We start from the raw sequence: 59,379 nt of genomic DNA on the forward strand, positions 1-59,379 counted from the left end.
TCAGGACAACTTTTGGGATTTCCAGGGAGTTTTCCAGGCACTACGGAAGCATAAATTGGTTTATAAATGTGAAAAAGAGCAAATTTTTATTCCCTAAGATACACTTCTTGCGACACATCGTTTAGGAGAAGGGGTAAAGATGGACCCGTCCAAAGTTGAGAGATTCGTTATTGGCCTGATTTGAAGAATGTTCATAAAGTTTAAAGCTCATTTGGGCTTGTCCTCATATTATTGGTGGTTCATCGGAAGTCTGCAAAGATAGTTTCTCCTTTGTAATATGCTAACTCAGAAAGGAGTTCCTTTTATTTGGGACCGACAGAGATTGCAACCTTTGAGACTCTCAAGAAAAGTTTCCTACTAGAATCATGTTGGCCTTACTAGACTTGCAAAAGCCATTCGAAGTTTACTGGAGTAGAGGTTTTGGAGAGCTTTTGGAGGAAGCTTTTTCTATAATTTTGCTCAACTGACCAATTCCACATAAAAGCTTTCTCTCTCTCTCTCTCTCTCTCTCTCTCTCTCTCTCTCTCTATATAATATATATATATATATATATCGATCTCCCTATCTCTCTCTCATTCCGTCCCCCCTCCGCCCTCTCTCTATCAATCTATTTCTCTCTCTCTCTCTCTCTCTCTCTATATATATATATATATATATATAATATATATATATATATATATATGTGTGTGTATGTAATATATAATATGTATGTATCTATATCCCTGGTAAGTCACCTAATAAAAATGTAACTTATCACGTGAGTTCAACAAAAGGGTATTTAAAATTCTTGAAACTTACAGAAATATATATACAAAAAGGCATTATTTTTTTAAATTTTAAAAAAACTTATAGATTTTAAAAGAAAAGGGTACATTATATTCTTAACAAAATTCATAGATAAGGGGTTTTACAAACATGTATTGAACGTACGTGATATGGTAGTTTTATAAATAGTGAACCCCGGAGGTCATGTAATGTATCTTGCAAAGTAGACAAATTCTTTGAAGTCAATTTGCTTACTAGAAGAGTATTTGACACAAGTAAAACCGAAAAAAGAAACTTTGTAAAAAAATTGCTATTAAATCTGGAAATGCTACATGCAAGAGAATTTTTCTTGAAGTGTCTTGACGGAGCTTATCTAAAAGCAACGGTTGACTCCTGTCGTACCGACAATTTGCTGCAGGTGTAGTTCTTGCATTTCTATTCATGAGTACTATTGGGCATTGCCGAGTGTGGATCTTGGTTAAAATGAGGTGGATTTTAGTTCCACCACACATACTCTCTCTCTCTCTCTCTCTCTCTCTCTCTCTCTTACTCAATACATGTGGCTGTCAATAGTTTTAGGAGGATACTTCCAAGACTAATTGTTTTCTATGTGGGAATTATTTTTAGTTTGTTCTGAGTAGAAACAACATGTCTTTGTCTCTTGAGTGAAATAGAGTATAAGATTCATTAGTGAAGTATACGTAGGCTTCAACTGTGGGGTCGTGTGTTCATTTTCTCCCAGCAATGCACAACTACCACTTAGTAAAATGCATGATTTGAACTCTTGTGAAGTATTGATCACATTGTGACAATCATGTCAAGTTTGAGTGGGTTTGATTAAATAGGTGTGCGTGTGTGTGTGTGTGTTATGGATTTCTAAAAGAAACCCTTAGTGTTGTACTGGGTTAGGGAGACTTTCATTGTTTTTAGTGCATGATGGAGACTTACCTTTCATTTCACAGCCTGACATGTCTTTACTTTTATTGAGTTCTATTGTTTTAGAATGCTAAAGTGAAGCTTCACCTTGCATAATTTTAGTAAATCTTATACACACACATATGTTTTCTTTTTACATTCTATTGTTTTAGAATGCTAAAGTGAAGCTCCACTTTGCATAATTCTAATAAATTCTATATACACACACACACACACACATTACTTAGTTCTTTTTGTTTCACCTTTCATTTCACAACTTCACAAGGCTTTATATTTCTTGCATTTTATAGCTAGTGTTAACATTTAAGAAAGTCTCTTTTATTAACTACTGATCGAGTTTCCTCCTCACAAAGAAGAAAATTAGAAATACTAGCAGAAATTGAGATTTGTAGAAATTTTGGACGACTTTCTCACATATTTCATCGTTTTTTCTTCCATTTACCATGGGCATCTAGCTAGTCTCGATTTTCAATCGACTCAAGACTAAGTTGAGGCAATCCTTTCCCAAACACTGATACCAGTTTAATTCAACCTAACAATTTTTATCATTTTCTTATTGTTTTTGAAAGCCGTCATGACCCTTTCACTTTTTTGTTTGTGTGTCGAGTATACTTACCTAGCTATCCCGCAATCAAACGGAGTACTCCTAGAGATGACATAAGATGATAGATTAAGCAGTCACTTAGAATGAGATGATAGATAATTATCGCTTGGACAAAATCTTTTTTTTGGTTGTGAAGCACCCGAAGAAAAGCGGGATAGACTGGCCGATAGGCCGGTCCATAATGCTAGTAGGAAGAACAAAAGTTTACCATCCAAGAGTTGATGGAGCACATCTAAGAAGGGTAAGCATTTCTGAGAAACATCCATATGGAACTGGATTCCTCCTGCATGGGTGAAGATGATGTTTTGTTGTGGCAAGACTTTCCTCCTTATGGGATTTTTGGTCAGGAAAAATTACCAAAAAACCCTCTCATTTTGGAACTTATCAAAATACCCCTCAAATTTCAAAAATTCCCAAAACATCCCCAATATTTTGTCGCAAATTTTAAAATTCCTTTCAAGTTTTCCAAAATTCCCAAAATACCCTTGGTCATGAGATTAAATTTCTTGAAAGACAAAAAAATTTGTAGGGTTTTTCAACCCTATCACCATTATTTTTCTAAAAAAAGGTGTGTGTGTGTGTGTGTGTGTGTGTGTGTGTGTGTGTGTGTGTGAGAGAGAGAGAGAGAGAGAGAGAGAGAGAGAGAGAGAGAGAGAGAGAGAGAGAGAGAGTTTGTGTGAGCACTTCCCTGCAAAAGGGGAGAATAAAATCTTCTTTTTCAGTGTGCTCCACATAAGCATAGCTTGGTTGTGTTGGCTTAGTGGGCTGATCCCATTTCAAGCTAGGGGATGAGGTCCCATGATCAAATTGGGCAATCTATATTAAGGCATGTGGGCGGACCGGACCTACCAAATAAGTTTGGTTTTCTGAAGAAGATGGCCGGTTTGTAAGAAACCCTTCTCACGACTAGCACACATCACCCAACAGATAAATGCAAGGCGGTGTTGAATAGAGCCATCGGCTCCACAGGTGGGAGATCCTATGATCTTCCCCACTTACTCCTAAGCTCCAAGCCTTTAACCCTCAAATGAGTGCATTCCTATGAGGTGAAGAGCCCAACATCCTCAACATTGCTCACGGAGTGCCCACATGACTCAGGCAACAAGCATTCGACATTAGCCTTAAGGCTTTGAAACGAACAATCAAAGGCTTGCAAAAGGTTCAAAAAGAGCTCAATATTTTGCTTCTAAGAGGAAATTTAAAAAATAACAAGGCATCAAAGACCGCATTGAACTTCAAGCATCAAGCATTTAAAGGAAAATTTGGGCTCAAAGTTGTCTTTGGCAGATCTCTTGAGCATCAATGGCTTCTTCGACACACAAAACAAGGCTTCAAAAGAAATCTTTCTCTTACGTTCTCTCTAAGTGTTGTGAGTCAAAAGTTAATATTTTTAACATCCATGGTACAACCTACCACAATGTATGCCATAATTATCATTAAGGATTCCATCATGCGCGTCTGTTCGAAGGTAGACATTGGCATTGGGCTAAGACCACTCCATTGCACCATGAGGGGTTGGGACATTAGCACTATGAGGGGTTGGAAGATTAGAAAGCTCATTTCAAGGGGGAGGAGAAGTAGCATCAATTTTTTGTTTTGCATTAGTGTTACTTAGCTTTGCATTTTCATTCAATTAAACTCTTGAGCAAGCTACAACATCAACCATGGTAACTGTGAGGTCCCCAACCCCGACAAGATTGGGGCGACTTGATAGATGGCCTTCCTTAATTCTCCTGTTCTGTTGACGACACCCTACTCTGTTTCCACAAAGTAGGGATACGAGCAACAGAAGAGAGGAAGTCCTCTATCTATCATTTACGTGGTTATAAAGGTTATACACCACAAGCCAAGTCGATAAATCTAAGATTCGAATGAAAGCTATTTCTTAACATAAAGATGAAATCCCATTGACATATTTACAATCCATAAACAACGCCTTTTTCCTCACGTTTAAGAGGCACGGCCGCCATCCATAAACCATAAATATGATAAGAGACTTAGTCTAAACTAGATAGTAATTTTGTGTCACGTAGATTTGGGTCATCTCGACTCTTGGCACAATGAGTCTTTAATTTGAGGGAGTGGAGAGTTTCTCGACTAATCGAGACCACCCATCCTTGACTGGCAACCTGAGCCAGTCCCCACTTTCCACCCCACACGCACACTTTTTTTTTCACACTGTTTTACATATACAAATAGTGTTCCTTAATTAGTTCCAAACACATGTTCTTTTATACAACCTTCAAACAATACCAAAACAATTCAAACAATGCTAATGAAGGTAGCCCTATTATTCAACAAAAACAACTTTTCCAATTTCTCATGATTTTTCCGCTATCCGTGGACTTTCTCTGTCTAACCAACAGAGCCTTTGCAAAGGATTTATTCTCTAATCGCGAATTGCGAAACCTTTCCATCTCACTAACCGCGAGGCATCTTGCTAACCTCCAGGCATCCCGCTACCCACGAGGCATCTCGCTAACCGGGAACAAAAAGAGAGCCGATAACCTCAACTTAATCTCCGCTAACCACGGGATCATCTTGCTACCCGCGAGAACAAAACAATTCTTCTCATTAAATGATTCATCAAACATGATCAACCAATCCTTCATATCAATCACAACCCACTTATCAAACAATAACAATTTATTAAGCAATAGCAATTCAACAAACAGTGGCAATTTATCAAACAGTCCTTTCACTAATCTATGAAAACTTATACTTGTTTCATGTGATAGAATCACGTTTCTCAGACGGTTTAAGGGGTTCCCTATGCTTAGCTTCCCAAGTCAAACATGAATAGTAATGCAGAATTATAAATTTGTCTTACCGGATTTGGAGCGCGTGCGGCTAACTCCTGTGTTGGAGGTTGGACGGCTTCGACTTCTTCTTCGGTTAATGGTTCGGCATGAGATCTGTTCGGAGTAGACACCTTCCTTCCCTCCTTCCTTGGTGGTGTAACCGCATGGGTGTCCTTATAACTTTGTGTTACACGCTTCGGAGCCGTAGCTTCGGAATGGAGAAAAGAAAAGCGCATTGTTGGAGAGAGAGAGAGAGTGTGTGTGTGTGTTCACAAATCGGGTGATGGCACGTCGACGATTGGAGATGGAGATGGCTTGAGTTGAGAGGTTAAGAGAGAGAGGCTTCCTCCGGCGCGTCGTTGCGAGAGAGCTTCCGCTTCTGTAGATATGTGTTCTAAGTGAGAGGAGAAGGGTCCTTTATATAGGCCCTAGGGGGGTACTGAGAGGTTTCAAGAATAGGAGAAGGAAAAAGCTCGCGCGTAGTCGCGGCTCTTTTTTTTTTTTCGGGTACGCGAATCCTATGCGCGATTTTAAAAATCTCTATACCTACAAGTTCACATTCTATTTTGAAAGAGAGAAAGAAAGAAGTATCCTAATTTTGACTCACATCTCTTTCTTTCATAAAAATACTATCTTTAAGCTTTTTCTTCACACATAGATTAGGTTCCCACATAAACCTATTGTTCCACATAAAGAAAGATCATAAATAAATGGATTCTGAACCCAATTTTCAATCCGATTGCTCTAATAAACTCATGATGACTCACAAAATTGAGGATCTCAATTACTTTGCAAAATAACTGAAATGACTTATATGGATAAATGTTGGGTACATTACAGTAACAACAACACCAAGATGGTGCAAATACCACAATTGAAAGATGAAGACGTAGGAGTGGAGGAGGACAAACAATGAAGGTGTGGAAATGAAAGTTTTTTGCAGACTCTTAGGCTAGAGTGGACTCCTAGATTGGAGTTGTGCTACTGGATTGGAGTGTTTATCATTAGTTGTCTCTTGGATTGGATATGGTCCTCTCGATTGGGGATAATGGTCATCTTGGATTGGCGTAGCTATTTTCTATTGTCATAGTCCAAACCCCAAGGGGAGGGTTGCTGGGAATTTGTGGGCTTTGTCCTATGTTGGTGTAACGGAATTAGGGTAGTAACATTGACTGAAGTGGAATAGAAATGACAATAGTGAGCATTTCATTAAGAGAACCGCTAATGAAGATACAGAGGGAGTGCTTGATCGAAGTTAACAATATAAAAAATACACCTAGTTAGCTTGTGTAATGGAAATGGCCTACGAACTTTGAGAATAGAGGAATTAAGAGAATTAGAGTGAGCATTTTTTTGAGGTTACTTTGAGAACATAGAGGGTGAAATTAATTGATGGCAACAACATAAACATAGCACTTAATTAACTTGGTAGAACAATAATTTTGCAAGAGAGAGTATTAGAGAACATGACAATAGTTGAGGACCGGATCTACTTGGAGCCGGTTCCCCCTCCAAAAGACGTTTGTATTATAGATTCTCCCATCAAGAGAGACTTGATACAATACAATCTTTGTGCTCCTTGTGACCTAGGTGATGCAGTGAAGATGGAAAGCTTCATGCATCACAAACATAACATAAACTTTGCAAAAAGCATTAACTATCCCAAGCCTCAGTCCCAAGGCCTCAAACACCTTCGAAGGTGGAGAGAACTAGCGGGGAATGAGGGTAGGGAAGAGGAAGAAGAATCATCCATAGGAGAAAGAAATAGTTCCTCACTTATCATCACTCTTCTTGCTTAGCATAGCATAATAACATAGTAAAGAAGATGAAGAAGATGACAAGCTTAAGAATTGAAGCATGGCTTTTGGTTGGATTTGCATTCCATGGCCAAGAGTATTGGTCTAGGCTCTCAACTTCTCAACAATCTTGGAGAAGTAGATGGAGCTCTTGCACTTTTCACTTCACACAATGAGAGTGTGTGTGTGTGTGTGTGAGAGAGAGTATACCTCCCTCTCATGCTTGGTCCACCTCTCTCTCTCTCTCTCTCTCTCTCTCTCTCTCTCTCTCTCTTCTATTGTTTAATTATATCATTTGGACATGTGTCCTCTTTTTCCTCTTTAAGAGAAAGAACTTAATTATTTATTTTTATGCATCTAAATTCTCATTGGACCCCTTTAAAGCCTATAGGATTCAAGCACATCATGAGGGCCACATGGGGAGGATCTTGACACGTATATTTTATGCTTCTTAAGATATCATGTTTGAATTGAACACTTCAAGAACCTAGTCATTTAAGTATGGAAACCGTTGGAGAGGGGGAAATGGGAACACACCCAGCACACAACACAATGCCTCACTATAGCCCAGGGTATACATAACACCCCAATCCAATAGAGTTCACCTTCAAAACTTGACACTATCCACAAGTAAACCACCGCTTGCACACAACCATATGCACACACCCCTTGCAATGCACTAGACAGACTTAGTCTCTCTGCTCTGCTCAATTCACAGTCTTCTAGAACCACACAGGCTCTCTCTACCTCTTTTCACGACCAACTTCGGGGGGGCACACGTCGACACACGCCCGGAAACACACGCACACAAGCAGAGAAGAGAAGGGGAAAGGGGGAATGACGCGAAGAGACAGTAGAAAATAGCCTTCTCTCATATGCAACACCATATACAACCAATACACTACAGGCATAAACCGCAGCAACAAAAAACAATGGCTCAAAATCCTACACAGACAAAACCTCCAATGGCCCAAAGACCCTAATGGCAGAAAGGCCCTAAAAAATGAACGTATACAGCCTTTTATAGGGGTGTGTCTAGGAGACCTAAAAAAGAAATAATGGGTGAGTTTCTATCTCGTGCAGTTCACTTGTAACTTCATTTGGAATTCCCTTTGCATTGTCACCACTTGGCCCAGTTTATTTTGGCAATCTTTGCATGGCACCTCTCTTTGTCCGATTTGGCCACTCTTGTACTTGCACTTTTGGCTTCTTTGGATACCTCTCAGACTGATTCTCTCTCTCTCTTCCCTTGCTTGAACTTGGTTCTCCACTTCCCTTTGTGGCAGGCGGGATAGATCCCTTTTTATTGGCCCTTGAAGCTTTCAAACTCTCCCTCTCTTGCTTGCTGACCTTGGTTCTCCACTTCCCTTGTATTGCCCTTGACTGGCATCGACACTCGCCTTCTCTTTTCTCTCACCTCACTGCACTACCACGGGACCCCTCCCTCTACTAGCAATAACGACATCGCTATTGGGGGGGCACTTTGCCCTCAAAAAAATTTTGCCTCATCAGGCGCGGACACAAGCCCTTAAGGGCCACCACATCATCACTGTTCAGCAACTGTCGCCGACGGTCGTCAGCGTGCGCCGCCAACTGCAGTGCCCCATGCGTATCCCCTCCATTAGAAAATTTCGGAGGTCATTTGGAGGGCCTTGTAAGAAATTGTATTTCTCTCTCTAGAAACTTTTTTTAAAATGAACTTGCACCTTGTGAGTACGTCCAAAAGGACAACTAGACACTCTAAAAAGTAGATTTATATTCCCATCGTCCTTGAAAATGGTCACTTTTTTATTTAATACGAGCGTCTTTTTCAGGAGACAGGTGCGGTGCATTCAATGCAGCTTACGTCATCACTGGAACTTGAAAAGTCACAAACTATCAAATAGTGATAGATTTTGAGGCTTTTGACACCACCAATGCGTCCGAAACGCCAAAATATCCTAGAAACGAATGTCTACTTGTCTCATTCCAACATCCGGAGAGGCAAAAAATGTCAAAAAACCCCAAAAAATGGGATTTTTACTTAAGGCGCGCGAGGAGGCATTCTAAAATTCTAGAATGCCCCCTGTGCGCCGTTAGTACAAAGCTCCTTTTAGTGGTTTTTGGACACTTATCTTTCAAGAAAGCCCCTTTTGAGAGGTTTTTTGACATTTTCCTCTCAAAAAGCTCCCTAAAAAGAGGAAAAAAGGGGCTTTTTACTAATGGTGCGTGAGGAGGCATTCCAAAATTTTGGAATGCCCCCTCGCGCACCGTTAGTAAAATGTTCTTTTAGGGGTTTTTGACATTTTTTGCCTCTTTGGATGTCGGAGCGAAGCAATTGGACATTCATTTCTAGGATATTTGGGCGTTCCGGACGCATTGACAGTATCAAAAGTTTCAAAATCTTCCACCACTTAATAGTTTTGTGACTTTTTGAGTTCTAGCGATGACGTAAGCCGTATCAAATGCACCGCATCTACCTTCTGAAAAAGGTGCTCGCATTAAATGAAAGAGAGTGATCGTCTTCAAGGACCACTAGATTATTAAATGAGGAGAGGGACACCTTTTATATTTTTGTTAATATCAATCTATTTTTCTACGTAACGTAGGCTCTTCTCTCATTGGAGGAGCTTATTTTCCTCTCTCTTCCAAAAGGCCCTCCAAAAGACCTCCGAAATCTCCTAATGCGTCACCTACCTCAGCCAAAACCAGTGCCAAGTCAACACCTAGGCAACGCCATCCGCCACACGCCATCACCAAGGAGCTAACACTCCCTTCACACACTTCAAATGGAGCTCATGGCTTGGGTTAAGCACCCCTGCATCGCACTTTCTCTTTGTGCATATGGGATAATATGTGGCCACGTGGCAGTCACTAGCTCTCCCACCTCCAAAGCCTGCAAAAAAGTCAATTTTATGAGAAAAAAAACCCCCCTTTTGATGCCCTTCAACTTCAAAGTTCTGCCCTGTGTGGCTCTGAGTTCCTGCTCTCAATCCACAAAGCTTAGCTGCAAACACACTATGTTGACTTGAAAAATCCCCAACTCTAACCATAACTCAATACTCCCCGAGCCCCCAAACCGACGCCGCAAAAACCGATCAAAGCATCTGCAATCAATCCCGAACAAGTGCACCCAATCTTTGCGCTTCTGTATCTTTTGCTCTGGGCTCCGTTTGACGTGGAGTTAATTCCTGCTAGCTTTGTATGATGCATACCCTGCTCTAGAACCTTGTCGCAACCCAAAAGACACCAAATGACACGCTTCCCCATGTAATCAGGTGGGCAGCCATAACTTGCAATCCGTAACTTTGATATGAAATCTGAAAAGACAGGTAAGCTCCATAAATTGAGCACTACACGCCTATACCCTAACTTCCACTTGGACCATCTGTCCCCATCTGTCTTGTCCGGCAAGAATCTACAACACACTGAACCTTCAACCTTCCATAACTTGGGCTCCGTAGCTCTGTTGGATGAGCCATTTGGACCTGCTCCTTTAACACTTCAAGCTCCTCTTGGACCCAAAAGATGCACCTTGCATCACCTTTAACTATTACCCAAACTAATCCCTTTTGGAGACTTTCTTGGCCTATAAACCGCATTAGTCATACATTTTCACTGCTACCCATCAGCCCATCATCTTCCTAGCTGCTCCAGCCTTTTGCCATGCTTCTGCTAGCCTGCACATATCTGCCATGCCGTCTTCTATGGTCAACAACTTTGACTGTACCACTTTTTACGCCTCTTGAGAGTTTACATTTGAATTGAACACTTCAAGAACCTTAGTCATTTAAGCATGAGAAGCACCTCAAGCTTGGGCAAGGTTCCCACAAACCCTTTAAGCACTTTAGTTAGCAAGCACGACAAGCACCTCATGCTTGGGTAGGATTCCCACCTTAAGGTTAGCCCTAACTTGCCTAAGGTTAAAGGACTTTCTAACTGTTAACTGAGTCAACGTCAGTTAACAAAAGCTGCTAAAGACCGAAGCGATACGAAGGAATATCAAAGATAGATGCGAAGAAGCAGTAAAGATTGGAATTATACATTTTCTACATTTTCCAAAATGGCCATGTATTGTAATTTCTCGATTTATTTCAAGCCATTGTAGTATTTTTAATGTGTTACGGGCTCAATGGGAGTCCCAACCTGTAAAGAACAGGTCAGTTAGTGTACTTAGGTTGTAGATTCAGTAAATGGTGGATCCCTAAAGGCCTTGGGCACCTTGACATTGCATATTTTACCCTAAGTACATAAGGCAGTGTGTAAAAGAAATTACGGCTCTCAAGCTCATTTGTTGAGACCACTCTTTAGTGAGAGATCATGAGGTGTGTGGCTATGGAGTCCTTGAACTTCTCCTTGCTCATGTGACTTGATTAACACTAATCATTGCTTAAGTCTCTTTCATTATGCCTCTCTCATACTTCTTGTGATAGCTAATGATGCTTTGATTAACTAGATTGTAACTAAGTAGTGGTTAATCCCGCTCTAATCTTGTGTGATTTCCCTCTTTTTCTTGTGTGTGCATGTAGGTTTGATTGGAGTGTGGTGCTCAATAGATCTATGTGTGTACGCTTGTGATTAGTGTGTTGCGTGATAGGATTAGTGATGTGTGCATCTTGCAATCGTTAGTGTGTGTGTGATTGGGTTGATTTAAAGTGAAGGGAAGTGGATGTGGAGATTTCCAATCATTGTGGCTTAGCTCCTCCATAGGCCGAGAAGCTTTTTTCATAGAGTCACCATTTGTGTTGCCCTGATTAGCTCACTAATCCTATGAGTGTTTCCATGCCCTAGCTGGGTAGCTCCTCTCTCTGTATTGATAATTTTGTTGGTCATTGGAGCTATAATACGATGGTACCCCCTACATTTGGCGCCACTACTGGGGAATGATGGTCTACGCTAGTGTCATTATGGCATAATTGGATGTGTTTCCTCACTGATTTCTTCACTAATTTCACTTATGTGTTTATGGTTTTGTGGATTTTGGATGTTTGTGCATGAAGCAATGTGTTCATTTTTCCCTGATTTGTCACCATACCTGGCCAATTGTGTGCCTACACACTCTAATTTTACACTAACCCCTTGCTAATTTCACTAATTTTTGCTAACTTACACACTAATTTTTTGCGAAGTATTGGAGCTTCCAACCGTTCAACCAATCTTCATTGGAAAGGTAAACAAGGTGGTATTCTCAACCTCCCTAGAATCTAAACATGCGTAGAGATGAGTATAGATGCCATGATGATGATACAACACCATGTGGATGCTATGTTATGCTATGCTAATCAACACCATATCGATACTATGTTATGATATGTTAATTAACACCGTGTCGATGCTATGTTATGATGTGTTAATTAACACCATGTTGATGCTATGTTATGCTATGAAAATTTTTGAGATGTTCATTTTCATGCCGTAGTAATGCCGAAATTTTTCAAATTTGGAGACATATGGAATTGACAACTTCAATTGCTAATTGGTGAATGTACATTGCTAATTATGTGCGTAATTGATCTAATTGCATGCTTGAATGGTCAATTGCAAGTGTGTGTGCACTAAAATCAATTGTTTGTACATTCTAATTGAGTGTGTATATGCTTAATTTTAGGTGTGTATGCACTATTTTGGCTTTTTTTGTGCACCTAAAAATCAATGTGTGCTTAATGATTTTTCAATTGTGATGATTGATTTGTGTTGTGGTCATGCCCAAGTAGATATTCATGAATTCAAATTGCAATTTCGACAAGATTAACCCTTGTGTGTGCGCACCTAAAAATTGGTAAAAATTGCCAATTATTAGTGTGTGTGCGCCTAAAATGTGCTTAATGTGCATGAGTAATAATGAATGATTGTATATTTGATGTGTATAATGGATAATTGCTGTGTCTTTTAGCTCAAAATAAGGATTTACGCACTCCAAATGCGTCAATTTTTGACCTAATTTTGCCGATTTTAATTGCCTAGTTTGGATTTTATTGATGAAATTATTTGGCAATTGCATCGATGTGATTTTTGTGATTTGATTTTGGCTACATTAATCCCCTATGTGTGGAGAATTTTTAGTTTTTTTGGGTATTTTTGAATAATTTCTTCTGATCTTGACGAGCTATTTTGCGTGCGTATTTATGGCATTATTTTGAGTGCATTTGTGCCCTCCTTGGTCGAGTTTTAAGCGTTTCGCTATTTTCGGGGGCCGGGTTGTTTATTTTGTTGCAAATCATTTTTTGATAAAAATTGCTATTTTTGGTGTGCTTATGCGAGTCAAAAGTGTTCGATTGTGATTGCTGACAATTTCTTGAGATTTCTAGAATTTTTTCAAATTTTTTTGGATCTTTTTGCTAACTGTCTGAATTTCCGAAGTGATTTTAAACGTTTTCGGCTAATTTTCAAACTAAATTTGGCTTTTTCAGGGATTAAGATAATAAAAATTGAGAAATTGGTAACAACGAGCGTCGGTCGGTTCATCACAAACTTGAACGAATGCTGTGATAAGTTTTCGACCATCGTGCGGACTCTACGGTAAAATTTCAGGCCCTGATGCAAAAACCCAATTTTGACGTCTCGTGTGCGTGGGAATTGCCCCTTGCGATGATCAAAGGCTAAATAATTTAAAAAATGAACAAATATAAATCTCCACCTCACGATCTCTCCTACTTCTCCTTTCTCTCTCTGCCTTTTAGGTGCAATAAACAAGCCTTTGGTTTTTTTTAATTAAAGTTTAACTCTCTCTCTCTTCTTCCTCTGTCATGCGAGAAACCCACTCTCTCCCTCTGTGCGTGGGCGTGGACCCCTCTCTACCTCTCTCTCACTTTTTCTCTCTCTTCGTGGCATGAACACACTTAAACACACATACCCACTCTCGCTCTCCCACTGTCGTATACCCTCACTCTCTTGACAGGCTGCCACATCAGCGACATGTAAAGTCCAACTCTCTCTCCCTTTGTTTCGCGCGCACGGCGTGCAGTATTTTTAATTCTAAAAATAAAAAATACTGATAAAAATACCAAAATTTTTAAGAAAATTCAGAATTTCACAAAAAATAATAAAATAAGAGAAGAGGAGTCGAAAAAGAAAAAAAAGTTACAAAAAGGCGTCGAGAAAACTAGAAGGAAGAAACCAAGAAGAAGCGAATCAGATTAGTAGAAGAACAGCCGAAAAACCCAAAAAAAGCGAGAAAAGAGACCAACTCAAAGCCGTGAGCAACTAAAAAAATCTTAAAATTTGTCAAAATTATGCAGAAAACGAACCGATTGTACCTAAGAAATCGAAGCATGTAGAGAGCTTACCGGCTAGGATACATTCACACAAAACTGAATTTGAAATTGAATTTTTGCGTGAAATTTGACCGTTACTGCATTGTTCACGCGTCGAAATTGGGAATCGGGACTGAGATTAGCAGATTTTGGTAAAAAACTAACAATATTCAAGTCATAAGTCTCGCCAAAACCTAAAATTTGACCTAGAATCAGGGAAACTCCTTAGGAACTGGGAGTGAATTATTTTGGCCAAGAATATCATTGTTCTAGCCAAATTTTGAAAGAGTTTCCACGATTCAGTCAAGGAGCTAAAATTGATCATACCTACTAGAAACAGGCAGGTCCAAGTAATTGTATTGCAAATTGAGCTTCTAATCGGACGAATAGGGACACAAATCACATTGGATTGCAGGTTATGCTATTCAAGGCCAAATTTTCATCATTTCAAAGGTTGCAATCAATTCTGACAGTTTTAAGCTAAAGTTGATGAACTCTTGTGAATCTAAAGAGCAGTCAACTACCAAAATTGCTTTTCCATAAGCAGTATTGTTGAATGTGAGCAGGAGAAATTCTACTAATCAACACAGGATTTGCTAGGAGAAAATATTTATAGATTGAGCCAACATGGACTCAAGTCAAGCCGAGAGCTCAAATGCACAAGAACCAAAGCTAACCAGTAGCAGTAGCAACACATACACAATTGCAACAGAGAAAATTTTACGGCTGTATGGCTACAATGGAGATAAGGTTTTGTATATAGATTTGGAAGTCCAAAGATACCTAATGAGCAACAAAAGCAACACAGGAGCCAAGATCCTATTGATAAAAGTAAAGCCATATTTAGAGAACTCTCGGATGTTTTTTCAGATTTCAGTGGATCTAGGTATTGCAGGCTCAAAGATGAAGTGCAGATAGAAGTTCAAAAAGTCAACCCAAGTGTTTATCCAGAAATCTGCACAAGCCAGCAAAGCATCCATTTAGTGCATATGCAATCAGGATCTTTGTACATAGATTACAGTGGTCAGATCTATAGTTGAGAACTAGAAATGGAAGATCCAACAGATCAACCAATTGAAGCCAATCTAATTGGAGAACCGAGTCAAAGAGAATACAAAGGTCAAGATGGAGCACTCTATAGCCTGATGCTCACTGTTTTAAAAGAAGATAGCAAGCACAGAAACAAAAACTTCTCAGCTAGAGCTTGACATGACAGGACCAAATTAAATACCACCAGTTATGGCATATTGCTCAGATTGTGGAGGAAGAAATGGACATTTTTTTGAAGAATATCCAAGAAATCCAGACAACAGGGACACATCAACTGCCAAGCAGGGCACATAGCAAATTGGAAATACAAATCTTGATGTAAGTGCATCTAACTTGTCACTTTTAATGCAATCAGATGCTCTGCATTACCATTAGAAGCACCAGCAAAAGCATTGCAAGTTCAAAATGAGCATAAAGATGCACAGGCACTTGAAAAGCTTAAAATTTATTCTTTGAACAACAAACTCCTGTGTGAATTTGGTCAAGGTGTCTAGATATCACCGAATGTTGAAAAGAGTGTTAGGTTTGCAAATGATTCTGCTTCCAGTGCCACAAGTGTGCAATCATTCATGAGTCTAAGGGACACATCGAAGCGAATGATGTTAGCTTTGTATGACACACATAATTCATATGCACACTATGTAGACCAAAAAAGACAATTGTACAAAAAGGATCAACCAGTGTTTGAACGGCCCACATCCCAACTCATAGAAGTGCGTCCTGTGATAGATCAGAAAGGATGGTTCATTTCAAAGGATAGAAACTATAATTATAGCCCATCCTCTGTAGAGATGAAGGATATTACCCGAGTGAACCCAAAAACCAGTTTAGAGCCAAACTCTCCTCCATCAGAAGTCAGGATTCGACGTTGTGACCAAACCAGCATATACTTTGACCAAAATAGATGTAGATATAGATGAGAGTCTAAAATCTATGATGCCTTGGGTCCTAAAAGCACCGAAGCTCATATCATAGGAGACCCATGGGGTAGACAATATTAGAGCAAAGATAATGCTAACTACAGCTTGGCTTGGGGAATAATTTGTATGTTTCACGAAGATACATAGAAAACTATGCAGAAGATTTACATATACCAAACATCAACAATGCCACCCAAAGTGTGCCTTCACAATCCCAAAAGGTAAGTCTAAAATAGTTTCAAACTCTCATAATGAAGTAGGCTATAGTGATCACCCTAGGAAGGGGGGAGTTGTAAATTCATCAAAATTAGCTCTTGTACCAAGAACTACAATTTCAGCTAGAAGCCCTAGAACTTCTAGCCAACAGACCCCTTCAAAGCAAAAACCATTGAAAGATCATATGGTTGTTGAAAGTTTCAAATTGACCTAGATTCCATCAGATTCTACAGATAAATACCTCTATGAAGATCATCAGGGACAAAAGTTTCAGCTAATCTTCACAAGTCAAAGTCAAAAGCCACCAAATCCAATAGTGTTCAAATAGCTACATGTGACCAAGCTCACATATGCATATCGTGATGCACATAGTAACAAATATCAGTAAGATCACGACCTTATACAAACCCCTATGGATGGTAAGATTGAAGTCAAAGACTATCTAAAGATGATGCAAAGCCTCAAGCTGCCAGAACACGTGACAGAAAACTCAAAATCAATGAAAGCTAAAGTCCAGAAGGATACACCAAGGTCGCCACCAAAATATCCTTCAAAGAGACAGATTCTGCCAGACAGTGCAATGGATCTTTTAAGATCAAAGGTTAGTCAGATGCAGGTAGGCAATTCTCAATAATTGCAAGAAAAAAGTGCAATATTACAGTGAATAGAGTCAACATTGATTGAAGAAAATGGTCAAAGCAAAAAAGTTGAAGAAAAAATTCAATCCATGGATATTGCCACAAAAGAATCAATCAATACAAAAAGAAATCCTGAGACGATCAAGTCCAACATTGTTGGTGAGAATGAAGAAAAACTCTCAAGTGAAGTAAAGCTATATTTTCAGTTAGACAAGAACCTCATGTCCTTTCGCACTTGGAAAAAATGTTGCCAACCACAGTTGGAAGATGCTCCTAAATTTGTTAGCATATCAGGAAACAAACAATCAAAATTTGTGGGAACCATCTCCACCACCATTGAAGTAGGTTTACAGAACATTAAAGCCCAATTCCATGTGATCATGGTAAAAGAAGTACCTGATGGCCTCATATTGGGAATGCCATTGGCCCAAAAGGTCCTAGGGGTGAAAGCATGTTAATGTGTCACGATTTTTGTGCTAGTTAGCATTTTCAAAATTTCAAGTTAGCACATTTTTAAAAAGTTGCGCGTCCTGTAAATTTTTTACAACTTATATCAAAATTTGCTAGAGGTTGTACATTTGGATTCCTTGTTTCAAGAGATTTCTACTGATATATCATATGTCATAGATCTTGGAGATGTAGCTCATGTTATTGTACTAGTTAGCATATGTCAAAATTGTGCTAGTTAGCATTGTCCGGGACATGAAAAAGTGTGACACATTAACATGGTTTCACCCCTAGAGTGACAGAGGTCAATGAAGATACAGTCATCAAAGAAAACAAAGAATGAACACTAAAAATGGTCACCCACGGACGACTGCACAAAGTCCTCAAGTACAGTTAAAATGGAGACTGATATGAAAGCAGAACTTATTCAAGATAATTCATATCCATCAAAAAGAACTTCAACAGAGCTTAAAGCAAATCACGCAATAGAAAGTGCAAATCAAACAGAGCATGTAATGGAATTGGCCTATTTAACTTGAGAGCAGTGGAAATTAATGAGAGTACTTTTGAGAAATGACTTTGTGAGCATAGCGGGTGAATATAATTGAAGATAGCAACATAATCATAGCAATTAGTTAACTTGGCCTGAACAATAATTTTGCAAGAAAGAGAATTTAGAGAACATGACAACAGTTGAGGACCGGATTTATGTGGAGCCGGTCCCCCCTCCAATAGGCATTTGTATTATGATTTCTCCCATTAAGAGAGACTTGTTACAATACAGCCTTTGTGTTCCTTGTGACCTAGGTAATGAAATGAAGATGGAAAGCTTCACTCATCACAAGCATAACATAGACTTGAACAAATCTTTAATTATCCCAAGCCTTAGTCCCAAGACCTGAAACACCTTCGAAGGTAGAGAGAGCTAGCAGGGAATGAGGGTAGGGAAGAGGAAGAAGAAACATTTCATAGGAGAAAGAATTAGTTCCTCACTTATCATAACTCTTCTTGCTAGCATATATAATATCATAGTAATGAAAGAGAAGGAGATGGCAAGCTTAAGCATTGAAGCATGGCTCTTGGTTGGATATGCACTCCATAGCCAAGAGTGGTAGTGTAGGCTCTCAACCTCTACTTGCTTGGAGAAGGAGAGGGAGATCTTGCACTGTTTGTGAGTGTGTTTGGGTGAGCATACCCCCTAACCAACCCCCTAGATTTCTTGGGTCGACCCCCCTTGTAGCTCATGCTTGAAGCTCATTGGACCCCTCCAGGCCTAGCCAATTACAAGTAGCAGGCATTACAAGCAGCAAGGGTAGCCTTGGGATAAGTGTCCCTCTTTCCGTTTTGAGAGAGAGGACTTGATAAATGAAAAATCCATTAATTAAATCTCCTAAATTATCATTGGACCCCTTGGGTGTCCGACCAATAGGCTTCAGGCACACCATGAGGGCAGCATGAGGAGGAACTTGACAAGTGTCCCTTTTGCTTTCTTTGTACCATGCATGCCTTATGTGAGTGTGTGGGTGTTCTCTCTCATCCCCTCCTCTTGTAGGGCTCTCCCCTTCCTTGTAAGGATTGAATCTTGACCTTTTGACACCTCAAGCCCCTCATGCATAGACCCAGTTCCCACCACAAGCTTGGCCCCTAAGCACTCTAAGCTTGGGCTGGGTTCTCACCTCAAGTGAAACCCTAGCATCTCAAGCATCGCAGTCATCAAGCACCTCAATCATCAAGCACCTCAAGCACCTTAGTCATCAAGAATGACAAGCAGGACAAGCACCTCGAGCTGGGTTGGGGTTCCCGCCTCAAGCTCATCCCTAGCTTATTACCTAAGGTCAAAGGACTTTTACACACATTGTTGGAGGTCTTCAATGAAGCTAACCCTAAGGTCTTATGCTCCATTGGTTAGTCTTGCTCTTTGATTCTCTCATTTGGGCCCCTTTACCACTGGCCCCATGTTGAAATAGATCTATAAGCACATGTCTATATCTTAACCCTTGTTCCCGTTTATTCTCCCACATTAAGTGATCAATTTAATTTGAGAAAATCATTCGGGTTGAAATAGATCTATAAGCACATGTCTATATCTTAACCCTTGTTCCCGTTTATTCTCCCACATTAAGTGATCAATTTAATTTGAGAAAATCATTCGGGTTGGTTAGATATTAGATATTAGATTTTATGGCATTACCTCTCTCTTGAAATCATAGTCAACCTTGACTATGAGGTAGAAGAGATAAAGCCTTAGTCATTAGTCAATTTTACTTAGGGGGTAGAGAATCTCTTTTTACCCTATGACATCTTTCCAAGATGGATGACTAAATTCATTTGGTGCTTGGGAGACATAGATGTCGCAAGCATGTCTGTTCTTTAGTCCATTTCATTCTCTCAAAGTAGAGTGACAAATTCTACTTGGTGTTTGAGAGACGTCGTCATCACAAACATGATTCTAAGCATGCATACTAGTTAAATTTGTGCACAATTAAAAAGAGGACTAGTCTTATAAGACAAAAACATGAGTCATTTAAAAGAAATTTGTACATTTGCTGTAACATTTAATGGTCTAGTAATTTTTGTGTAGTGGAAAATAGCATGAACATATTGAGCATTTCATTAGAATCCCGGGGTATTCACTCTATATACAAAATGGAACGCCACCTGCGAGCGGAGAACTTTGATAAAACCCCTATATACGACTCATATTAGGGAATATGACCCCCCTTTCTACTCTTATACGACAATCCATACAAAAAACTATCATACCCCTATCTTACATATAAAATTTAGGTCTTACATGATCTAAATGAGTAAAACTAGTCAAATAGCATGTAGCATAGTGACTGGCAACGTACTAAGGAGCCACTTCTAATGATAATTAAATGTACCCTCAATGTGTCTGTTGGACGGGAGCGACTCATACACCCATGAAGTGCATGCAAACACTACCTGGATCAACATAATGTCAATCGAGGACACAGATGACACGATAGGCACACGGAGGAAATCTCTTTAGCTTGTCAGGCTGAGACCATCCTACACATACAACACTCTGGAAGGCCAACTAAACCACAATCAAGAACCTCACTGCTCTCAACTACACCACCTAGCCACATACACACATACGGAAGGTAACTCACCTACGAAACTTAAGGAACACCATCCCCTCACTAGGATACACCTGTCCCTAAGCTTCTACACTCAAAACCCTCACTCTAAACCCATCTGCGGAAAACGCGTAGGATGACAGAGAAGAATTTTGAAAGTGCCCGAAACTAAAATTTATGAGTACCTATGCGTAGCTTATGTCGCCACGATTCTATAGACTACTAGCACGTAGAAAACAGACATCGTTTGATACACTTACGACCACAAATAGCTCGTAGATGCGTCGACGTGTGCGCTTCGTCTCGCGTGATATGCTTGGCGTTGTCGCGTAGCTCTCCTCGAGCCTACAACAATGGCGCAATCGGATCTCCAATGTGTTGAGTGAGCCGGGCGTAGCAAGAGGATGAAACTCACACTCACTCTCTTTCTCTCTCACACACAGTAGACGGCAACGCTAAAACTTTGATTATGATTAAAGTCCCCTTTTACAAAATGACCTAGGTACCTTACATACTAAGGCTAACTTAGGTTTAACCAAAAATGGGGTTGAAAGGGTCAAATGGCTTTGTATTTACAATCTAGAAGTGTCATTGCACCCCGACGTCTGAAACTAGAATAACTACTCATTACAAATGACGCTTATAGCCATAATCCGTAGCATTTCATAACTCGCAAAAGATAAGACTTTGGTATGAAACTTGAGTTATGTTGTGTTGTTGACCCAGCGGTCAACATTCCCCCCTTCCACGTTCATGTCGTCCCCGACATGACCTGATTGTCGATGGCGGCGATGTGGTCTTTGCTATCATTTTGTTGTTGTAAAGAAAGTATAGACTATAGACTTTGCAGTAGCTTGTCGAGTGCATCCATGGAGCGAGCCAAGAGCAGTGAGCCTCGAGCAAAAATGAGAAATCAGTTGAGCAGATAGAAGCAAGCACAAAGTAGCTTGAGACAACCCCACTGTAGTAAAATGAAGCCCCATGTATTTAGGGTTTAATACTTCTATGACAAATACTCCAGTGCACATAGAGAAAGACGATCCTAAAATCGAGAGAGAGAGAGAGAGAGAGAGAGAGAGAGAGAGAGAGAGAGAGAGAGAGAGAGAGCGAGAGAGAGAGAGAGAGAGGAAAATTTTTATAGACCTTCATGAATGTTAATACTCCCTAAGCAAAAATTGGTAGGGCAATGGAAAAATTGCATGCACCATGATTTCTTTTAAATCATGGGAAAAATTTATAGGGAGGAAAATTTGTAGAGAGCTTGTGTGTGTGTGTGTGTGTGTGTGTGTGTGTGTGTGTGTGTGTGTGAGAGAGAGAGAGAGAGAGAGAGAGAGAGAGAGAGAGAGAGAGAGAGAGAGAGAGAGAGAGAGAGAGAGAGAGAGAGAGCCGATTTGAGATGTACTACCTTTGCAAAAGGCCCAAATGATCTGTGAGAGAAAAACATACATTAATCATACCTATGATACAATTATTTGAAACACGAATGAAACAAAAGAAACAACCTGAAAAGATTATGAGTGGTGGGTACAAAATGAGATAGTGACAAGCTAGAGGGGGTTTGAAGTGTGTGTGTGTGTGTGTGTGTGTGTGTGAGACAGAGAGAGAGAGAGTGACAGAGAGCATGCCATTCAAAGTTGACCATTGGAAAGCAATGGAGATTGCAATATAGACAAGAGAGAGTGCCATGGTAGAGTTGCAAAGTTTGCAAAACTCTTTGAATATGTTATGGATGAAATCTATCATATTCTTGAAGGAATAACCTAGAAAAAAAAATGCTTTAGTACCTACCTCTTACAAAAAGTTTATGCTGATTCATTTCAAAAATTAGGTGCTGAGTGGGTTACAAAATGCACTAAGTAGGAGGAACTAAATAACTACAGTGATCTATAGACTATAGGTTTTGCTATCTTGTCTACCCTTCCAAAAACAAAATAAGACATCACCTAGGCTATAGCCCTTATAGCTGATTAGGTTGGATTCTGACTGCCTTTGTTAGCATATCCTTAAGAATGGCCTTTGGAATTCGTGCTTGATGGATATGCATGTTGTTGTTGACATCTTGTCCAAGTACAATCAAGTACACAAAATAAAGATGCTTGCAAGCAAGAAAGGATGCTTTTTTTGCCAACCTGCCTTGAAAATCAATGCACGAACAAGATGGGACATTCTGAATTATAACTTCTATGCATGATGTAGGGGCTCTACTGTGACCTGTCAGTACTTCTATGGTAAAAATCTCTTTCTCTCCTTCCACTTCTACGCGGCTTCCAGTCAATTTTGCTGACATTTCTAATGCTGCATTAACTTGAGCATAGGAAGACTTCGATACCCCTGGTCGATAGGGATAATTTTGATCTTCATTTTTGTTGGCATGGGACTCTCTCTGATGCACTTCTTTGGGGATCAATGATTCCGTTGACACTCCAATCTCAAATCCCGCCTTCACAAGTGCACAAGCTTCTTGGATGTTGAGTTTGGTGCCCTTTGCAATAGGCCAAACATGCGGAGCGCATTCTGGTGGGTGTATGATGCTTGTGACCATTCTCCATGTATGCCTCACATCTGTGTTGCAAAAGTAGCAAAATTTTTGCTTCCGCCAAGAAGATAATTGATAGTCACTCCAAAAACATGGAGCTGGGTCTCCCGGTCTTTGCCTCAATCCACACTTCTTACCAGCTGTCCAATGGTTACACTCCACTCTACTTGATGTTGGTATCCTGCGAATAGCCCACTTTGTGTCATGGACATTTTGCTCTAGAGCTTGCAACAATTCACTGCATGGTTGCTCATGTGCTGCATTTGACATCTTATTTTGCGTGACATAATTATACTCAGGCCTGTGGCTACAAATTCTTGTATCCATATCCATTAATGGTCGCTTGGCACGCATTGTCCTCTTCTCACCCTTGAAATTAACTCTGTTATTGAACATTGGAGTACCCATGGAAGCATCATCCACTGCCCTAGAGGTGGCTGCTGGTGATGGACTAGTCTGCATCCTTGACATGGCTCTGTCAACTAAAATTTCCAATGTTGGCCCCCCTCCAATATATTTACCATCCAAGAAGGCTAGACGCCGGGCACACTGAAGATAGGCATTAATAAGATCAGTGACACATGCATCATAAAGACTAATTTTTTGCTTGTACCCCTCTTCAGCCAACCAACTTGCATGTTTGCTCTCAGAGAGGTTGGTCCTTGGAATCAATGCATTCATTATGGGCTCCCCATCCTTGACCATCATATGTCCCCAATGGCTAACCCTGAAATACCACCAACTCAACCAACTATCTAGCTTTGGTATGTTTTTATCTGTTGTCTTGCATGTTGCCCACCAGCTCCTAATCCTACGAAATTGCTCGAGTGCCACATCTGTTGTTTCAGACAATCTCCACTCTCACACATCTCTTTATTCTTTGATTGGTACTGGGAGTGGATATACCTCTATGTGTGCACCCTCAAATTATCCTCCCAGTGCCATAGACAAGACCTTTCCCTACCCACCATTTCCTTCTTGTCCCCGAACACATATCTCACTGCATTCCAATTTGCTCCTGCCTCATCTGACATGAATCCTTGAAAATTGGCTGGCCTATCTGTGTGCTCAATCATAACCTGGTTCATAGATTCCCAAAACATTATTTGTGCTTCCTCATCCTCTTCTTTGAACTCACATGTGGCAATAGTTAGAAGCTCTCCAATCCTAATAACATTACAAAGCCATGAGCCAAGGTATACAATAGTTTACACAATTAGTATCCACATCCACTTATTTATTTTTTAATACTTATTTGTTACTTATGTGTGATCATAAACATGTGCTCCCATTGTGTGCCAGCCTCCTTCTATTCGATGGACATGGTCAAAACAAACCCATGATAATCGGAGGTCTTCATGTCCATCTCTATCCATCCTTTTGACCACATCTACTCCTGAACCTGGGCCAGTAGTAGACATCTTGAATATGAAGGACCGCTCTTGTGATGTTGATGCTTGCAACGGAAATCGAGAGCCATGGAAGAACTGAAAGTGGCACTTTCTCTTTAGTTCAAGAATTGCATCATATCCATCACCCATTGGTCGAGTGGTCCTTCTACACTGCATCACCATTTGCTTTACCCTACAACATACATAATCATGGGTGAACCAATTTTTCAAGAATACAAGTGTTTTGGTGCTTATAAGTTGAAAACTTACTTCTTCATGTTGACAAGGGTAAGCAATTCTTGGGACATCTCATGGACCTCCTTCTCACTTATAAAATCCCCACTTGTAATATTGTCATCTGTGAAGGCCTTGAGCACCATCTCTCTAGCAAATATCATTTGTACCTTCCTAGGGCCTGCTCTATTGTCCATTGTCACTGCCTTAGCTACTAAGGCTTTTATGTTCCGAATTGATGCTCTAGACATTCCCATAGGGACGATGTGTTTGTGCTTGCCATGGTGCATAAATAGCCTACTATGGCAAGAATCCCTAGGCATAAAGTAGTAAACTGTTGCTGGACAATCTTTCACACACATGGGAACATGCTTGCAAAAAAAGCATTCCAAATTTCCATAGCTCCCCATGGCTAGGCAGCCATTCTTTGGGAGCTTGGACAACTGACCATTCCAATGTTGCTTGTTAGTTTGATTAGTTCTGCTCCTAAATGAGCATCGCTCATTCATACATTGGAAAACCCCTCCACAAAAACTCTTCCTAAGGACAAAAGGATTTTGAGTTCTTGTCTGAGTTTGTGGTTTTGTCCACAAATTTCCCTCATACTTTTGCTCCATACCCTCCATTGCCTTCCCCTCAATCATTTCATAGATGCAGAATTCTTGGTAGGTTTTTGGTAGATCTTTGACCTTGCCCTTGTATTCACACTCTTGCATAATAGTGTGAAGCACATCATTGGGAGGGAGTGTACGGATGATCTGGAATGCAGAAACTGCTGTCTCAAAATTTAGAGTTTCTTCATCTAGCTTATCAAATTCAACATGATCTTCATTTTCCTCATCATCATCAATTTGTCTGCAAGAGAGCAAAAAAAATAGTGAAGAATTGTTCAAATTCAAACCTTCCAAAATGATCTTGGACTTACATGCACTTACATTGGTGCAGGTGATGGACCAATTGGAGATGACTAAGGGGTCTGAAAGATGTCTTCTAGTCTTGCAGTGTAATTTTTAGATAATGATTCCTCCAGGATGAAGTATGCCTCCATATAAACCCCCGCATAGGTGGGAAGAGGTGCCAAAACATTAAACTCTTGTCCCTCCTGAACAAGAGCCTCGACAATGACCCTAGTTGTACCACACAACTTCTCTTGCAAGAGCTAGACGGGAAGGAGGCATTTTCCATGGATGAATGGAATGTTGATGGACTGTCTGGACACAGATTGCAAGAAAATTTTAGCTTCCCTGCATAAAAGAGAACTTTCAATCAGATCAACACCATATCCATAGTTAATAATTTTGAGTAAATTGAACACGTGTCAAGTCAATCTGTACCAACAACTCTGTAAAGTTAACAATTTCACATTCATTCAAAAACACTACTGTCTCAATCCGAGTTTTTTTTTAAAATGAAATTCTGACACATGCTTAAAAAATGTTAATCTTGAGAAATGTTTTAAAAAACGTTAATCTAGCGAAATGGTTGTAAAAGTTAATAATTTCACAGACATTCGAAAACACTACTATCAATCCCAGTTTTTTTTAAAAAATGAAATTCTGAGAAATGTTTAAAAAATGTTAATCTTGAGACATGTTTAAGAATACGTTAATCTGGAGAAACGGTTGAAGAAAGTTAGTTTGGTTTTTTAATTATATTCTAACTTTCCAAAACATTTTTATTGCCCTTCAAATGTTCAACTTTTGAAATGCACACTGCTTATTCTTAATCGTTCATATTGTTTGCCTGGTTTCCATCCTTTGCAACACCATGAGGAAGGCAAGGCTCTTGCAAATGTCGCCACTGGCCAAATACTTCCACCCCTTAAGCCCCAAGAAAACAGCAAAGGTAAGCTTAACATTTTGATTTAAGGACCATCTTTCTCAAATCTTTAAGCACGCTGAGCGCGCTTAAAGATCTGAGAAAAGAGAAGGTGAATTTGACAGCAAATGAGAGCATTTGAGTTGAGCGTAGGTGTGAGAGGAATGGAAGATTCCTGTTGCTGTGTGTATTGAGCTGTTGCTGTGTGTATTGAGCTGTTACTGTGTGTATTGAGCAGGTGGTAGCACTATTGAAGCTTGCATCACTACTAGTTCGTGGTAGCAACAGAGCTCAGAGAGAGAGAGAGAGAGAGAGAGAGAGAGAGAGAGAGAGAGAGAGAGAGAGAGAGAGAGAGAGAGAGAGAGAGAGAGAGAGAGAGAGAGAGAGAGAGAGAGAGAGAGAGAGCTCCTATGAGAGACACTGTGTATAGTAAAGCTCCCTTAACACCTCAAACAGCGTGAGATGCAGGGTGTGAGTTGTCGATGGAGAACTGGAGAGCAAAGCCAGGAGGGGTCAGCGTGACTGCGAATGGAGAACACACACACACACACACACACACACACACACACACACACACAGAGAGAGAGAGAGAGAGAGAGAGAGAGAGAGAGAGAGAGAGAGAGAGAGAGAGAGAGAGAGAGAGAGAGAGAGAGAGAGAGAGAGAGAGAGAGAGAGAGAGAGAGAGAGAGAGAGAGAGAGAGTCACTTACATGTTTGCAGAAAGAACAGATAGATTCTTCACATAAAGCTCCAGGAGAATGGAGAAGAGCAAAATGATAAGTGGTAGTATAGAGGTGGTGCGAGATTTGTAAAGTGATAAATGTGCCAGCTGTAATGATTTCAACTCGCCATAATGACTCTAACACACCACAACTACCCATAATTTAGTTAATGGCTGGAGCGAGATTTGTGGTGATAAATGTGTCGACCGTAATGATTTTAACTTGCCATAATGACTCTAACGCAACACAACTACCCATAATTTAGTTAATGGCTGATGTTGTCCTTTCCAATGTGTCCGATTCAGTCATTCATATGGCTTTTAACTAGATTTCATATAATCGAGAATTTTCATTCTTTCAAAGTGTTTATGCACTTCACAAGATCGAATTGTGAGGATGGTAAGTGTGAGGCAGATATTATGAGTATGGTAACTATGCCTAAGAGAAGGAAAATTGTGCAGGGTGCAGGGGATTCTGGAGCAACATACAAGAGAAGAGGTAGACCATCAAAGCAGGACAACTTCAATAGGTCAATTGCAAGAGCAGGTAATCAAGAGCATTCTCAAGTAAGTCAAAAGGATGCTGAAGATGTTGAGGAAAATGGTGGTGCTGAGGAGCTAGTTGATAGTATTGTCCATGACTTGGAGCAAGAAAATGTTGAGAAGGTAGTGGATCAAGTTGCTATTGAGAGAGAGGAGCAGGGAGCTGATACTCAGAGAACTCAGGAAGATGATCAGAGTGAGGAGGTGGTAGTTGAGAAACATGACCAGGTGACTAAGGGGCAACGTGATGATGAGGTGACTGAGGGGCAACATGATGAGGAGGAGGGGCAACATGATGATGAGGTGACTACAGGGCAAGATGATGAGGAGGAGGGGCAACATGATGATGAGGTGACTGAGGGGCAACAAGATGATGAGGTGACAGAAGGCCAGAATATCTCCAATCTTGCAGGGGGGAGAAGAAACAAATTAGAGGTGTTTGGTAAGATCCTTGAGATCTCTACACCACAGGCATTCCTTGAAAGAATCAGAGTCACATTTTCTAGACCACCCCCTAGGATCCCATTATGCAGGTTACTGTCTAGTGAAGCCATTAGAAAAGTAAGCCCTTCCACCGAAAGATCACTCACAAGAAGTTTTATTAAGATGGGAGGATATCTTGAGAGCAAGGGAGCCTTTACTGTCTCCATTATTGATCTAGAGGGGGAGGAGACACCAATCACTCAAGAAAGGATAGATTCTTGGGATGACTGCTGGAAAACAATTAATGAAAGATTTGAGAGGTCCCTTGATTTAGAGACAGAGTGGGGACCCTACTTGAAAGGAAAGATGGTCCATGTCCTGGATGGAAACAATCGTCTGCATGCATGGATGGAATGCATTAGACAAGGTATTCTTTAACTTAATCTCCTTTAAGAACTTTTGTTGTGTTGATTGCACTATTTTAATATAATTGTACAATTATGCAATACAGGGTTTGAGAACGACCTGTCTAGACATTGCTCTGTGGTCTGCCACTTTTTGCAGTTTGCAAAGACTGATGTGGGGGAATTAATTTTTTCCTTGGCAAGATTGAACAAGTAAGATGATGTTGGGCATCTACTATTCTCCTTGAAAATTTTAATTGTTGTCTTGGAGTTATTGATATTCTTTTTTGTTTTAATGCTACAGGATGAACGATTATGCATATGTGCCAACCACATTTGGAGATAGGTTGTTCCAATTGAGAAGGCTAGGAGAGGCAGACAAGACTACTCTCTTGGATGGTTTGTCTATTGAAGACAGAGCATGGGTGGAGAACAAAATGCAGGTTGTTTCATCTCGGGGGAAAAGGAGTTGGTTTACACTCCCTATGCAAATAATGACATGGTTGCTCTTTAAGGATGAGATGGAACAGAAGATTGAAGAGTTGGCTAAGGGAATGGATGAAACTGGTAGGGCCAAGGTGATAAAGAAGATGGAGATTACCTATAGGGGAAAGACCTCCAAGTATGCAAGGATTGCAGATCTTGCAAATGGAGAGAAGTTTTGGTGTGCTACTCTGTCCTTGCCTTGGCATGAACCGAGTGCGCATATTGCAACTGAAGAGAAACTCAACATGATTGGAAATGCTTGCATAATAGATGTGGATAAGGCACACATTGTGAAATTGTTAGATAGCTCACAAGTATCAATTCGATCCTTGGAGTGCCTTCCCAATGACAAAGCTAAAGTTAGGGACTGGCTCCACATGTATTGCTTTTGGTTGCAAGTCAATCAATATGGTCTAGGTCTATTACTAGACATTCAAAATGCTGATCAAGTAAGGCTGCCATTGGAACATCGATTCAGCAACTTTGTCATGCTTTGCCGAAGAAAGTACTTCAATAGAGCATTTCGCGTTGTGGAAGGTGGCATTAAGTCGACCAATGCCATGAATGAGCAACCCGAGTTACACAATGCAACCCGTCGAGTTGTTTATAGGTTTGTTAATTTGTATGGTTCAATTTTTTAGTCCTCATTAAACTAGTACTCAGTAGTTGGTGTGTGTTTAGATGGCTACTCAAGGAGATTGCACAACACATGCTTGATGAGATGCCCCCCTTGGCAAGTGTATGGACATATGCAGATAACCCTACGTTCATGTATTCCGATGTGAAGCTTGGAAGGGTAAGCGATGCATTACATTGCATTTTTTATGTTAACTCTTAACGCATAGGAAGATTATGCTAAATAATAGGCTAAGAGAAAATGATGACATAATCAATGAAACATTGGAACCTACAGGTAGTGTTGATGCCTTTGCTTTGTCTATCTAATATGATCCATGGAGTGTTGTGATTGTTGATACATTTTCTTAAATCTAAAAGCTTTGATTTGTAGGCACTATTTACGTTTTCAACATTTCTGTTGAAGAGCTTGTTCATATTATTGAATATCCCCAACAAGCAGAGCAAATCGGACTTGAGGTGTTAGAGGCCTTCAATGTAGTTTGTAGCCAAGGAACTGTGAAGGGCACTCAGCTAGACTTGTGCATAGACCTCATATTTGCAGATTTTCCATCTAACGTGGCTGTCGAGGGATGCTTTTGCAATAAAGTTCCGTTTTGGAACAAGATAGTGGATAACCTGTATGACACCACATTACAGCTTGCAGACTCATGCTTGAGTGATATGGGGTTTTTTGTTTGTTTGTACACCATGGAGGAAGGGGTGAAAGTCGAGCAAGCTGGCAAGCAAAAAGGGTTTAAGATATATCATCGTCAGGTTGTGAGATGCACACCACCTATTGGAAAGAGGTTGGGACCCATTGTCACACAGGTACAAGTAATTGATTCTTGATTTAATGTGCAATAGAATTTAGTGTGGCATCCTATTCTTGAATGACATGTATGACATAAAGCTTTCTATTTGAATAGGTGAGTTGCTTGATCTTGTCTACTTTTGTTCGTTGTTCGACAACTTGTGTGTATCGTATACATCATGATCAGTTGCCAGAATTGAAACTTGGTGGTGACCTTCAATTTGGACAGGACCTTATCTTCGATATGTGAGTTGACTCTATCATTTACTTGTTTATATGCCTAATCCATCATTTATATATATATATGCCATTAAAGTAAGTAAAATGTGTATTCAATGTCAGAGTACCTGAAGCAGATTTAGTAAAGAGGAAAGGAAATCCATGGAGGGGTGGTTGTCAAAGAGGTCAAAAGCTTGTGAAGTACATAATCGCACTTTTTAGCCGTCCACAGGATGTAGTCCTTGACATATTTGCTGGCACGGGTACACTTGGCTTGGCAGCTGGCTTCATGGATAGACATGTCATTATGTTTGAGAGGGATGAGCGCATATATGATCGCTTGTTGAAGCCATTTGGAGTCAAGGTATGTTAGGAGTAGGTTCGTTGAAAATTATAAGTTGATTGACAAGAGGGTATGTATTAAGCAATTGTGTATTTTTTTGCAGATGGATTGATTTTAAAGGGTCGCAATGTAGTTGAAGATTGGATCTAGCCAAGCTTCACATTTTCTTTTTGCTATTCTCTTAGATGATTGTGCTCAAACTTAGACTCACTGGCAGTGTTGTAGATTTCTTCAAAACTACCTTTCTTTTATGGTTGTATAAGAATGGTCGAATATGGTACTCGTGTGTTTGATGGTTGTATAAGAACAATCGAATATGGTACTCGTGTGTTTGATGGGGCTGTTTTTTTGGGATAAAAACGTTAATTCTTTAGGCTGATTTGGGGCTAAACTGGGGCTGTTTTTTGGAGCTAAAATTGCTAATTTTGTAGGCTGATTTGGTGGCAGATTTGGGGCTGATCTGGGGTTGTTTTTTGGGGCTAAAAACGCTAATTCTTTAGGCTGATTTGGTGGTGGATTTGGGGCTTTTTTTTGGGCTAAAAACGCTAATTCTTTAGGCTGATTTGGGGCTGATCTTGTCTGGGATGTCATCTCATGGAGTGCATTGACTACGGATATGCCCAACATAAGCGAAAAAGGCGAGGAAGCTTAGGGCTGTTTTGAGCATATGCAATGCAAGGACGCCTCTCCAAATGCGATCACCTAATCTTGTATCTTCACGGCCGCTATGCCATTACGCAAGACACTAATATGGGCAAAATAGTTCAGATGATATTGTTAGTCAAGGGCTATTGAAAAACGATGTCTTTCTTGGAATTGTCTTGGTCGACGTGTATGCCAAATGTGCTCTACCTCAGCAAGCACAAAAGGTGGTCGAGGAGTTGCTTGTCAGGGATGTCGTCTCATGGAGTGCACTAATTGCGGGATATGCCCAACACGAAAAAGGCCAAAAAGCTTTAGGGCTGTTTTTAGCATATGCAATGCGAGGACTTCTCATGGAATGCACTGATTGCGTGATATTCTCAACACAGGAAAGGCCAAGAATAGGAGCTAAAAATGCTGATTTTCTGGGCTGATTTGATGGATCATTTAGAGGCTAAAAACGCTAAGTTTTAGGGCTGATTTGGTGGTTGATTAGGGACTGATCTTGTCTGGATGTCGTCTCATGGAGTGCATTGACTGCGGGATATGCCCAAGACGAGAGGGAAAGGCGAGGAAGCTTAGGACTGTTTTCAGCATATGCAATGCAAGGACGTCTCTCCAAATGCGATCGTCTACGCTTGCATCTTCAAGACATGTGGCATTATGCAAGAGGCTAATATGGGTGAAAGAATTTCGATCATATTGTTAGGCAAACATTTCTGGAAAAAGATGTCGTGCTTGGCATTGCCTTGGTCAACATGTTAGCGAAACGTGCTCCACCTCAGCAAGCACCAAAGGTGGTCGAGGAGTTGCTTGTCAGGTATGTCATCTTATATAGTGCACTAATTGCGAGATATGCCCAACACGGGAAAGTCCAAAACAGGGAGCTAAAAATTGCTGTAATTTTGGGTTGTTTTGATGGCGGATTTGGGGCTGATCTGGGGCTGTTTTTTTGGGCTAAAAACGCTAATTTTTTAGGTTGATTTGGGGCTGATCTGGGGCTGTTTTCTTGGTCTAAAAACGCTAATTTTCTAGGCTGATTCGGAGGCGGATTTGGGGCTGATCTGGGGCTGTTTTTTTGGGCTAAAAATGCTAATTCTTTAGGCTGATTTGGTGGCTGATCTTGTCTGGGATGTCGTCTCATAGAGTGCATTGACTACGGATATGCCCAACATAAGCGAAAAAGGCGAGGAAGCTTAGGGCTGTTTTGAGCATATGCAATGCAAGGACGCCTCTCCAAATGCGATCACCTAATCTTGTATCTTCACGGCCGCTATGCCATTACGCAAGACACTAATATGGGCAAAATAGTTCAGATGATATTGTTAGTCAAGGGCTATTGAAAAACGATGTCTTTCTTGGAATTGTCTTGGTCGACGTGTATGCCAAATGTGCTCTACCTCAGCAAGCACAAAAGGTGGTCGAGGAGTTGCTTGTCAAGGATGTCGTCTCATGGAGTGCACTAATTGCGGGATATGCCCAACACGAAAAAGGCCAAAAAGCTTAGGGCTGTTTTTAGCATATGCAATGCGAGGACTTGTCATGGAATGCACTGATTGCGTGATATTCTCAACACAGGAAAGGCCAACAATAGGAGCTAAAAACGCTAATTTTCTGGGCTGATTTGATGGATCATTTAGAGGCTAAAAACGCTAAGTTTTAGGGCTGATTTGGTGGTTGATTAGGGACTGATCTTGTCTGGATGTCGTCTCATGGAGTGCATTGACTGCGGGATATGCCCAAGACGAGAGGGAAAGGCGAGGAAGCTTAGGACTGTTTTCAGCATATGCAATGCAAGGACGTCTCTCCAAATGCGATCGTCTACGCTTGCATCTTCAAGACATGTGGCATTATGCAAGAGGCTAATATGGGTGAAAGAATTTCGATCATATTGTTAGTCAAACATTTATGGAAAAAGATGTCGTGCTTGGCATTGTCTTGGTCAACATGTAAGCGAAACGTGCTCCACCTCAGCAAGCACCAAAGGTGGTTGAGGAGTTGCTTGTCAGGTATGTCATCTCATGTAGTGCACTAATTGCGAGATATGACCAACACGGGAAAGTCCAAAACTAGGAGCTAAAAATGCTGTAATTTTGGGCTGATTTGACGGCGGATTGGGGCTGATCTGGGGCTGTTTTTTTGGGCTAAAAACGCTAATTTTTTAGGTTGATTTGGTAGCTGATTTGGGGATGATGTGGGGCTGTTTTCTTGGTCTAAAAACGCTAATTTTTTAGGCTGATTTGGTGGCGGATTTGGGGCTGATCTGGGGCTGTTTTCTTGGGCTAAAAACGCTAATTCTTTAGGCTGATTTGGGGCTGATCTTGTCTGGGATGTCATCTCATGGAGTGCATTGACTACGGATATGCCCAACATAAGCGAAAAAGGCGAGGAATCTTAGGGCTGTTTTGAGCATATGTAATGCAAGGACGCCTCTCCAAATGCGATCACCTAATCTTGCATCTTCACGGCCGCTATGCCATTACGCAAGACACTAATATGGGCAAAATAGTTCAGATGATATTGTTAGTCAAGGGCTATTGAAAAACGATGTATTTCTTAGAATTGCCTTGGTCGACGTGTATGCCAAATGTGCTCTACCTCTGCAAGCACAAAAGGTGGTCGAGGAGTTGCTTGTCAAGTATGTCGTCTCATGGAGTGCACTGACTACAACATATGCCCAACACGGGAAAGGCCAAAAAGCTTAGGGTTGTTTTTAGCATATGCACTGCAAGGACATCTCTCCAAATGCGGTGACCTATGCTTGCATTTGAAGGACATGTGGCATTATCCACATTGAGGAGAAGTATGCTATGATCAGAAATTGGTGCTCCAATTCATTTGTCAATTGATTTGAGTAGCATTTCCTTATTGTTGATGTAGAAGGAATATGTACAAGAGGATGGTGATAGGTGTCTTTAGATTAGGGTCTGAAACCTGGATGACCAAAGGGAAAAAACCCGGTGGGAAAAATGCCTTTGGTATACGCTCTTATTGGAGTTGAGCAGTTGAACGTGAAGGACATGTTCATGAAAGGTGAGTGCTTGGGTGAAACACGGAAAGAGTGCTTGATGCAAGTGCCAATTATGGGACACTCTATATGCATATGAGAAATTTGTCAATAAAAGCATGCAATGTGAAAGAAGGAGATGATGGGTGTTTCGAGGAATAAATGTAGCACATGTGACATCAAAAGATGTCTCAATAGCTTCCACCTTTCCAAGAAGGGTTGTCGACGTAGAAGTTTCTCCACTCGTATCTCACTGTGCTCAGTGCGTGAGTGTCTTTTGGACCTTCTCCTTCACTTCACCAGACTTAAGTACTTAGACTTCGACTCTTTTGCTCACCTCTACCAGCATGAGCGACAAAACGTAAATATGCTCAACTCTTCCAGCTTGAGCAGTACCTAGAATAGCTAAGATGCTTAGACCACAGAGAATATTACTTGAAGCTTTGGGACTAACACCTCACTCATTTTGTGGCTTAGCTACTCGACTCTGACTTTTATGATGTTTCGGTTACATGATGACACTACTCTGTGACAAGTTCTTCGGTTGTTGTAGTGGCCTGTACCTTCTTCTCTTTGTAGTCTTCAGGCCTCTCGTCAGTCTTTTCTTCATGTGGATTATGGATTTTTAAAATTTTTCTTAATAATAAACAAAGAAAATCTTATGTTAAGGCGGTTACGCCGCTAGCGGAAGCTAAATAGCGAGAACTCAACCAACAACAGAATTTGTCAGACGAGGACGAAGCTTGACCCGCAGGCGCATGGAAACAACTAGGTGGGTGTCAAATCACCTACTCGACCTTCTAATGACAATCACTACCAAGGAAATCAAATCTAAGTTCTAAAATACGCAAGTGACTGAAATCCGTACTACGAACGAATGCTATACGAAACAGGATCTAGAATCATCGAATCGATCTCAAACTCAAGGGGAAGTCTATACACTAGGTAAGAACAACACCCTAAAGACTTGAACTGCAAAATCAACCTATAACCACTCCGTGCGGTAAACGCGTATGAAGACAGGCCGAAAATTACAGGTGACCGAAACTTGACCCCGATGGTACGAATGTGTAGCTCTACTCGTTGTGGTTCTATAGATATGCTGCACGCTCTATTCCGACACACGAGTTGGAAGAAAACTCACACCGAAGCTCGTAGGAACTTACCACACATAGAAGCCGATAGCGCGCACTCTTGGTATCTGTGCGTAGCTCTCGCCGTTGCTAACACAATGGCGGTGTCGCTTCTCCAATGGCGGCTCCGTAGCTCGCGTAGCAAGGAGATAAGACTCTCTCTCTCTCTCTCTCTCTCAGACACAGTCACAGCGCTCAAAACTCACCTTGATTAATAATTGAATCTCCCTTTAGGTTACAAAACTTTGGCTTATATACCTCAGCCTTGGAGGTGAGAACATCTCTAATTATTTACATAAGCAGGTGAAATTACGTCGGGATTACAAGCTGGAAACTCAATTGAATCCCGTTACTTAATGAATGGCTCAAATCAAAATTAATGTCGGAAAGACATTTATTACAATCAATGGTTACAAAATGATGGGTGTGAGCAAAAATGCGGATGTGATCCTCTGCTGGCTCAACACTCCCCCCCTCCGCGTTCATGTCGTCCCTGACATGACTTTTGGCTTGGTCAATAGAGTCCTGTCGTCTTGAGCATCTGCAAATGTGATTCGTAGCGTAGGTTGCCGATGGTCAAGGTTGGGCCGAATATTTTGCTTTCGTGAGTGAAAAAGCCGGTGTAGAAAGCTTCTTCGAATGTTTGCATGTGGAAGCTAGGCAAAAACATAATTCTTTGGTATAAGAGATGTAACACCTTTGGTGAGGGCTGCAATGAAAGATCATACATCATATCCGTCACTGTGTCGGCCGTCGATAGTAGACTTGAGGTCGTAGCTTTATCTGGCGCGAACACTTCAATGCATGCTAAGAGAGTCTTGCAGATTTTCTTTAGCATCTGACACGAAAGGTCAGGAGAGCCAGTAAAGAGTTTGATGGTGCCCGTTAGGGTTTTCACCATGTAGGCTTTACCTATTCTCTCTCCTTCCTTTGGTCCTGGCATCCTTGGGTAATTAAGCCAATTTGGCTTCTTTTCTGCAATCCTGCCATGCTCTTTCCAGCTTCTGACTCTTGGCACCGGGCAGAAGGTTGCATCCTCCCGAATCTCCTTTGGAGCCTCTACCAAGTAGATGAGGTAGGCTGGGTATTTGTTCAGCCAACCTTTCCTCCATCTAGGTTGAGAATCTACAATCTTCTTTGATTGTTCATCCTTTGTGATGTCGCCTTCGTAAAGAGCGACATACTGCTCCTCCTCTATTCTCTTTTTCGTCTTTATCACTTCAAATTTCATCAGAGGGAAAGGCAGGCTTGGTTGCATCCACTCTTCATGGAGCACTTTTGTGTCTAAACCTTGAAGTCTAATGGAGATGAGGAGTCTCCTTTCCCATTCCATTTCCGCCTTGGCACTTTCCTCTGTTGACTTTTCTATTTGGTCCTGGAGCTTTTGTTCTTCTTCTTCAGAGATTCCTGAAGTTGAGGCCACTTCTTGAACTGGGGCTGGATCTTCAATTGTGGTTGCCTCTCCAGTTTCTGGTAGCTCTATGGCTGCTCTCCCTGCTTCTTCTTGTGGTGTCTCTGTTTCTCTTCTTTGTTGCTCTTGGAGGTCTTGGAGCTGTTTGCGGAGGGCCTCATTTTCTGTCCTTAGTGTTTGGTTTTCTGATGTGAGCCTCTCCTCTGCAGCCAATGATCCCTCCGCCATGTGCAATCTTTGTACTTGCTCTAACCTCAGCTCTCTTTGCAAACTTCTGACCTGCTCTTCCAGAGCTGGTACGAGGGCTCCCTCTTGTTCTGTTCCTGCTCTGCCAGCTCTAGGGGTGGTCCTGAGTCTCATGATTGTCCGTTCTTGAAGTTCGACTCTTTCCCTTAGCTCAATGAGCTCATCCTTGGCTGCCTCCAGCTCATCTTCTATTCGCTCCTTTGCTTCCTGTGAACTTGTTACCTCTCTTGAAGCTTCGGCTAGTTGGAGTATCAAGCCGTCTCTCTCATTTTCTGCGTCGTAGAGTGATGCTTTATGACTTTCAGATTCAGTCATAGCATTCTCTAACTGCTTCTGCAAATCTGCTTCCTTTTGTTTTGCTGTCTCAAGTGCTACTTCTTTTGCTCTGGATCTTTCTTTAATCTTGCTGAGCAGTTCATGCACCATGTGCATGTCTTTTTCATCATCATCTGTCAACTTGACAGCTCTTTCTGCCACCGCCTCCAATGGCTTCGGCTCGTCCATTTTTTCTTCACTCTCCATTGTACCCTTTGTCTTTTCTTTCGTCCCTTTCCGATCATCTTGCTTCCGTAGGGATATCCCATAAACTGCCTCCAGGGCCTCTTCTTCACTGTATCCGATAGCGACCAGATCCTCATAATCATCTTTCTTTTGCTTAACTGGATCTATCTCCTTTTCCTTGGTCCCGGCCTCCGGCTTTTCCATAACTTCTGTTTCTATTTCTATTGGGGTTTCCTCCACAATAATTTCCATTTTCTTCGGGCTGGGTACAACAGTAAAAGAGGGCTGATTGTCCTCAGTCATCTTGGCTTTCCCTTTGTTTGCTTGCCCGTCTTTCTTTTGAGGTTCAGTAGACTCATCTACTTTCTTCTTCCCCTTGTCGTCCTTTTGCAGCTCAGCTTTTAAAAGCTGTACTTCCTCTTCAGTATAAGGCTCGACAGGTTGTTGCTCCAGTATGGCCTCCGACTCCTCATAAGCTCTAATATATTGATCGTATTGATCAACATGTGGCCTGGCTGAGCTGGTTCCGACTTTACTGGGGTCTGGCACCCACATTTCTTCAAAGTCCCCCTTTAGAGCTCTTTCCGCTCTAAACTGCTCCACCAGCCTTTCCATTCTTGCGGCTTTTTGACTTTTGGTTTGCTTGGGATCGGCCTTCTTCTTCACTTTCTTCTTGAGCGGCTCGTCCACGGCCTCCTCAGGTTCTGAAACTATTTCTAGTTTTCGGCGTGCTCTTGTGGATGCCCTCTTGGATACTTCTTGTTGTTCTTCCTCTTTATCGGCTTCTCTAAGCCACTCATTCTGGGAGGGAATCTGGGGCCCTTGATCCCTAGCTCCAATAGCTCCATAAGCTATTCTTGTTAGGATTTCTCCTCCTCCTATGTACTTTGGCTTCTGGTTGTGCATGGCGATTACTTGCTCGTGGATGTATTGAGCATAATTCACCTCTTTTGGCATGTTGCTTTTCAATGCCCATGTGATGGTTGTCGCAATGGCATGGGGTGGTGTAGTATACTTCTGCGGTCTTTTACTACACACATGGAAAAATTGGTTGTATAATCGGCAAAGGGTTGCCGCTCGTTGATCTGCCATATCTCCGTAGGTTGTATTTTGTTTCTTTGATCCATAGACCTCTATGGCTTCCCTTCTTTCTCTGACAGAACTCCCTTTGTTGTGCAGCTTCAATGCATCTGCAATGAGCTGTGGAGTGATCTGTACTTCAACTGTTTCTCCATCCATGGCTGTCAACGTGGCTTTCCCATCCTTCTGAATGGATGTTGCCAACTCATACACTCTTCTTGTGTCTACACCTGATGGTCTCGAGGTGAAGAACCTGTGTAAGTCAGCCTTTTCCAGGTATTTGCTTATGTTCTCTGTTCTGCTATAATCCACTAATTCTCGTGGGATCATAGGTACATCGATCGATTGCCCTTGAGGATCTCTGAAAGTCCCTTGGTAGATCTTTATACCCTCTTTTTCTAGTACTGCTTCCTCCATCCAAGTCTTGGTTGGCTTGAGGGTTTCCGTTGGAATATCAAAAGGTTCTGCGTCTGCAAGAGCATCCTTGATGGTTGGTCTTTTTCTCTCATTTGCCGATGACTTAGCGGAATCCATGGATCCTGTAACTCCAATCATAGAAGTTAGCGTCTTTTTAGTAGTACTGAAAGCCGAAATGAAGCTTTTAACTATTCAAATGACTTGAAAATTGAAACATGAGCTATTCAGGGCCTAAGGATGCAATGTAGGTGAAAAAATATGCAAACTGGGCTCAAAAACATGCTTGAGACATCATACGCGTATGATGTCTTTTGTGTCAGAATGACTTCATATTGGTTGTGCTTGTAGCTGATAGTGTTTTCATGAGTGTCATATGCTTGGATTTGAGTTTGGATCCCATTTGGTCAAGTTTTGGCCAGTTTAGTCCAGTTCAGGCTCTTGGCAAAATTTTGAAAGGGAAATGGATTTTATGATCCAAATTGGGTAAAACTTGGTGGATTACTTTCAAATGGCATGTAGAACACTTCTGTTTGGTGGTTGAAGCCCTGAGATGCCAAAATCACATAGTGAGACATCATACGCGTATGATGTCTTTTAGTGCATTTTTGGACCAATCTTCTCTATAAGCTTGGTTTTGGCTTTAGATAGGCTTATTCAGTGGATTTATCAAGTTTGGATAGAATTTGGGCTAAAAATGGCTCAAAAGACATCATACGCGTATGATGTCTTTTTCATCAATTTTGCATGGGATTGGTTCTGTGGATTCTCCATGTGCTAGTGAAGGACTGTTTATACTCAAATCTTGGTTTGGACTTGAATATGTTGGATTTGGGACAAAAATAGGCTTTGTATGAAGGATTTTCTCTTAATTGGGCTAATGGGGTGATCCACTTGACCAAATGGTTCCAAACTTCATATGTAGCATGTATTAGATATATATAATGGATGTATGATGTCAAATGAGCATTTTTGGCTCTGTAAGTGCAAATAGACATTATACGCGTATGATGTCTTTTGTGTCAAAATAGTGCTGTTTGGTTCCAGATAGGTTGTAGATGTGTTAATCAACAATCCTACAAAGTTTCAATGAGTTTGGAGTTATTTTGACAAAATTAGGACCAAAAATCAATTTTATGGCCTACTTTGCGTCTTTTTGGTTTTCCTTGGGTTTTCTAACTCCAATTCTCATGATACTTGGTTCATAGGATGTGATTAACATGTGGAATGAGGCTATGCACTCAAATGTTGAAATGGATGTGAAAATCATGCTGTGAGACATCATACGCGTATGATGTCTTTTCTTGAAATGTTGGTCTTTTTGTGCAAATAATGCTTTGTGCTAGTGCCCTAAGCCCTGCTAACTAGTTTTCAACTTAAAAAGTCATCAGTTTAGCTAAAAAGCCCCCTTATAGGCATTTCAGTCTCCGAAGTCGTCTTTTTGCCTTGGAGTTGAATTTCTTCAACTTTTCTTCTTGAGAGTTGCATTTCCAGCTCATTGGATATGTTGTGAAGCCACCTATTCGGTTGAACTCGACTTTGGCTCCCCGTTCTCCATCTTTCTCCATTTGGTTGCCCGAAAGCGTCTTTTTCACCATCGGTAAGTGAATCAGCTTTCTTTTGGGTTTTGCTTGCAAACATAAGTCATCCATGTATATTTGAAGCTGCTTGTGAAGTTTCATGTCATTTGGTCGTCAATTTTAGCCGTTATGCCAAAATGACGCTTTGTGTGTCCACAGCTGAATCGGTTGTTCCGACCTACTTTTGGTGGTCCAAACCTGGAGATACTCCATGGTTGCATTGCCCTCGATGTTGTTAAGCTTCTTGAGAAGTTTTGTGTCATTCCGACAACTTTTTTCTGTTTGCCTCTTGCAGGCTCTGTTGACCTAGGGTTTTTCCAGTCGTTCTTTCTCGAGCTTTGAGTGCTAGAAACTTATCTCCTATACTAGGGTAACCCACCTCTAAGTTCTTGCAAGGTTTGGTTAGGCGGTTGTGCCCCTACCTAGAGTTCTTCCCCATTCCCCATCTGCTCTTGTTTCTTGGTTTTGGTGAGTTTTCGCGACAAAAGTTAACGATAAGCATCAAAAGCTTATGGCAACGAGTCTACCTCTCATGTCTGGTGTGCTCTGAGCTCTCGTAGCAGTCGTAGAAAGCGGTAGAAGGTCGGATGCTCCTGTGTGCTCTTTGCTCTCTCCAAGAAGGTAATAGTGGAAATGAGCTTGATAGTGAAGTGAAAAATACTTAACTTCGAGCTTCCCGGATCACTTGTTACCAAATTTGACATGTGCTCCTATCTCGTCGTGAAATGCACTTTAGGATTTGAAATTTCTCAGTTTGGACTCCATTTGACCTGTTTCTGAGAAATCTGTCCACTTTGCCAAAATTCTGTCATTTCGGGCTTTCCGCAACTTTTTCAGAATTGTACCCAATTTTTACCATGGGTTGCCCTTGTCATTAGGATCATCGCCGTCTATTCTTTTCTTTTTTCCGATCTCATTTCACCCGCTTTTTTATTTTTCTTTTATTTTTATTAAGAAAATCATAAAAAATAAAGGAAAATAGCAAATTGAAGCCAAAAAATTCCAAACATACACGATAAATAGCTGGTAACCCTGTGTATATGAATATACACTTCTTTGTGATTTTTGGACTTGGATTACCACTTTTTCCACTTTTTAGCTCCAAAAACACTCTTATTTAGTGATATTTACACATCTAGAGACCCAAATTCATCATTCGATCTCTTCTTGTTGCAAAACAAGGTATATAAGGGCATAAATATTATCAATATCCGCAATCAAACATAAAAATTGCAAAATCATGTAAGACACTGCCCTTGTAATATAATTTTTGTTTTTCTTTGTTTTTTTTTTTTTTTCCACTTGTAGTTGCTTTGTAACTCCTGTATACCTCCCCCCCTCCTAGTCTGAGTCCTCCCGGACGACTATGAAGTGTCTGTGGGTGAAGCATTGTAGGTGTTTTGGTCATAAGTTTCCAATGCAATTGTAGAGCGACGATACAACATTCTTTCCAATAAAGCTGCTCTTTGTTTGATTGAAGGATTGGTGGTCGGGTTTTGGGTTGGTTTTGTCACTTCGGTAGTAGAGTCAGTAGATGGATTCTTCGTTACCTTGTTGTCTTTCTTCAGAATCCAAATCTGCTTCCGCTTTGCTTGTGCTTGCCACAAACTCTTTGCGACCCAAACCTGCTTTGTTCTGTGTGTTGATTCCCTCGCCTTGAAATACCTAGGAGTTTCCGTTGATTGTATGGAAGGGAGTTCCTTCTTACAAATCTTTGGGATCCAAATTTGCTGTCTGTAGCTTTGTGCCGTCATGAACTTCTTTGGAATCCAAATCTGTTTCACTGTCCTTGATTGTCGGGGATCACTCTGTTGTCTGGTATTGAAGACTCTGTTTTCCACCTTTTTGTTCTCTGGCACAGCCTTTTTTGGTTTCCATACCAACTTTGACTCCTTTGTTTTCCAAGGTTGAGCTGTTATATTATTGCTTGTCTTCCTTATCCACTGTTGAGAATTCCTCGTCGAAGAGTAATCCGGTTGTATAGAAACTTTTGGTTGCCATTGCTTCTTCTTTTTCGCTGTTTGTTGTTTGCCCTTGTCCGTGGATTCTTCCTTTGGAGTTGGCTCTGCTCCTTTGGTGAACTTAACTGATTGACTTTCACCTTCGTATTTGATAAGCACTGATTTAGAACTCCAGTCAATCATTGCATTGTATTGCTTCTGCCATGGTTGTCCTAGCAATAATGGATGTTGTGTAGCTTGGTCTTCAACCACGTAAAACATATGAGGATACACGTATTGGTTAATCTGTATATGTAAAACTGTGCATCCAACAGTTTTGATTGAATTCTCAGAGTAACTTTTTAACTCTTGCTTAGCAGTTTGTAATTTAGTGTCCTTTGTCAATTGTCTATACAAACTGAGTGAAAGTAGGTTAGCTTGAGCTCCTGAATCCAATAGTGCTCTGGCTTTGATTTGGTTGGTCCCTACTTTGCATTCAATGATGGGTTCTTCTTTGTCATTATCCATTTCTGTTATACTGACTGCGTTTATTCGTATTGCTCCTTCATTGCGCTGTTTCTGACGTAGTAGTCTTCTTTTCTCCATTCTTTCCTTCGCCTCGGCTTGCGCTTCCACCTCAATCTTTTTCTTTTTCTGGACACGCAGCTTTTCTTTATGTATTTTGAGAAGCATGTCTTGTGTTAGCGGCAACAGATACTTTTTCACTCTGCATCCACTAATCCAATTGGGCATTTCTTCTCCGTCTAATGTAGCAAGCTTGACGGCTCCACTTGGTGATAGATCTTTAATCACCAGAGGTCCCATCCCTCGCTTTTTAAGCTTTTTAGCATGCTGTTTCAGAGTGTAAACTAGGACATAGTCCCCAACTTTAAACTCTTTAGTCCGCACATGCTTATCAAAAAATTCCTTTTGTCGCCTTTTTTGAGCGTAGATGGAAGCTACTGCTTTTAGGCGAAGCTCATCTAGCTTTTCCAGGTCATCTATTCTATCAGAGAGCTCGTGCCCTGTCCACTCTAGATCCTTAGCCACCCTTAAGGTTGAAATCAAGAATTCTATTGGTAAGATAGCATTTAGCCCAAAAACCATGTTATATGGGGTCGTTCCTATGGATGTTTTATATGCTACCCTATATGCCCATAATGTTGAATGCAACTTCTGGTCCCAGTCAGTTCTCGACTCAGATACAATCTTCGTAAGGACCGTACATATGGTTTTGTTTGTTGCTTCAGCTTGTCCGTTTGCTTGTGGATGATACGGGGCTGATTTCCTATGGATTACCATGAATTCATCTAGAAGGATCTCTATCACTCATTTATGAAATGTGTGCCTCGATCACTCACAATTTCTATTGGCAATCCATATCGTACAAAGACGTATTCATATAGAAATTGTGCCGTGGTCCTGGCATCTGCTTTTTGAGTTGCCTTTGCTTCGACCCACTTTGTTAGATAGTCTGTAGCCACAATGATGTATTGTGCATGAGTCTTATATGCAGGAGGTGAAATGGGTCCGACATAATCAATCCCCCATTTTGCAAAAGCTCTTGCCCCATCATTGGTCTAAGCGGCATATCATCTCTTTTAAGTGGTACTTTGGTCCGCTGACAGTCATCACACCTTTTAACGTATTCCTCAGCGTCCATATGTAATGTTGGCCACCATATTCCTGCGGCTAAGACAAGTTTTGCTGTCTTATCACCTGAGAAATGGCCTCCACCTACTCCTCCATGAGCTTGCTCCAGGATTATCACATACTCAGACTCTGATGCGCAAATCCTGAGCTGGTTGTCTTTACCTCTCTTATAGAGTTGATGTCCTAATAAAGCGTAATCTCTAGCTTCTGTCTCTACAGATTTCTGACGAGCTTTTGACGTTCCTTCTGGGAAAGTTCTATTTGTGAGATATTCAACAATATACTGACTCCATTCTGGAGCGATCATTATCTGATATAATGTCGAATACTCGGCTGGCGGTTTTGATGAACATACAATACATACAGTGACATATTCATGTACGCTTTCTTTCATTCCTGGCCAATAGACTCCCAATTGTAACAAATTCCTATATGTGTTCCTTCTTGAACAATGAAATGCACATTCCTGAACATGTGCTTCGAGCAGATATATACTATATTCCTCAGGATTGATGCATAGTCGTAAAACATGATCATTTCCCAATTGATACAACCTTCCTGCAATCAATTGAAGATTCTTGGATTGCTGAATAGCAATATGTTTCAGTTGTATTCTCTTCTATCGAACTCCCTCCATAGGTTAATAGGTTAACGACATTTTGAGACCACCTCGGTATCATTTCTATGTTAACAAGTACGCGTCTGGCATGTCGTCATCTACTCCTATAGGGTCTTCTCCATTTGTCAATCGCGAAAGATGATCAGCTCTAAGATGTGTTTTTCCTTTCTTTACTACTACCGTGAAGTCGAATTCCAGTAAGATAATGAACCATCTCACTATTCTCCCGGTATTGCATGGTTTATTCACTAGGTAGAGCAAGGCTTGGTGATCCGTAAAAAACACAAACTTGTTGGCTAGAAGATAATGCCGAAATTTCTTCACAGCATATATCATCCTAATCCTTCTCGCTCTGTTGTGGTGTAATTCTTCTCTGCATGGTTGAGCTGTCGACTGGCGTAACAGATAGGAAAATCCATGTTTCCTTCTTCTGGCTGAGCCAGAATGCATCCTATTGCATATGCAGAAGCATCTATATGCACATGGAATATCTTCTCCCAATCTGGTGATTTCAAGACTGGAGCAGTAATGAGTGCCTCTTTCAATTTCTTGAACGATTCCTCACACTCCTCTGTCCATTCAAAGTTCACTATTAGCCTGTAAAGTGGTTGGCCTATTATAGCGTACATGTAAATGAATCGTCTATAATATCCACAATGTCCCATAAAGCTCTGTACTTGTTTCGCATTGGTTGGTCTAGGCATATCCACTATAACTTTTATCTTCTCTAAATCCGTGGATATTTCGTTTTGTGAGACAATATGTCCCAGAATTCTGCCCTGTCGGACCATAAACACACATTTCTCAGGATTGAGACAAATGCGATATGTCCTACATTTCTCAAATACTTTTCTTAGGTGTTCTAGATGCTCATCTCTCAAAAGAGAATGTACACATAAGTCATCCATGTAGATTTCTAGAAACAGCCTTAAGTATTCTTTGAAAGCATGCGTCATCAGCCTCTGGAAGGTTGCGGGAGCATTGGTTAGACCAAAAGGTATAACCCGATAAGCATAAATTCCCCACTCCGTTGCAAAAGCTGTTTTATGTTGATCTTCTGGTGCTATGGCTAGCTGGTTATATCCTGAAAAACCATCAAGAAAGGAGTATGCTGTTTTCCCTGATACACGCTATAGAACATGATCAGTTATCGGCAGGGGATAATTGTCCCTGATTGTTGCAGCATTCACTTTCTTTAAGTTGACACACACTCGGAGTTTTCCGTTCTTCTTAGGTACTACCACGATCGGAGATACCCAATCAGTGTGTTCAATCTCGTATATGAATTCAGCTTCCATTAGCTTATCTATCTCCTCCTTGATTCGCTTAGCAAAAGTATCATTATATGTGTAAGGTCTCTGTCTGCTAGGCTTTGCGTCTTGTTTCAGTGGGATTGAGTGTTGGCATATCGATGGGTCAACTCCCTTTAAGTCCTTATAAGACCATGCAAACACATCCCTATACTCTCTGAGAAGACTCAAAAGTCTCTCTTCCTCGCCTGGAGACAAATCTGTGGCTATGTACACCGGTCTAGGTGGCTCACCTGGAGCTGCTAAATCAACTTTTTTTGCATCCTCCGGTCCGTCATAAGATTCGTTCTCCTTTCTCTCTCGAATAGGTTGGGTTAATACCACCTTCCTATCCTCAATTGTGAATTTCCTGTAGTGAGAGGGAACATCCATGTTTTCCTTGATTTCGGTGTTTTCGTCCTCTCCACTCTCAATTTCTGTTGTCCAAACTTCTTTCAAGTTTTCTTGAGCTCTCTGTACTTGTTTCTACGTTCTAACTTGGACTCCGTGTATTCTCTGTTGCGCTTGTTCTTTTCTGATTTTTCTGTTTCAGTTTTCGTTCCATTCTTTTGAACTTGATTTCTTGAGCCTCTTTTGTCTTTTCGTAAGCTCTTTTGATCGTTGCCTCTCATTCTTCCAGAAATCTTATCCTTAACACAATCTTCAGCCTTTACTAGCATTAGGAATTGATTTTTTCCTCTTATTCTAGGCATCGGATTGGTTCTAACCCCTTTTGTTTTTTTTTTTGCTCTATAGTGTTTCTGGCGTTGTTTAGTTTGGTTCGGAAAATCATAAAATCGGACATCCGTTATAGTTTCTTCATTTCCGCTTGAATTGTCCGTTGACTCGTTGTCTGCTTCATTTCCCCACTCAGGATGATCGGGAATGTCGTGAAACACCTCTTCTTCATCTTCCTTTTCCAGTGTATCGTTCTTTTCAGTTTCTTTTTTGAGGACAGTTCTCAACATGAAATACGGAACCACGTCGTACCCGTCCTTGTCGCAAAATTTCGTTGTGGGACCATCCGGAATTGCACAAACATCTAGGGTTGCTAGAATGTGTGTCCATTCTAATGGTTCAAACGTGTCCTCTGGAAAGGGTTCTCTTACATAAGTTTCGTCTTCGATAGCCCTTTCTAAAACACATTCTTCTCGTTTCAGACTTCCACATTTCGAAGCTCCACACATCCATAACTCCTTGGGTTTACCTAACCAAGCTGGAAATTCGGATCCCGCCCAAGTAGCTGAATCAAACTCCTCTACCGGTGTTCGGTTCACATCTTTGTAGCTATGGTCTTTCAGGTTCACACGTGTAGTGGTTTCCATATTTCTCAGGTATATGTGATCGTAGCCCCAATCCTGGACTATTTTCAACTGTCTCATGAATGGTCTTCCCAGTATGATATCATAGTTATTCTCCTTGCCAAAATCGACAATAGCGAAAGTATGTTCGTATTCAATGCCGCAAGAAGTCACTACAACTTTCTCTAATAACCCCATAGGTTTCTCCATGTGTCCATCTGCTAATTGGAGTTTCAACCTAGTCTTCCTTATTGCTGGTTTCCCCCATTTTTTCCAGATTTCTTTTGTAGCAATGGCTACCCCCGCTCCGCTGTCTAGTATTGCCATTGTGTTCACTCCTTGGAATTCAACTGGTAAGGTTGTATTCCCCTCTTCACCTTCGCAATACTCTCCGACCTTGTTTAAGGGTACCGGCTTAGCGTTCTTTTGTGGCTTGCTCAGCTCCTCTATGCTCTCTTGCAATCTCGATGTTGGATCTTTTATCCCGAATTTCTCCAAGCATTTTCCTACAGTGGTCCACATATGTGGTCTTAGCCTCAAAAGCTCAGCTAGAGTGATAGTGCATGTCACTGGTGTTGACAAGATCTCTATCAATCCTTGTGAGTCCATGACTTTTTCTGGTGAGATTTTCCGTGAGGGAAGTGCTCTAATTTCAGATTTTGCTTCATACTCTCCTAAGTATGAAGGTAAGGTTTTCAGTGAATGAGGTTTGCTCTCCATTGTTCTAACAGAGCCCCCATCTCCCCAGTAAGATTGCAGATCCAAGTCCACTTGAGATCCTGCCTCAAATTCCACTATGGGAGGATTCCTGATGTCCTTTTCCCAATTTGTCTGATTAGCTTGGCAACTTAGCTCGTTTGCAAAGTTTGCCTCTCTCACTTGTTTCCAAAATTCATTGTAATCCTCATCTTGTCCGTAAGACCTCTGTATGACTGGATGAAAACTCTCGACCTCCTGATCGGTTGTGTTCAACACTATGCGGTCATCCTTTCGTGTATCTTCAGGCTTTTGTGCACTGGGAGTCCTTTCAGCTACCCGTGAAACAATAGTCTCTTGCTGAATTGGGTTTTCCTTCCCACAATTCATTGTTTCTTTTGGTGGTTCTAATAAAGCTTGTGCAGTCTCGATCATTCTCTGGCACATTTCAAGTCTCTGCTTTTCCAATTCCGCGTTTGGGTATGTCATCCACCTCTGTTCTTGTGTTTGGTTGTTCTTTAACCTAGCTTCATAAGCTCTCATCAGTGCGTCTAATGGTTCGTGTACTTTGTCGACTAGCACTGATCCCCCGGAGCTTAAGCTCGTTGTTTCTTTGATACTCTTTTGTTTCGTCCTTTCCGGGCTCATCTCTCGTTTCCCGTTTTGACTCTCAAGTTTTTCTAATCTAGCTTTAGTTTGCTTTAGTTCCTCAGCTAGAATAGCGTCTTCACGTTCTTTTCTCAACTTCATGCGTGCTTTCTAGCTTTCCATGTGTTTTTCTGACTCCGCGGTCCTTGATTAACCACTTCAGTCGCTAACTTTCCATTCTCAGGTTCTCTAGTGGTTTTCTTAGCTTGAGCTCTAGTAACAACTTGCGTTGGTATCAGAGTTTCATTTTCAGACCCACTGCTGGTAGGAATAGTTTCTAACATATTCAATGTCGTCTTTTGCACTTTGTTTGGATTCTTTGAACAATCCTCAATGAAGTGAGTAACCCCACACTCAGTGCAATAAGCGTTAATTCTAATGATTTCCGTATGTGGGCAAACATTCATCAGATGGTCACCTCCACACTTGTAACAGGGTCCTAGTGCTGGTCTTGGTCCCCCTTGATTCGTCCTTTGTGGATATGATGGTCTTTGTCCTGTTAACCCTCCATGAGCTATGAACATCAAGGTTCTTGCGTCCAAATTGTATCTCTCTTCATCAGAAGCACTTGTAACTGTTGGTGTTCCAACATTCCCCATCATGCCCCATGGTTCTGGTTGTTTTGGTTCTTCTGGTGGGTAATACACTGTCGGAGACATGTGTGCACCCGATTCTTCGTAATAGGCTTGAACAGGCACTAAGGCTTGTTCTTCCTGATTCTCTAAAGTTGGTGCATATCTAATGCCCACTGGTCTTGCTCCTGGTAAAGGTGGTTGTTGTCCCAATACCGGTTGCGGTCTTTCTATCCCCATAGGTCCTGGTACATTTCCCGTTGGGTATCGAGGTACTGGATGTATCTGAGGTGGTGCTAATTGAGCAGGAGGTGCATACTGGCGCTCCCTTACATACCCTTTGTTGTAATAGCACTCCTCTGTTGGATGATTTGTCCATTTTTGTTCGATAGCACACCATTTCAGTGTTTTTGGCAATGGTTTTTGGTATGGTGCCATCCTTTTTAGAGCATCTTCTATCATTTGCTCTACATTTGGCATGGTTGTTGTTTGAACATTCTTTTTAGTGGTAGTCTTGCTCGCTACGGAGGAGGAGCTACTGGATGCAAAATCTGTATCCGCTGACACCTCTCCATAAACCGTACAGTTATCCACTAAGTACAATGCCTCTCTCGTTACTTGCTCGAAACTTGTACAAGCTTTCAAGTGCAAGTCTTTCTTGAGAGTGTCGTTCCTCAGTCCCTCAATAAAGAGAACAGATAGTCTGTCATCTTGTGGTCGTTCACGTACTGGACATCTCTCAATGTATTGTTTGAAGCGAAGTGAAGCTTCCTTCACTTTTTCGTGTTCTCTCTGTTTAAAAGCATATATTTGTGAGACCGTATTGTGCTTAATCCCTCGTTTTGAGAATTCCTCCGCAAACTCTCTTAGCAAATGGTCAATGTCATGGAATCCCCCTATGTTCATTGGTTGAAACCATGTCAATGCAGTACCTTCTAGAGTAAGACCAAATCCCTCGTATTGTGTATGGAAATCTGTTATCTGCTCAGCTCTTAAGACTTGCTTAAAGAGTGACACATGTGCATACGGATCTCCTGAACCACCATACTTCTTTTGCACACACTTGGCTACTTGAGATGGTCTCATACGTCTATGATCTGCTACCAATCTCATTGCTCCTGTGTCTCGGCTAAAGCTTTCTCTAGCACATGGACTTCATGGGTTACCCTTGTCGGTTCCTCTGCCCTGAATCTACTACTGGGAGGTAAATGTGATGGTTCCGCTTCAAACCTTGGACCTGGAGTGGTATAGGTGGGGATTGGAACTGCACTACCTCGATTCGTCTCCATTGACTCTCTGGAATGTAATGATCCCATTGGTCCGAGCTTCGAGTCCCAAGGTTGACTGAAAGAGTCAGCGACCTGAGTTCTTTGTCCTCCTGTTGTCATTGAGTTTTGCACTCCAGTTGTTGGTGCTGGTCTATGTGAGCTAGAAGTAACATAATACTGATGTAGAGGTCCCCCAAAGTATGTATATCCTTCTAATTCTTTCTTGCCCATTGTTGAGTATTGCCTGCCATACTTATCGTAAGCGGCAATTTTCACTTCCGATCCCTCTGTGTAGGTAAAGACATAGAGTCTTTTTTTGTCTGTCAACTCTCCGGTGTAGGGTTCTTCACATCTATAATAGAGATCTTGCTCCCCATTATTATATTTGTACAGCCCCACATAGATGTTATCAGTGTTGATCCTTGTAGTTTCATTCTCTCTTCTTAACCTCGCATTAGGGAAGTTCATTATTGGTGCTTTCTCCTCGAGTTCTTCATCTATTTTGGCTTTGGTGCCCATCAATCCCCACTTGTCCACAATGTTAGGATTTAGGACTACCAAGTACATGGTACCCTCGTCATCTAGATATCTATCTCCGCTATAGCTCACAGGCACTAAGTCCTTGAACTCACTAGGTCTATCTTCTATCTTTACACAATAGCGGTCCATTCCATCTTTGTAGATCTTGGCACCTTGCTCATTGTCGTACTGGTATTTTATGAACAATAGCTTCATGGTGGCGGAAGGGTTTGATGATCCTGCTGCCATATTTTCTCTGTTGTTCCTGTTCGAGTGTTCGGTGAAAATCTCGTAAGACCTCTCCGAAGAAGTATCAGAAACACTTCCTTCAAAGATCGGCTCTAATGGTTGCACCCAACTTTGGTTTACACTTCCCTCGGTTGATATGACACTTGCTGGTTCCCCTTGTTTTGGTTGATTATTCCGGAGATTCCTGCCCGATCTCAAATTCATCAATTCCCCTAAAGGACTGTAGCTTTTCCGTCTCGGCAATTTGTTTTCCCCAAGTTTTTGTGGTCAGAATTGATCCAAATTGACTGATACTTGGTCAACTGTTTAATCTTGTCAGTTGGACAACTTCTGTTTCATCAAGTGAGAATTTTGTTGCAGTTATGCTGAAAAAGACATTATACGCGTATGATGTCTTTTTTCACAGATTTTGACTATTTTGGTTATGCTCACTCTCAATGGCCCCTTTATGCTCTGTTCACTCACAAAATTCAGTTTGAACTCTGTTTGAGCAAGTTATGGCTAGTTCAGGCTTTTCTTGGCAATTTTCCGCTTTTGACTTGTTTTCTGGGTCAATTGTGATCCAAATGGGATGAAACTTGAAATATAACCTCTAGACAGCTATTACAATGGATCTGTGTTGGCAAAGTATCAAAATATGTCCAAAATTAGGTCAAAGACATCATACGCGTATGATGTCTTTTTCATCAATTTGGGTCCAAACTTGATATTTATGCTTCCTAACAGTGATTTGTAACAATCTTGTCAGGTCAGATTTCAAAAATAAGCAGTGGAAGTGCAAAAAGACATTATACGCGTATGATGTCTTTTTTCCCAGATTTTGACTATTTTTGGTTTTAAGCCTTCTCCAATGTTTATAATTGAGTTTCAGTGTTTTTGTCAGGTTTGAATGTAAAAACAAGATCTGAATCCAAAATTTCCTATTCTTTGCGTTTCTTGGACTCCGACTTGTCTTTTCGGGTTTCTTTGAGTGTTAATGCTCTTGTTTTAAGTTGACCTTAGGGTAAAACCCCCCTTCTAAACACTCTGGCAATGTCAAATTTTCAATTTTAGTCTCTGTTTAGGTCCTAAGACATCATACGCGTATGATGTCTAAAGTTGCAGATTTTCAGTTTTTCAGCACAGAACTCTTCCAATAGCTCTTTTAAGTGCTCAGCAACAATCAGTTACACAGAAAATTTTTCTGAACTTTGTTTATTGCATATTTCACTACCAAAGAGACTTTTTCAGTGATCTAACATGCAATCAAACACATCAAGCAAATAGAACACCAATCGATAGCTCTAGATCAGGATCAAATCAGGCCCTACCTAAGCTACTTCTAATCATAAAATGGAATTTTTGCAATTGAAAATATAAAGAGATTTACTACCACACAAGGAGTAGCAAATGCTTTTTATGTCAACAACCACTTAAACACCATCAAAAAACAATCTAATCTAAGCTAGACTAAAAATACTGTCAACGCGGAAGACCCAGGAATACCCCACTTCCTAGTATCTCTCGAGACCTTCGGAGTCCACCACTCCTAGATCTTTTCTAACTAAAGTATACAAAGTAGTTTATACGACTCACCTCGTAGGATTAGTCTAAGGTCACCTACTTAGGGCTCTCGTCCCCGGCAGCGGCGCCAAATGTTAAGGCGGTTACGCCGCTAGCGGAAGCTAAATAGCGAGAACTCAACCAACAACAGAATTTGTCAGACGAGGACGAAGCTTGACCCGCAGGCGCATGGAAACAACTAGGTGGGTGTCAAATCACCTACTCGACCTTCTAATGACAATCACTACCAAGGAAATCAAATCTAAGTTCTAAAATACGCAAGTGACTGAAATCCGTACTACGAACGAATGCTATACGAAACAGGATCTAGAATCATCGAATCGATCTCAAACTCAAGGGGAAGTCTATACACTAGGTAAGAACAACACCCTAAAGACTTGAACTGCAAAATCAACCTATAACCACTCCGTGCGGTAAACGCGTATGAAGACAGGCCGAAAATTACAGGTGACCGAAACTTGACCCCGATGGTACGAATGTGTAGCTCTACTCGTTGTGGTTCTATAGATATGCTGCACGCTCTATTCCGACACACGAGTTGGAAGAAAACTCACACCGAAGCTCGTAGGAACTTACCACACATAGAAGCCGATAGCGCGCACTCTTGGTATCTGTGCGTAGCTCTCGCCGTTGCTAACACAATGGCGGTGTCGCTTCTCCAATGGCGGCTCCGTAGCTCGCGTAGCAAGGAGATAAGACTCTCTCTCTCTCTCTCTCTCTCAGACACAGTCACAGCGCTCAAAACTCACCTTGATTAATAATTGAATCTCCCTTTAGGTTACAAAACTTTGGCTTATATACCTCAGCCTTGGAGGTGAGAACATCTCTAATTATTTACATAAGCAGGTGAAATTACGTCGGGATTACAAGCTGGAAACTCAATTGAGTCCCGTTACTTAATGAATGGCTCAAATCAAAATTAATGTCGGAAAGACATTTATTACAATCAATGGTTACAAAATGATGGGTGTGAGCAAAAATGCGGATGTGATCCTCTGCTGGCTCAACACCTTAAAACGACTCAACAAAAGAAAAATCATTCAAATAGAAAATCTAAATGCTATGTACACTATACACATGTCCCTAGGGGCTCATATATGGATTTTGTCCCCATACTCCTCTGTAACACTACTATGAGGGCATATACTCTAAATTTCGTCAAAAAATTATCACAATAAAACGCAAAAATTCAATGCATCTCACAAAACATTGCCCTCTAATCGTATAATGTTAGGTCCGCATTCAGAATGCCTCTTCCCTTCCTATTTGGAGTCATCCTTTACGACAGGGTATCGCAAAGGGTATGTGTTGTGCTTTGGCAATTAAAAGTTGTGCCTATGCAGGCCTTGTAATATAGCCCTATTATGCATATACAGTCAATGCATGGAAAAGATTTATGTTGTGCAAGATGTGGGTATAAGCAATTTTTTATTGGCATTGTCGGTGAGGCTTCCTATTCTAAGCAATGTAACGGTGTTTGAAGCTCGTGTATCGTTGCTTGATTGAAGCGACTTGCTCTCTTCTAACTGTACTGTAATCGTAGGAAGAATTGTAAGAATTCAAGCGGCGGTGCACTGACAGCAGTTTTGTTGTTCTTCTTTGGACCCATTTTTTTGCGATTATTGGCTGTTTTGTTGCTGACGCTCTTTGGGAACCCATACTTGCCCGTGCTTTGTTTGTGTTTGAAGAGACTTCTTTGGGATCCACCTTTTTGTTGTGTGAGTCAACAGTGGTCTTGCTTCAGCCCTTGTTCGCTGGGTTGGGGACAGGATTTAGGCTTTGAAAGTTGATAGTGTGGTTTTTTTTGGAATCCAAATGAATTCTTGACTTTTTTTGTGCTTGAATCAACTTCTTTGGAGCCCAAACCTGAGTTGTGAAAGCTTGCGACTTTGTGATATTCTTACCCGTTCGTGCACGCTTTCCTTGTTTTTGTTTTGGTGTTGATCTTGTGATTTGTCATTAGAGATCTTTGTCTTCTTGATCCATATCTATTTTTGGCCGATTTGGCTTTTTGGTATCCAGATTTGTCGAGCTTTTTGCTTTGACTTGTTGTCCTGTTCTTTTGACCTGTCATGGTTGTTGCTGAAGGGGTTGGTGATAGTGATGGCCTGAGTTGATGATAGGGGATGTCGTAAGATTCTTCACTATCGCTACTATTTCAGCAAGGTTGACTTCTTATACTTTCCCTTGATTTTTTGGTTGGTAGTGGAAAGTTACTGTCTGTTTGCTCGTGGGTGGGTAGTTTCTTGGAGGACTTTTCTAGCCCATTGATTAGAGAATTGTTTAGCTCGTTGCTCTGGTCGTATTCCTCCTAGCTGAGTCTTTGCATCCTTATTAGGAGCCATGTATGAGGATGCTTGTGGTGGCTGTGTGTCTTCACGAGGACTTTGGATCCACTTTTGATGCACTTTACTTGTGTAGCGATGACATTGATTCCCAGGTCGTTGATCTTCGTGAAGCTCGAAGTGTTCTACAGAGTCATAGAACTCATCGTTCTTCTCTTTTGATTCTCCACATTTCTTTGTTTGCTCCTTATTTAGGAGCTTGTTGATGTCTGGTTCTCTTCGTTTTTTGGATTACACTCACTGCAAAATAAGGAACGACATCATATCATTTTCATCACAAAACTTTGTTGTGGGAGCATCCTCCATGGTGGCACACGTCTAGAGTAGCCAAGATGTGTTCCCATCCAAAAGGCTCTAACTCTTCTTCAGGAAATGGTTATGGGATATAGTCTCTATTCTCTATAACTCTCCTGTAGGATACATTCCTCATGTTTCAAGCTACCACATTGTGAAGCTCCACACATCCACAGTTCTTTAGGATTACCTAACCAAGCTGGAGTTCTGATCCTGCTACTGTGGCAGAATCAAACTCCTCAACCAGTGTTCTCATCACATCCCTATAGCTATGGTCCCTCGAGTTTATCTTTGTTATGGTTTCCATATGTCTCAGGTATATATGGTCATAACCCCAATCTTGGACCATTTTCAATTGTCGCATGAATGGTCTTCCCAGAATGATGTCATAGTTGTTCTTCTTGCCAAAGTCAACAACAGCAAAAGTGTGTTCATATTCATGCCACAAGAAGTAACAAGTACTTTTTCTAGCAATCCTAGGGGCTTTTCTTTGTGTCCGTCTGCAAGCTGTAGGGTCATTCGTGTGGATATCAACGCAGGTTTTCCCCATTTTTTCCAAACTTCTTGGTGCAATGGCCATGCCAGCTCCACTGTCAAGGATTGCCATGGTTTTTACATTATTGAATTCCATAGGAAGGGTGGTGTTTCCATATTCTCCCTCGTAATACTCGTCTACCTTGTTTAATGGCACTGGCCTAGTATTTAGTTGAGGCATTTCAAGCTCTTTGATGCCTTCTTCGATTTGAGTCATTGGGGTTTTTACACCAAATTTCTCCAGAGATTTACCCACATTAGCCCACATGTTTGGTATTATTCTGAGAAACTCGGCTAACATTATTGTACAGGTGACTGGGGTAGATAGAATATCTACTAGCCCTTTTGAATCGATGCCCTTATTGGGAGACAGTCTCTGTGATGGGACTGCAACCATATCTGACTTGGTCTCGTACTCTCCCATGTAGGACGGTAGTGTTCTTAGCGAATGGGGTTGACTATCCATATATTGTATAGATCCTTTGTCGCCCCAATACGATCGCACGTCTAGATTCATTTGAGATCCAGTCTCAAATTCCTCTATTGGTGGTAGAAACACTCCTCGTTCATCACTAGTCTTGTCTACTCGTCTTCTTAAGTCATCGGCTTCATTGGCCTCTCTGACTTGTTTCCACAATTCGTCAAGACCATCTATTCTTTACAATCCTCAGGTATAGCTTGTGAAATCCCTCGAAAGAGTTATCCGTGGTATTCAGTACTATCCTTGGTCTTTGAGGTTTGGTTTGTGCTCATGACTAGAATCTGGCTCTTTTAGTTCCTGGTTTGGTGGGATTACTTGTGTAGGCATGACATGGATCACATCCTCAGGTTTTGCAACTGGTGGTTCTAGTAAAGCTTGGGCTGTTTGAATCATTTTTTGGCGCATTTCAAACCTTTGCTTTTCTAGTTCCGCATAGGGATATGTCATCCACCTGTGTTCTTGGTTTGGTTGTTTTTGAGCCTCACATCATAGGCTTTCAAGAGGGCATCTAATGTTTCATTAAACTTCTCTACCAACACAGATCCTCCTGAACTAGCACTTCTCGGTTTCTCATACGTGGATAGTTCTTCTAGAGGTTTAACCATCTGTGTAAGAGAAGGTTGCCTCCTTTTCCTCATGTTGTTTTGTGTTCTCCTCAGCTTCGGTAAGCTTCTCAGCTAGGGATTTTTTTCTCTCGTTCCCTGCGTGCTTTCGTCCTAGTCTTTCTAGCTTTCCAACTATTTCGTTTGCTCTTGGTTTTCTGACTAGGTGTGTCTGTCTTTGGTCCATCATCAGTCTTTGGACTCATGTCACTTTCCCGTGTTCTTTGTCTCTGGATTCTCATCAGCTTTCTTTGGCTTGTGCTCTCGTAACCACTTGAACTGGTAGACATTTTCATTTTCTGAGCTACTGTGTGGAGCTGAACAATCCTTAATACATTTGTCGTGATTTTCCTGATTTGGGTAAGGTTTTTCGGGCAATCGGGGATCAAGTGAGTGATGCCACACTCAAGACAATAGGCATTTACTTCAGTGATCTCCATATGAGGACATTGTTTGACCAAGTGGTTGTCACGACTTTTGTGATAATCTGTCTCTGGTTTGAGGAGATTCTTTTAGCATTTCCTCTTGGCTATAAGCAAGCTTTGACCTAGATAAGCCGTTATTTGCAATGAATCGCAATGTCCTTTTTTCCATTTCATACCTTCTTTCTTTCAACTGAAACCCAGGAGGTGGAGGTTGTACCGGCCTCACCACTCCATGTGTTTTTCTCACATTTTGTTGCTCCGGAGGGTAGTACTCACTTTGGTTGCTATACACATTGTAGCTGGTACTGGCATTGGTTTATTTGATGCTTCCATCATTGGCATGTATCTCATGTCTACCGGCATTCTAGCACCTGGCAGCGGAGGTTGTTGTCTAAGACAAGCTGTGGCCTTAAAACTCTACTGGTCCTGGGCATTCTCCGTAATGTATCTAGGTGGAGTAGGTGCTTCTGGAACAGGTTGTACATACCTCTCCCTAGCATTTTCATGCTATAATAGCACTCTTCCCCGTATGATTCGTCCATTTTCTCTCAATTTCACACCACTTCGGCTCTCCCGAATCAGACCTTACAGAGGAATCAAACCTCTGACCAAGTCGTCGATAAAATTTTTCTTGATCAATAGGTGCCGCTGGCTTGGCAATGGAATCACTTATCTGTGAAACACTGTGCTGAGAGGATGTGTCATCTCTTGACTCTTTAAGTCCGTTTCTTTGTTATGCCTCACAGTTATCCATAGATAAAGAGCTTCTTTGATCAACTCGTTTAGCATCATCCTCATTATCATATGCAGATCCTTCTAAAGGCCCGCATGTCTCATTCCCTGGATAAAGATCAGCATCAGTCGTGCTTGCGTAGGTAATTCCACTCTCGGATAGAGCTTAACATATCTCTTGAGCCGTAATGATGCTTTGCGTTCTGATTCATCCTCTTTCTGTTTGAATCTATGGATTTGCGAGACCGTGTTGTGATCAATGCCTTTTGGCAAGAATTCTTCAATAAACTCCTCAAACAACTCATCTAGGGGTCACCGAGTCGAACCATGTAGCTTGCATCATCTTATAGAGTCAATCCAAATCCGCAAACTGTGTCGCAAAATCTGAAATTCCTCTGCTCTAATCACTCTTTTAAAAGCGTTACGTGATCTCTTGGATCTTTATCTCTGGAGTTTTTCTGTTTACCCATTTTTGAGGTTGGATGGGTCTAACTCCGTCGATTGTTACAAGTCTAACAGAGACTCTCCAATCCTTCTTTCGTTATCGCTCTTGAAGGGAATCCTGGTGGCTCTCTTCTGG

At 41.1% G+C, this 59,379-nt stretch overlaps 3 protein-coding genes across 3 annotated transcripts; 1 reads left to right on the plus strand and 2 right to left on the minus strand.

The window, feature by feature from the left end:
* Nucleotides 1-22,466: 22,466 nt before the first annotated feature.
* LOC147416940 (uncharacterized) lies at nt 22,467-23,399 on the minus strand. Its single transcript, XM_086507940.1, has one exon. It carries the CDS (start codon nt 23,397-23,399, stop codon nt 22,467-22,469), a length of 933 nt encoding a protein of 310 aa, XP_086364066.1.
* A 908-nt stretch (nt 23,400-24,307) lies between these two features.
* On the minus strand, nt 24,308-24,921 carry LOC147416941 (uncharacterized). Its single transcript, XM_086507943.1, has 2 exons — nt 24,707-24,921; nt 24,308-24,629 (listed from the first exon to the last, which is right to left on the minus strand). Exons 1-2 carry the CDS (start codon nt 24,919-24,921, stop codon nt 24,308-24,310), a joined length of 537 nt encoding a protein of 178 aa, XP_086364069.1.
* Nucleotides 24,922-26,437: 1,516 nt separating this feature from the next.
* LOC147416942 (uncharacterized) lies at nt 26,438-29,705 on the plus strand. Its single transcript, XM_086507941.1, has 6 exons — nt 26,438-26,515; nt 27,671-27,874; nt 27,947-28,006; nt 28,055-28,601; nt 28,686-28,791; nt 28,883-29,705. Exons 1-6 carry the CDS (start codon nt 26,438-26,440, stop codon nt 29,703-29,705), a joined length of 1,818 nt encoding a protein of 605 aa, XP_086364067.1.
* The last annotated feature ends 29,674 nt before the right edge of the window (nt 29,706-59,379 follow it).

The sequence above is a fragment of the Adiantum capillus-veneris genome, unplaced genomic scaffold (assembly GCF_014529385.1).
Source record: "Adiantum capillus-veneris isolate H3 unplaced genomic scaffold, ASM1452938v2 Hic_scaffold_338, whole genome shotgun sequence".
NCBI classification, from domain to species: Eukaryota; Viridiplantae; Streptophyta; class Polypodiopsida; order Polypodiales; family Pteridaceae; genus Adiantum; species Adiantum capillus-veneris.

Coding starts and splice junctions, on each gene's coding strand:
- LOC147416940 (XM_086507940.1), bottom strand. CDS start 23,399: ATGCGTGCCAAGCGACCATTAATGGATATGGATACAAGAATTTGTAGC.
- LOC147416941 (XM_086507943.1), bottom strand. CDS start 24,921: ATGTCTAGAGCATCAATTCGGAACATAAAAGCCTTAGTAGCTAAGGCA. Junction 24,630..24,706: donor ACCCTTGTCAACATGAAGAA/GTAAGTTTTCAA, acceptor TGTATGTTGTAG/GGTAAAGCAAATGGTGATGC.
- LOC147416942 (XM_086507941.1), top strand. CDS start 26,438: ATGAGGAAGGCAAGGCTCTTGCAAATGTCGCCACTGGCCAAATACTTC. Junction 28,602..28,685: donor GATGGAATGCATTAGACAAG/GTATTCTTTAAC, acceptor TATGCAATACAG/GGTTTGAGAACGACCTGTCT. Junction 28,792..28,882: donor TCCTTGGCAAGATTGAACAA/GTAAGATGATGT, acceptor TTAATGCTACAG/GATGAACGATTATGCATATG.